Below are 72,089 nucleotides of genomic sequence, written 5' to 3'. Positions count from 1 at the left end.
TATTTGAGCTACCTTTTTGTTCCAAATGAATTTTAGAATATTATTTTCTAGTCCTTTAAAAAATGTTATTGGGAGGCCAAAGCAGGTGAATCACGAGGTCAGGAGATCGAGACCATCCTGGCTAACATGGTGAAACCCCGTCTCTACTAAAAATACAAAAAATTAGCCAGGCGTGGTAGCAGGTGCCTGTAGTCCCAGCTACTCAGGAGGCTGAGGCAGGAGAATGGCATGAACCTGGGAGGCAGAGCTTGCAGTGAGCCGAGATCATGCCACTGCACTCCAGCGTGGGCGACAGAGCGAGACTCCATCTCAAAAAAAAAAAAATTATTGGTAGTTTGATAGAAATAGCATTGAATCTGTAAATAGCTTTGGGCAGTATGTCAATTTTAACAATATGAATTCTACCTATTCATGAGCATGGAATGTTCTTCCATTTGCTTGTGTCATCTCTGAATTATTTCAGCAGTGTTTTGTAATTCTTGCTGTAGAAATCTTTCTCCTCTGTGCTTAGCTGTATTACTATGTATTTTTGTGTTTGTAGCTACTGTGAATAAGATTGCATTCTTGATTTAGCACTCAACTTGGACATTGTTGGTGTATAAAATGCTACTAATTTTTGTACATCAATTTTGTATCCTGAAACTTTGCTGAAATTGTTTATCAAATCTAGAAGCCTTTGAGCAAAGACTGTGGGGTTTTCTAGGTACAGTACCATATTGTCTGTGAAGAGAGATAGTTTGACTTCCTTTCTTCCCTATTTTAATGTCTTTAATTGCTTTTTCTTGCCTGATTGCTCTGGCTAGGACTTCCAGTACTATGTTAAATAAGAGTTAAATAAGAATGCTGATAGTGGGCATCCTTGTCTTGTTCTGGTTCTCAAGGACAATACTTCCAGATTTTGCCAGTTCAGTATGAGGTTGGCTGTGGATTTCTTGTATATGGCTCTTATTATTTTGAGGTATGTACCTTTGATGCCTAATTTGTCGAGAGTTTTTAACATGAAGGGAAGTTGAATTTTGTAAAAAGCCTTTTCTATGTCTATTGAGAAGATCATGTAGTTTTTGTTTTTAATTCTGTTGATATGATGAATCATATTTATTGATTTGTATATGTTGAACCAACCTTGCATCCCAGGAATAAAATCTACTTAATCACGGTGTAGCAGGACAAGCTGCAGACAAAACTCCTCAGACACCAAGTTAAAGAAGGAAGGGGTTTATTTGGCCAGGGGCATCCGCAAGACTCCTGTCTCAAGAGCCGAGCTTCCCGAGTGAGCAATTGCTGTCCCTTTTAAGGGCTCACAACTCTAAGGGGGTGTGCGTGACTGGGTCGTGATCCATTGAGCAAGCAGGGGATACGTGACTGGGGGCTGCATGCACTGGTAATTAGATCGGAACAAAACAGGATAGGGATTTTCACAGTGCTTTACTATACAATGTCTGTAATCTATAGATAACATAACCGATTAGGTCAGGGGTCAATCTTTAACTACCAGGCCCAGGGTGTGGCGCCGGGCTGTCTGCTTGTGGATTTCATTTCTGCCTTTTAGTTTTCACTTTTTCTTTCTTTGGAGGCAGAAATTGGGCATAAGACAATATGAGGGATGGTCTCCTCCCTTAACAGTAGATCAGATTTTTAATGGGTTGCTGGATTCAGTTTGCTAGTATTTTGTTGAAGATTTTTGCAACTATATTCATCAGGAATACTGGCCTGAAGTTTTCTGGGTTTTGGAATTTTCAGCCTTTTTGCACTGGTTTCTCCCCATCTTCGTGGATTTATCTACCTTTGGTCTTTGAAGTCAGTGACCTTCAGATGGGGTCTCTGAGTGGACGTCCTTTTTGTTGATGTTGATACTATGCCTTTCTGTTTGTTAGTTTTCCTTCTAACAGTCAGGCCCCTCTGCTGCAGGTCTGCTGGAGTTTGCTGGAGGTCTGCTCCACACCCTGTTTGCTTGGGTGTCACCAGCGGAGGCTACAGACCAACAAAGATTGCTGCCTGTTTGTTCCTCTGGGAGCTTCATCCCAGAGGGTCACCTGTCAGATGCCAGACCAGCTCTCTTGTATAAGGTGTCTGTCAGCCCCTACTGGGAGGTATCTCCCAGTCAAGATACACGGGGGTCAGGGATCCACTTGAGGAGGCAGTATGTCCCTTATCAAAGTGTGAACGGTGTGCTGGTAGATCTGCTGCTCTCTTCAGAGTTGCCAAGTAGGGACATTTAAGTCTGCTGAAGCTGCGCCCACAACCGCCCCTTCCCCCAGGTGCTCTGTTCCAAGGAGGTAGGGGCTTTATCTCTAAGTGACTGGGGCTGTTGCTTTTTTTTCAGAGATGCCCTGCCCAGAGAGGAGACAGTCTGGCTGCAGTGGCCTTGCTGAGCTGGGGTGGGCTCCGCCCAGTTTGAACTTCCCAGTGGCTTTGTTTACACCGTGGCGGTAAGACCGCCTACTCAAGCCTCAGCAACGGTGGACGCCCCTCACCCCACCAAGCTCGAGCATCCCAGGTAGAGCTCAGATTGCTGCTGTGCTGGCAGCAAGGATTTCAAGCCAGTGGATCTTAGCTTGCTGGGCTCTGTGGGGGTGGGACCCACAGAGCCAGACTACTTGGCTCCCTGGTTTCAGCCTCCTTTTCAGGGGAGTGAATGGTTCTGTCTCGCTGGCATTCCAGACCCCACTGGGTTATGGAAAAAAAACTCCTGCTGCTAGCTTGGTGTCTGCCCAAACAGCCACCCAGTTTTGTGCTAGAAACCCAGGGCCCTGGTGTCGTGGGCACCAGAAGGAATCTCCTGGTCTGTGGGTTGTGAAGACTGTGGGCAAATCACAGTATCTGGGCTGGGGTGCACAGTACAGTCCCTAATGGCTTCCCTTGGCTCAGAGATGGAGTTCCTCAACCCCTTATGCTTCCCAGGTGAGGTGATGCCCCACCCTGCTTCGGCTCGCCTTCCTTGGGCTATATCCACTGTCCAACCAGTCCCAATGAGATGAAGTGGGTACCTCAGTTGGAAATGCAGAAATCACTCCCCTTCTGCATCAGTCTCACTGGGAGCTACACACCGGAGCTGTTCCTATTCAGCCATCTTGCCAGCAACCTGGCCTGAAGTTTTCTTTTTTTGTCTTGTCTTTTGCTTTATAGTGTGGGTATACTATGTACTTAAGTCTATTTCTGTGGTGCCAGATAACGATCTTTTGTTTCCATGTTTAGCAATCCCTTAAGAACCTCTTGTAAGGCAGGCCTGGTGGTAATGAATTCCCTTAGCATTTGCTTGTCTGAAAAGGATACTGTTTCTTCCTGGCTTCTGAAACTTAGTTTGGCTGGATATGAAATTCTTGATTGGCATTTCTTTTCTTGAAAGATGCTGAATGTATGCTCCTAATCTCTTCTGCCTTTTAGGGTTTCTGCTGAAATGTCTACTGTTAGCCTGATGGAGTTCCCTTTGTATGCGACCTGCCCTTTCTCTCTAGCTGCCTTTAATATTTTTTATTTCATGTTGACCTTGGAAAATCTGATGACTGTGTGTCTTGGGGATGGTCATCTTGCAAAGTATCTCACAGGAGTTCTTTGAATTCCTTGAATTTGTATGTCGACCTCTCTAGCAAGGTTGGGGAAATTTTTGTGAACAGTATAACTCAAGAATATTTTCCAAGTGGCTTGCTCTCTCTACTTCTCTTTCAGGGATGCCAATAAGTCATATATATGCTGTCTTTACATAATCTCGTATTTCAAAGAGGCTTTGTTCATTTTTTTAAATATATTTATTTTTGTCTTACTAATTCAAAGAACCAGTCCTCAAGCTCTGAGATTCTTTTCTCAGCCTTGTCTATTCAGCTGTTAATACTTCCGCGTAGTGAACTATTCATCTCTATCAGCTTGGTTTGGTTCTTTCTTAAAATGGCCATTTCAGCTTTCATTTCTTGAATTGTTTTACTAGATTCCCTAGAATGAGTTACAACTTTCTCCTGCATCTCAATAATCTTCCTTGCCACCTAAATTCTGAATTCTGTCTTTCACTTCAGCCATTTTATTCTCATTAGGATACATTGCTGGGGAGGTAGTGTGGTCATTAGGAGGTAAGGAGATTCTCTGGCGTTTACGGTTTCTAGAATTTTTGCACTGGTGCTTTCTCATATATGTGGGCTGATTTTCCTTTAACTGTGGTGTAATTTGAGTATAGTCAATTGACTTTATTTCTGGATGTTTTCAGAGGGCTTTGGCTTTGTGTGAGGTCATTATTTGTGGCTTAATTCTTGTCCTTGGCTTCACAGGGCGTTATATTAAGAAAGTATTTTTGGTGTTGAAGTTTGGGGTGTGATCCAGTAGATGACACTTAAGCATAATGGCTGCCAGGCAGACTTGCTGAGCCATGTCGCTCCTCTGTATTTCCTCACAATTACAGCTGTGCTCCCTCTCAGTACTCTGAGAGTGTGGGCTCTTCTCCCACTCAAATGTTGGCTGCAGATCATGGCTTGGCACTCCTGAGCTGCACACTGCAGCCTTAGGTTGTGCTCAGGCTTTATGTTACCACCCACACTTGGGAGCAGCAGGGGCAGAAACCTTGGCAATGACAATGGCAGATGGCCTTTTATTTGTTTCTTGGTGATCTACCCAAGAGAAATACAGAGCCATGGCCAATCACAATGATCATCCCAGGGTGGGGCAGCTGTATTGCTGGCCCAAGCTGGGGGATGGGGGAGACCTTGCCTGGTGACTAGCAGGGAGCAGGGGGCAGGCTTACAAAGAGACAGACTGGCCTCTTTTCCTTAGGGTGGCTGTAGCATGTTGGAGGTGTGAATAAAGAAACCAGGCTATTCTTTCCCAAATCTGAGGGCAACAAGGACAGTACCACTGCAGTGGCAGTGGCAGAGGCAGAGGCAGAGGAGTTTCAGTTGCTTCTGGGAACTCTACCAAAGAGAAATGCAAAGTTGCTGCCAATGAGAATTTTCAGCTGGGGGATGGGGAAGCTGCACTGTGGGCCCAAGCCTGGGGCCCTGCCTGATAATGAGTAGGGGGTCAGGGACTCACAGGGCATAGAGGATGAGTGAGCTCACCTCTGTGGCATGCTGGAGGTGTGAGTAAGGCACTCAGGCTCCTTGTTCCTTCTTCAGTCTGAGTACAGCAAAGGCAGTACCACTGCAGTGGTAGTGTCGGAGGGGTTGTCAGTTGCCTCTGGAAGCTCCACTACAGGGAAACACAGAGCCACTGCCAGTAGGAATGTTTAGCTGAGAGTGGGGCAGCTGCTCTGTGAGTCTGAACCAGGAGCTCTGCTTGTTGATGTGTAGGGGGTGGGGACCACAGAGAAGAAAAATGGAGATACTCTCCATGGGAGGTTGTGGCATGCTGGATGTGCCAGAAAAACAACCAGACCCTTTGTTTCTTCCCCAGGCCAATAGCAGTAAAGGTGGTACTGCTGCGGCTGCAATGGCAGAGGGGCTATGGGTTGTCTCTGGTATTTCATTTTCATAGATATGCAGAGCTCCCACCAACAGAAATGTTCAGGTGGGGACAGGGCAGTTGTGCTGGGGGCCCAGGTAGAGAGGTCATGCCCAGTGAGGAATAAAAAAGGCAGGAACCCATATGGAAAGCAGTCTGGCAACTTTTTCATAGGGCAGCTGTACTGTGCTGGAGGCCTACAGTAGTCCTAAGCTCTTCGCTCCCTCCTGAGCCTAATGGAAGCAGGGATGGGGGCTATAGAGTGGTAGCCTGCTTGCTACCTCTGGGATCTCTGTCCCAGGGAAATGCAGAGCTTATACTGGCTCAAGAGCTCAAGTGGGGGCGAGGTGTCTGGGCTCCCAGGCCAGGAGGTCCCCACCCAGTGAGAAGTAGTGGAGGCAGGGACCCATGTGGAAAATAGTCTGATTACTTTTCCATAAGGCAGGTACACTGTGCTGGAGGCCCATGATTGTCCCTAAGCTCCTCACTTCCTCCTAAGCCTGAGGTCAGCAGGAGTGGGGGCTGCCTGAGAAAAGAATTTAAAACATGCACAAAGTCTTTGTGCAATATGGGATTATGTAAAGTGACAAAACCTATGAATTATTTACATTCCTGAAAGAGAAGGAGAAAAGGTAAACAAATTGGAAAACATATTTGAGGAAATAATTCAAGAACATTTTCCTAATCTTTCCAGGGTGATAGACATCCAGATATAAGAAATACAGAGAACCCCTTTGAGATATTATAAAAATCTATTATCACCAAGACATATAGTCAGTATACTGTCTAAGGTCAATGCCAAAGACAAAATCTTAAAGGCAGCTAGAGAAAAAGGTCAGATCACATACAAAGGGAATCTGATAAGGCGAACAGAGGATGATTCAGCAGAAAACTTACAAGCTAGAAGAGATTGTGGGCCTATTTTCCGCATTCTTAAAAAGAAGAAATTTCAACCCAGAATTTAATATCCTTCCAAACTAAGCTGCATGAGCAAAGGATAAAGAAAACCTGCTCTAGACAAGCAAGTGCTAAGGGAATTTGTTGCCATTAATCCAGCCTTACAAAAGACCCTTAAGGGAGTTCTAACATGGAATTGAAAGAAAGATCCCTGCTACTACAAAAGCACACTTATGTACCTAGCCCACAGACCCTATAAAGCAACCACTAATAGGAATCCAAAGCAATCATCTAGCAACTTCATGATAGGATCAAAACCTCACATATCAGTAATAACCCATATTGTAAAGAGTCTAAATGACCCAGTTAAAAGACACAGGGGTAAATTGGACAAAAAAACAAGACTTATTTGTCTATTATCATCAAGAGACTCATCTCACGAGTTACCACACCCATAAGGTCAAACTAAAGAGATGGAAAAAGATCTATCATGCAAACCAAAAACAAAAAGAAGCAAGAGTTTCCACTCTTATATAAGATAAGGTATAAATACAGCCAACATTTGGTCACCCAGATTCATAAAACAAGTACTTCTACACCTACAAAACACTCAGACAATCAAGAGGGTAAAACAACAATAATAGTGGGGGCTTCAACACTCCACTGATAGGGTAGCACAGATTGTTGAGGCAGAAAACTACCAAAAATTTCTGGACAAAACTATGACACTTGACCAATTGGACATAATAGACAGCTACAGAATACACCACCCATCAACCACAGAATATACATTTTTCCCATCTGCACACAGAACATACTCCAAGATCAACCACATGCTCAGCCATAAAGGAAGTCTAAAAAATTAAAAAAATATATTACATCATACCAACTATATTATCAGTCTGCAGTGGAATAAAAATAGACTTCAGTTCCAAAAATATCTCTCAAAACCCCACAATTACATAGAAATTAAGCAACTTGCTGCTGAATGACTTTTGGGTAAACAATAAAATTAAGGCAGAAATAAAAAAATCTTTAAAAAAATGAAAACAGAGACACAACATACCAAAATCTCTGAAAGTCAGCAAAAGCATGTTAAGGTGAAAGTTTATAGTGTAAAAGCCTACCTAAAGAAGTTGGATAAGTCTCAAATTAACCGTTAACCATCTAACATCCCACCTAGAGGAACAACAACAAACAAAAACCTGATTTCAAAGCTAGCAGAAAATGTTAGAAATATTTCAAGTTAACAGCCTAATGTGACAACAAAAAGAACTAGAGAACCAAAACAAAACAAACACCAAAGCTAGCAGAACACAAGAAATAACCAAAATCAGAGCTGAACTGAAGGAGATAGAGACCCACACAAAAAACTATTGAAAATTTGAAGAAATCCAGGAGCTGGCATTTTGAGAAATTTTATAAAATAGATAGACTGTAGTTAGGCTAATAAAAAAGAGAGAAGATTCAAATAAGCACAATCAGAAATGATAAAACAGATATTACCACTGACACACAAAAAATACAATCATGAGAGAATATTATAAACACTTCTATGCACATAAACTAGAAAATCTACAAGATATTGATAAACCTGGACAAATATACCCTTCCAAGACTGAACCAGGAAAAAATTGAATCCCTGACCAGACCAGTTCTGAAATTTATGCGGTGATAAATAGCTTACCAATGAACAAAAGCCTAGGACCAGACAGAGTCACAGCTGAATTCTACCATACGTAGAGAGAAGAGACGGCACCATTCTTACTGAAACTATTCCAAAAAATTGAAAAGCAGGGACTCCTCCCTAACCTGGCAGAGATACAACAGAAAAGAAAATCTCCAAGCCAATATCACTGATGAACATTGATGCAAAAATCCTCAACAAAATACTGGCAAATTGAATCCAGCCACACATCAAAAAGCTTATCCACCATGATAAAGTAGGCTTCATTCTTGAGATGCAAGGTTCATTCAACATACACAAATCAATAAATGTGATTCATCACATAAAAAGAACTAAAGACAAAAACCATGTGATTATCTCAATAGATGCAGAAAAGTCTTTCTAAAAAGTTCAGCATTCCTTTATGTTAAAAATTCCCAATAAACTAGGTATTGAAAGACCATACCTCAAAATAATAAGAGTCATGTATGACAAACCCACAGCCCACATTATACTGAATGGTCAGAAGGTGGAAGCATTCCCTTTGAAAACTGGCACAAGACAGGGATGCCCTCTCTCACCATTCCTATTCAACATAGTATTGGAAGTTCTCGTCAGGGCAATCAGGCAAGAGAAAGAAATAAAAGGCATCCAAATAGAAAGAGAGGAATTCAAACTAACCCTATTTGTAGACAACATGATTCTATGTCTAGAAAATCCCATCATCTGAGCCCAAAATCTTCTTAAGCTAATAAGCAACTTCAGTAAAGTCTCAGGACACAAAATCAATGTGCATAAATTGCTAGCATTCCTATACACCAAAAACAGCCAAGCTGAGCTCAAAATTAGAAATGAATTCCCATTCACAACCGACACAGAAAGAATAAAATACTTAGGAATGCAGCTAACAAGGGAGGTGAAAGATCTCTACAAGGGGAACTACAAACCACTGCTCAAAGAAATCAGAGATGACACAAACAAATGGAAAAACATTCCATGCTCATGGATATGAAGAATCAATATCATGAAAATGGTCATACAGCCCAAATTAATTTATAGATTCAATGCTATTTCTATTAAACTGCCATTGACATTCTTCACACAACTAGAAAAACTATTTTAAAATTTACATGAAACCAAAAAAGAGCCCAAATATCCAAGGCAATCCTAAGTAAAAAGAACAAAGCTGGAAGCATCACTCTACCTGACTTCAAACTATACTACAGGGCCACAGTAACCAAAACAACATGATACTGGTACAAGAACAGACACATAGACCAATGGAGCAGTATAGAGAAACCAAAAATAAGACCACACACCTACAAGAATCTGATCTTCAACAAACGTTACAAAAACAAGCAATGGGGAAAACATTCCCTATTCAATAAGTGGTGCTGGAATAACTGACTAGCCATGTGCGGAAGGTTGAACCTGGACCCCTTCCTTACACCATATACAAAAATTAACTCAAAATGTATTAATGACTTAAATATAAATCCCAAACTATAAAAATTCTGAAAACAATCTAGACAATACCATTCAGGATGCAGGCACAGGCAATTATTTCATGATGAAGATGCCAAAAGCAAATGCAACAAAAGCAAACATTGAAAAATGGAATATAGTTAAAGCTAACAAGCTTCTGCATGGCAAAAGAAACTCTCAACAGAGTAAACAGACAACCTACAGAATGGGAAAAAAGTTTTTCAAACTATGCATCTGAGAGAGGTCTAATATCCATTATCGATAAGGGACTTAACCACATTTACAAGAGAAAAACAAACCACCCCTTTAAAAAGTGGGAAAATGATATGAACAGACACTTCTCAAAAGAAGACATACATGAGGCAAACAAGCATATGAAAAAAAGCTCAACCTCACTCATCATTAGAGAAATGCAAGTCAAAACCATAATGAGATACCATCTCACATCAGTCAGAATGACTATTATTAAAAAGTCAAAAAATAACAGCTGCCCGTAAGGTTGTGGAGAAAAAGGAACACTTATACACTGTTGGTGGGAGTGTAAATTAGTACAGCCATTGTAAAATACAGTGTGGTGATTCCTCAAAGACCTTAGAGGCAGAAATACCATTCAACCCAGCAATCTAATTACTGGGTATATATCCAAAGGAATATAAGTTGTTCTATTATGAAAACACATGCTTGCATATGCTCATTGCAGAACTATTCACAATAACAAAGACATGGAATCAACTTAAATGTCCACCAGTGATAGACTGGATAAAGAAATTGTGGCATATATACACCATGGGATATTATGCAGATATAAAAAAGAATGAAATCATGTCCTTTTCAGGAACATGGATGAAGCTGGAGGCCATTATCTTCCACAAACTACCGCAGCAACAGAAAACCAAATACTGCATGTTCTCACTTATAAGTGGGAGCTAAATGATGAGAACACATAGAGGGCAACAACAGACAGTGGGTCCTATCAGAGGGTGGAAGGTGGGAGGAGAGAGAGGATCAGGAAAAATAACTAATGGGTACTAGTCATAATACCTGGGTGATGTAATAATCTGTACCAAAAAAACTCACGACACATGTTTACCTACGTAACAAACCTGCACATGTAACTCTGACATCTAAATTTAGAGTTAAAAAAAGAAAGAAAAGAACAAACCAACCATATATAATAATCACAGAAAAAAGCAATAAATGTTAATATGGTGAAAGCCTACTGGCATCTGAAAAGAAAAAATGAAAGCATCCTAACTGGGAAAAAAAAAAAAAAGAAGAAATCTAATATCTCTTCACCGAAGATCTCATTCTATGCCTAGAAAACACTAATGACTGCCAGAAGACTCCTGGAACTGATGGAACAGATAAACGACCTCAGTAAAATTTTGGAACACAAAATCAATGTACAAAAATCAGTAGTATTTTTATACACCAACAACATTCAAGCTGAGACTGAAATCGATAACAATGAAAGCAATCCCATTTATAGTAGCCACAAAAAAAAAAAAAAGCCTAGGAATACATCTAACCAAGGAATTGAAAGGACTGTACAAGCTGAACCAAAGAAAACTGCTGAAGAAAATTATAGATGGCACAAATAGAAAAGCATTCCACGATCATGGATATGAAGAATCAATATCATTAAAATAACAACATTGCCCAAAGCAAGCTACAGATTTAATGCTATTTTTATCAAACCACCAACATCATTTTCACAGAATCAGAAAAACCTGGTTTATAATTCATACGGAACCAAAAAAGAGCCTGAAAAGCCAAAGCAATTCCCAGCAAAAAGAACAAAGCCAGAGGCATCCCATTACATGACTTCAAACTATACTATAAGGCCACAGTAACCAACTCAGCATGATCCTGCTATAAAAACAGACAAATAGACCAATGAAACAGAATAGAGAACCCAGAAATAAAGCTCAACACCTATAGCCACATGATCGTAGACAAAGTTGGGAAAAAGTAAGCCATGGGAAAAGGACTCTCCATTTAATAAATGGTGCTGGGATAGCTAGCCAGTCATATGCAGAAGAATAAAACTGGATCCTTATCTTTCACCATATACAAAAATTAACTCAATATGGATTAATGATTTAAATGTAAGACCTCAAACTATAACAATTCTATATGAAAATCTAGGAGACACCGTTCTGGACATTGGCCTTGGGAAAGAATTTATAACTAAATACTCAAAAGCAATTGCAAGAAAAACAAAAATTGGCAAGTGAGACCTAATTAAACTAAAGAGCTTCTCACCACAAAAGAAACAATCAACAGAATAAACAGAAACAACCTACATAATGGGAGAAAATATATTTAAACTATGCATCTGACAAAGGTCTAATATCCAGAATCTATAAGGAACTTAAACAATTCGACAATCAAAAAACCCCAATAACCCCATTAAAAATGGGCAAAATACATGAATAGACGCTTCTCTGAAGAACACACACAAGTGGCCAAAAACCACATGAAAACAATGCTTTAACATTGCTAATCATCAGAGAAATGCTAATCATCAGAGAAATGCAAATCAAAGCCACAATGAAATACCATCTCACACCTGTCAGTATGGCTACTATTAAATAGTAAAAGAAAAAGACAAAAAAAGATGTTGGTGGGGATGCAAAGATAATGGAATGCTTATGCACTGTTGGTTGGAATGTGAATTAGTTCAGCCACTGTGGAAAGCAGTTTAGAAATTTCTCAAAGAACTTATAGCAGAACTACCATTTGACCCAACAATCCTGTTACTACATATATGCCCAAAGGAAAATAAATCATTCTACCAAAAAGACACATAAACTTGTATGTTCATTTCAGCACTATTCACAATAGCAAATACATGGAATTAACCTAGGGGCCCACCAACACTGGATTGAGTAAAGAAAATGTGGTGCATATACACCATGGAATACTATGCAGCCATAAAAAGAACAAAACCATGTCCTTTGCAGCAACATGGATGCACCTGAAGGCCATTATCCTGAGCTAATTAACAGTGGAAAAGGAATCTAAATACCACATGTTCCCATTTATAAGTGGGAGCTAAATGTTAGTTACTCATGGACATAACAATGGCAACAATACACACTAGGAACTAATAGAGGGGGAAATAAAGAAGGGGGCAAGGGTAAAAAAATTAACTGTTGGGTCTGTGCTCACTCTCTGGGTGATGGAATCATTCGTATCCCAAACCTCAGCATTACACAATATACCAATGTCACAAACCTGCACATGTATCCTCTGAATCTAAAATACAACTGGAATTATTTTTAGAAATACTTCAAAGAAAAAAAAGTTGGATGTCATTATGAACTCTGTGCATGTCTACTCACATATAATAACTTTAGAGCCTTCCTCTGAAAATTTAAATCATCTTACTGTTAATTTAACCACACACTATTGACTTCTTAGAAGTGTTTACAACAAAGTTTACAGGGTGTATTTTGTATCACTATTTCTTTTAAAATGCCATATAGCCATTGCCTACTAAATCTCACAGTGGTGACCTATGTTAATTTGTCACATTAGTGCCTGTTGTTTTTATACAAGTTTTAGTTGCATGGTTCTGTCTTAAAACTAGACTTATGAAATGAAACATTGCATTTTTAAATCTAATTTTCAATTCCCTTTGAATTCAGACCTTCCTTATACTGCCATCTCCTGGAAATATCTGGTCTTGAACAACTTCTCAATTTATTTAGTCATGTCTTGCTAGTCTGTTAGTGATGAGTTTCTAGGTGTAAGTTTTGCCCTCCCCAGTGTCTTTTCTTATAGACTACACTCTGAGTAATCACCTGTCAAAAAGCATGCAGATTTTCTATAGTGCCTCATGACTTCATCTTTGGGCAGTGGGATCAACAGAGACATTTTGAAAGAAAATGGCCAATATTTACCTTTTTTTTTTTCTATAGTCATTTCGAGACTAGTTATAACCAGGTTATAACCTAGTTATAAGGCTAAGTGAAGTAGACATAATTTTATGTACTGTCAAACGTAATTCAGCTAAAATCTGATAAATAATTTTCTTAGAGGATCATAGAGGAAAAACTCAATGAAAATGGGAAAATAAATATTCATTTCATCAGGCTTGGTTTTAGATGATAGCCCCTAGCAGTGTGGCAAAGTAGAAGAATATCAAGTCCGGGAGTCCAGAGACTGGGCTTTGAAGTCTTATGTTAACTGTGTAGCCCTGTACAAGCCAATTCTCTCTGGGCCTCAGCTTCCACATATGTAAAATAAGAGAGTAGAACTAGGTGATCTATAAGTTCACTACAGACTCTCACATTCTGTAGTTTTCTGAAAGGTAAAGATGACATTGTGATTAATCCTATCCAGTGAAAGTAGGCTGTTTTACCAAAATGGTATTGCTGAGCCTTACTGAGATGGGCAAAATTACACATAAAGGTTTGCCCATGACTGCTACTGAAAGACAATATATTGATAATAATGAGTCTGTGTATGAAACTTGACTGTGGTTATGTTTTATGTCAAATACAAGTTTTCTGATTCTCTTTCAGTGTTTCTACCCTTTTGTTGCATTCTAGTATTAGAAGCTCCAGTCATGCTATGTGAACACAGGTCAGCTTTACACATTAGTAGCCAACTAGGAAGCAGGATTTGGGGGTAACAGATCCAAGAGACCTGTGGTTTGAAACCTTGTTAAATCCTGATAAAACACGCTTGCTAACATATACATGAAGTCTTTTTCAGTAAATAAAACCTTAATTTTAGATCATTTATAATTTCTCTAGTACAGCAGGTTTTTAAAGGACATTGGACCATGAGATACAAGAGCCAGCAGGAAGACAAGGGAGGTCCAAGGTACTCGGCCATTGAGGAAAAAAATGACCACAATCAGTCAGATATAGAGATTTGGAGAAGTAAAAATTGTGCATACAATTATCATTTCATGAAGCTTGAGTATTAAATGAAAGAGAAACCAGAGTATCAGGAACAATAGAGATGGCCCCAATTTTTAAAGTCATCAGGCCCTAAGATCTTTACAGTCATCCAACCCCACAATGTAACCTGGGCAGGAGACCAATAAATCTATGTAAGACTACATAGCTGAGATTCAATCACCAGAGGTCAGCACTGAGAAGTCATGTGCTGGATGTTAACAGGCTGCTTTGTGTCCAAGCTAGCCAGATCCCAGATATGCAGCTGACTACATCCACTAGGAAGTGCAGTCACTGCCTTTGGACACTGCACTGCATTCAAAGAATTGAATATAATCCATCGGGACTTTTGATGGCTCTATGTACAGATTAGGTATTTCTAATTCAAAAATCTGAAATCTGAAATGCTCCAAAATCTGGAATTTTTGGAGCACCAACATGATGCTCAAAGGAAATGCTCATTGGAACATTTTGGATTTCAGATATTTGGATTAGTAATGCTCAACCAGTGTAATAGAAATTATTCCAATATCCAAAAAAATTGAAATTCTAAACATTTCTGGTCACAAGCATTTTGGATAAGAGGTACTCAACCTATATTAATAGTTTCCTAGAGCAGCTATAACAAAGTACCACAAACTGGGTAGCTTAAAACAACAAAACTATTCTATTACAATTCTGGAGGGTAAATGTTCAAAATCAAAGGGACTGCAGGGATATGCTCCCTTTGAGACTCCAGATAGAATTCCTTTTTGCCTCTTCCTATCTTCTGGTGATAGGATCAATCATTGTGTTCCTTGGCTTGCAGCTGCATCACTCCAATCTCTGTCATCACATGACATTCTCCATATGTACCTTTCTCTGTGTCTTCTCTTCTAATAAGGACACCAATCATACTATATTAAGGGCCTGCCATACTCCAGTATGACCTCATCTTAACTAATTACATTTGCAATGACCTTATTTTCCAATAAGATCACGCTCTGAGTTACTAGGGGTTAGGATTTCAAGATATCTTTTTGAGGGACACAATTCAATCCCTAACACCCTCCATCAAACAAGGTACTCTCCAATAGGAGACTATTTGCAGAAAAAGATTGGCTTCTTCATCTACTGGACTCTCAGTGTTTTGGGAACATATTGTGGGTCTAGATTTGATGCCTGACTTGTCAGCTTGGCCTCATCAACCCACCCATTTTCCCCACATACTTGTATACAAAACTCTCCATTAAGGGTGGTTGATGCCCTCATACAAAAGGCAAACTTCATCCCCTACACTGACTCCTGGTCTTCATTAGCCACCACCATCCTACTTCTCAATACATTGCCACCATTTGTATTCTAGTTTTGGAAGGCATGATTTAAGTTCTTAAAGTTCAAGTACACATAAAGTCTACCGATCACCCACAGACCTATGCTCAAACAGAATGTATACTTGAGAAATACTTCCTATGTGCCATCTCCTGCTGAAAACACTGCTGTTGTCTTTATCTAATCTAACCGCAGAACAATTCATGGCTAAGACTTGCCTGTATTTCTCCATCCAGATGACCTCCTACTGCAATAACCATGGATTTCATTCCCACTGCTTCCTCCATATTCCTGACCATATTTACACCCAAGCAGCTAGTCAGTACTTAAGAAAGCTGTAGCTATTCAGCAGTCTAGAAGAAAGTCTTGGATACTATTAGAGGCTATTTTAAGGGTTTTATGACATAATGGATATAAAACACCTAGTACCTTACTTTGAGCACATGGTAGTAATTAAACAAATAGTCATTTTAAAGCTATTATTGTTTCCCTACTTTTGTATTAAAAAAACTCCCTCTGAAGATTATGTTATCTAGCTATACTACCTCTAATCTCTCCTCATTACTGTCTTCCTTAGACTTCCTGGGCAATTTCCACATTCACTGAGGACATTAGTACTTTGGATCATCAAATCTCTGTCCACATCTTTTCTAGACATCGTCCAGGACAAACTCAATATTTATTTAATTATTCCAATTAACAATTTAGCTTTACCAGTACCCTTGATCACCTCAACACCAAAGATTTTCATTTTCAAAGTCATAAATTTCTATTACCCTACCTTAAATATTGAAAATTCATCTCTGGAAATTTAAGCTCCAGTACTCCATGTTCGGACTACGATTTTTCATTCTTCCGGTCATCTCCTTCATTTATTATCACCTCATCTAAGCTTCTACTGGGACCCCCTTTCCCTGGACGTGGGTCACTATTGATCAGCTCACTTATACATTCACTTCCTTCTCTATCTGGTCTAAATCCAATAATCTATTATTTATTGATTAAACAAATATTTTAAGTGTGACTACTATCTATATGGTAAGCACTGTTTGTACATAGCAGTGAAGGTAAAAATCCACACCTTCATAGAGCTTGCATTCTTATGAAAAGAAACAAACAATTAAAACATAAACAAATGGCAATGTATCAGGAAATGCTAAGTGCTGTGGAGAAAACCAAACAGAGACAGAGGTATATGGAGTACCGGTACTGGGAGAATGTACTCCTAAGAAGAGATTTTTGATAAGGTGACATTTAAGGATGACTTAAAGAAAGTAAGAGAGTAGTGATTTCAAATTCCTGATGCATATTAGTCTTTGGAGTCCAGATGAATAAATTGGAATTCCTGGGGATTCTCAGAAATTCAAAAAATCAGAAGATAGTATTTTTCATAACACTTTTCTTGTGTGTTTTTTATGAATTACCATAACGTATAAATCACTTTTCTCTGATACTAAAAATTTCAGAGCCTTTCTGCAAAATAAAAACCAATATAATCATACATGCACGGGTTATTATTTTTATGAACCAATATATTGTGTAAAATTTATATATTTCAAATAGATAATTGGTAATATTAAAAGAAGGGACCATTAACACAAAAAAAGTCAAATAAAAATTATTTAAAAACTTGAAAGATGATGACACAAATATTTAGTACTTTAAAGATAGCATTTTAAAAATAAATTACAAACGTTGATTACATTAACTACTCTATCTTGATTTTTGTTTTATGACAAATATTCTAGAAATAGAAAAATGTCATGCTTTGATATTGGTCAAATTTTTAACAGTGCATCTAAAAAGATCTTCAAGTAAGCATCGGATACTTGTTGATTCATATAAACTCACTTCCTTTTTCAATGACCAGTGTATTTTGTCTGTTTGCCTGATTTTGGTTTTGCCATTGAGATCAACATTATTTTTGCTACTTCAGATTTTAGTCAAGTTTCTTCTCCCTGTAACTCTTCTGTTGAAGTATTGACCAAAACACCTATACTCTGTGGCAAATATCCCAATACTGGAAAATGCCAGTGAAGATTATTGGGTAAGAATTGAATGGCATGGCATTCAGGTCCACCTAGCAAGGTTAGCAGCACTACATAGAATCACATGTTGAAATTGCCAGTTATAAACTTATGTTGCTTGTAAGACTAGTTATTTATTGGAATTTCACCAATAGGATCTGTACATGTTTAAACTTATTAATATTTATTTTATTTGCTGGAATGACTAACCATTTGCTGTAGACAGGGCCACAAACACAATTATGACAACAGCCATAAGCAAGACTGACTGATTAGACTGTGGCTTTTTTTTCTCTTATGTGCTCTTGTCCTGTACTGAGAAATGTCAGCATTAACCTTCAACTCCAAATATCAGCATTTCCTGCTTTTGCTTTGATATCAGTGTATTTCTCCCTACCAGTTATGTCACTTTATTTCATTAAGCTTTAATTGTCGCAAGGGAATTAAATATTTTCTCACCCTTCTCAACTTCTTGACTATTTTTTTCTCAGAACTAAGAATTTTGAAAAAACATGCAAATATCCTGAGACATTAAGAGAAGGAATTGCCATATGGAAACACTATGAGGGAGCAATCCATGAGCATGTCTGTGGGAAGAGTGTTCCAGCGAGAGGGAACAGAAAGTTTAAAGGTACTGCAATAGGAACATTCCTAGCATGTTCAAAGAACAGAGAAAAGATATTTTAGCTGGAGTGTAGTAAGTAAGAGGGAGAATAGTGGGAGATGGTATTAGAGACATAATGTATGTGACAGAAACCTAGAGACTTAATCATAAAGAGAATGTATGAGGGAGAAAGGAAGGGAGGAAGACAGAGAATATAAATTTGGGTTGTGGGAAAATGTAGTCAAGAACTATAAATAGGTTTTGGTATGGAACAAGAATAACAGCATTGCCATTAACTGAGATGCAAAAGACTGTTGATGGAGCAAGAATTTGAGGGAAGGTAAAAGTGTTAAGAGCCTCTGGAACTGTTTTAGAACATGTTAATTTTAAAATACTTACTTATATAGTTTGGATGTTTGTCCCCTCCAAATCTCATGTTGAAATGTGATTACCAATATTGGAGGTGGGGATTGGTAGGAAGTCATTGGATCATGGGGTGGATCCCTCATGAATGGCTTAGCACTATCCCCTTAGTGACAAGTGAATTCTCACTCATTTAACATGAGATCTGGTTGCTTAAAAGAGTCTGAGACCTTACCCCTCTCTGTCTTGCTCCCTCTCTTGCCATGTAACATGCTAGTTCCCCTTCATCTTCTGCCATGATTGAAACCTTCCTGAGGCCATCACCAGAATCCTATGCTGGCACCATGCTTTCCATATAGCTTGCAGAACCATGAAAAGCTTGAAAGATTTGCAGGCTGGCCCTGTGGTAGGGAAAGAATTCAAGCATCCTGTGGAGCAACCCCTTGCTGGAAAGATTAGTATGACTGAAAGGGAGCCAAATACTTATATCCAGGAAAATGGGAAAAGACCTCAAAGCCATTTCAGAAATCTTTGGGACAACCCCTCCCATTACACACTCAGAGGCCTAGAAGGAAATAATTGTTTCAGGGGCAAGGTCAAGGTCTCTCCATTCTTGTGCAGCCTCAGGACACTACTTCCCACACCCTGACCACTCTGGTTCCAGCCTTGGCTCAAAGGGGCCCAAGTATAGGTTTGGCCATTACTCTGGAGGGTGCAAGCCATAAGCCTTGGTGGCTTCCACGTGGTGTTAAGCCTTCAGGTACACAGAATGCGGGAGTAAAACAGGCTTGACAGCTTCCACCGAGATTTCAAGGATGTATTGGAAAGCCTGCATGCCCAGGCAGAAGCCTGTCTCAGGGGCAGAGTCCCCACAGAGAGCCTCTACTAGGGCAATGTAGAGGGGAAAGGTGTTTGAGCCCATATACAGTGTCCCAACCAGGGCACTGCCTAGTGGAGCTATGGGTAGAGGGCTGCCACGATCTAGGCCCAAGAATGGTAGAGCCAATGGCAGCGTGCATCCTCAGCCTGGATAAGATACAGGCACTGGACTCCAACCCATAATAGCAGCTGCATAGGCTGCATCCAGCAAAGCCATGGGGGTGGAGACGCCCAATGCCTTGGGAGCCCAGCCCTTGCACCAATGTGCCCTGGATGTGGGACATGGAATAAAAAGTTACTTTGGAGCTTTATGATTTAATGACTTCTCTGCTAGGTTTCAGACTTGTGTGAGGTCTATTTCTCATTTCTCTTAGTTGATTTATCCTTTTTGGAATGGGAATATTTACTCAAAGCCTATACCACCATTGTATCTTGGGAATAAATAACTTGTTTTCGATCTCATAGGCTCTCAGGTGGAAGGAAATAATCTTTAGATGAGACTCTAGACTTGAGACATTTGAGTTAATGCTTGGATGAGTTAAGACTTTGGAGGTCTATTGAGAAGGCATGATTGTATTTTGCAGTATGAGAAGGACATGAGATTTGGGGAGCCAGAGGCAGGATATTATGGTTTGGGTGTTTGCCCTCTCCAAATCTCATGTTGAAATATGATTCCCACTGTTGGAGCTGAGGCCTAGTGGGAGGTTATTGGATCATGGGGGTAGATTCCTCATGAATCGCTTCTCACCATCCATTTGGTGATAAGTGAGTTCTCACTCAGTTCACATGAGATTTGGTTGTTTAAACGAGTCTGGGACCTCCTCTTCTCTCTCTTCCTCCTTCTCTCATTGTGTGACATGCTTGTTCCTCTTTGCCTGCCACTGTGATTTTAAGCTTCCTGAGGTCCTCATCAGAAGCAGATGCTGGCATCATGCTTCCTGTACAGCCTGCAGAACCATGAACTAAAATTAACCTTTTTTCCTTATAAGTTATCAGCCTCAGTTATTTTTTATAGCAATGCAAAAATGCCCTAACACACCTATAATATATCCAAGTGGAGATGTTTAATGGTAAACTGGATATTTAAGTCTGGAATTCAGGGAAGAGGTGTAGGCTAGAGATAAAAATTTGAGAATCATAAGGATATAGATGATATTTAAAGCCATGCAACTGGATGAGCTCTCCACGGAAACAGAGATAAATAGAAAAGAGAAGATGTTCCAGGACTGATCCCTAGGACTCTGAAAAATTTAGAGGTCAGAGTCACAAATAAGAGTGTCTAGCAAAGTGGAAGGAAAACCAGGAGAACCTGGTTTCTGGGAGAGGCTGGGAGCAACATGAAAAAAGTATGTCAAAAAGGAGGGATTGAACAAATATATGAAATGGTATTAACTTGTTATGTAAATTGAGGAATGAAAATTGATTATTGGGTTTAACCATATGGTGACCTTGACAAGAGCAGTTCAGTGAGTGGGTAGGGACAAAAGGCCTATTGGAGAAGGCTTAAGGGAGAATTGAAAGAGAGGAAATGAAGACAGTGAGTATAGACAATTCGTTCAAGAATTTTTGTTGAAAAGGGAGCAGAGAAATGGGACTAATTCTTTTATACCACCATTCTTTTCCATTTACCCCAATGAAAAAACTAAAATCTTGAAAAAAAATCAAACTATTCAAACTCTGTTCTTATTCCTGAGCTGCTAGACCCCATTGGAGGAAAGCATGCAGTCATGCTGATTGATACCACCAGATATTCATGGTCTTCAACTTTAACTGGGCCCCAAACACATCAAGGCATCCTTTATGCACAACCTAAACAGTTTTTACTCACAGGAAATTTTACTTTTTCTTTCAAACTCCCCCAATCTTGATTTTCCACTCTCACTTAATTCCCATAAGTAATCAATTACCAAATATTGTTGATTCAACAATTACAGCTCCATCGTCACCTCCTTAATGAGTTAGATCATGCTAATGAAGTGACATACTTGTCTGGGGTAAATACCCAGGGTTCATATTCTCACGCCAAGAATATTAAGGACATGAACACGTGTAGGTGGTTAAGGAGCAAAAAGTTTAATAGGCAGAAGAAAGGAGAGAGGAAAGCAGCTCTCTCTTGCAATGGAGACGTGTCTGAAAGGGAAGAGCCAGCCTGCGGCATACTGCAGCAGATTCTATAGGCAGGCTTCAGGAGGTGGTGTCTGATTTATGTAGGGCCTACAGATTGGTTCAACCAGGTGTGACGTTTACATAGCATGTTGGGGAGGCTGGTTGCCCCACCCTAATCTTATTACGCAAATGAGGTTTCCACTTGGCCAGTGCCAACTTGTGTGCTCCTTACTGTACACATGGCTAGCAAAGAGAAGGGAAGATGGAGCCGCCACTTTTATCATGCCTAGTTCCTAGTTCCAGTCTTTTCCTATTGGCACAACTGCCGGCATTCATCTGTGCAAGCTTCCAGCTTGTTTGTGTATGTCTGCAGCTCGATTTTACAGATTTCTCTTTATTAGAAAAGAAAATGATTTGGGGACTGCTTTTCATTAAAAGGAAAACCTTACCAAGGACTTTCTTACCCTCACAATCTGCCTAAATAATTTCTTTTTAACTCCTATAGCCCTAGTTTATTAATGGAATTATAACAGTAACCTATCTGCCTTTAGTTTATCTCCTCTGTAATGCATTGTCCCACTGCTGCCAGAGTGGGATTTCTAAAACACAAATGTAATCATATCACTCTATGGGTTTTTTTTAATATAAATTTAGGGTGTACGGTGAAGTTTTGTTACATGAATGTATTGCATAGTGGTGAAGTCTGGGCTTTTAGTGTAACCAACACCCAAATAATGTACATTGTATCCATTAAGTAACTTCTCATCCCTCATCCTCCCACCTGCTCACCCTTCTGAATTTCCAATGTCTATTATTCTACACTCTATATCCATGTGTACACATTATTTAGCTCCCACTTATAAGTGAGAATATGCATTATCTGACTTTCTCTGTCTGAGTTATTTTACTTAAGACAATGGACTCCAGTTCCATCAATGTTGCTGCAAAAGACATTATTTTATTCTTTTTTTATGGCTAAGTAGTATTCCATGGTATTTATGTGTGTGTGTGTGTGTATATATTTATTTATATATAAACATATATATGTATACATTTGTGTGTGTGTGTTCATTACATTTCCAGTCATCTGTTTATGGACATGTACATTGATTCCACATCTTTGCATTGTGAATAATACTGCTATAAACATATGAGTACAGGTATCTCTTTGATATAATGATTTCTTTTTATTTGGGTATATAAGCTTTCAAATTTAACATCTAAGTTCCTTTATGTATAACACATGCTGTTCATTAATTTATCCATTCAAAAATATTTCCTGGGGCCCTATTCTGCTTCAGGTTCTGTATTGGTTGCTGAGGGCACTGAAGTAGGTACATCTTGACGTCATCTTCAGGGATCTCATAACCCATTTTTATTTCTGTATTATTCTTGAATACCCATAAATTCTTATAGTCAGACCTTATTGCTTGGGGTTCTCAAAATATATCTTACTGTTTCAATGACTTTAGCTTTTCTCTACCTAAAATATCATCTCTGTTTCTTCAGATCCTGTTTATTTTCTTTAAAATTCAACTGAAACATCACATCCTCATGAAAAACATTCTCATTTACTTGTCCTTTCTCTGTCTTCCTGTAGCACTCTGTGTTTACCTCTATCATAATGTTCATCTTACTGTACTGACAAAATTTATTTATCTGCTTCCCTTAGTGAGACTGTGAGCTCCTTGGGGAACTGGGTCTTTTTTTTTCTTTGTATCCCCACCACTTAGCCTAGTGCCTAATATATAATACATGATCCATAAATGTTTAAAAACATGAATACGTCAAGGAAAATGTAGCATGCTTTGCTTAATTTCATTAAACTACATCTGTTCCACCTGTAGAGTAGCTTTTTGAATCCTAATTATTTCATTCTGCCTTTTGGCTTTCTTTCCAAGTCTTTCATAAGTCTGACCTCTATGCCTTCTAGTGGACCTTACTCTAGATTTAACCAATCCATGAATCACCACTTTTTGGTAATGGTCTTCCAGTTATTAACCTACTAGGCAATGATATTATCCAGATCAGCTTATCCCAGGACCTTATCAAACACCTTGATGAAATCTAGGTATTCTTTATTTATAGCATTTGTATCACCAACCTGTGTAGTGACCCTGTCAAAAAGGAAATGATGTTTTATTGACCTCTAAATTTGTCACCCTTATTAAAATCTACATTGCTTTTCCACATTTTATTCTCACTGGAGTCTCTCTCATCTATTTGTAAACACAGCGAAGGTCATGTTTTCCCAGCAATGCCTCATATTTGTGCCTTTTTAAAACACTGTTCCCTCTGTCAATAAAACTCAGTTCAAAATTCAAAATTATTGTTCAAAATTCAACTTCTTCCCTGAACACTTTCAAGAATCTGATCCCTTATTTCACCTATTATGATGAGGTAAAATGGTATTGTCCCTGACATTTTTTTCTGTAGTTTAGGAAATAAAATGAGGGATTTGGGAGAAGCAATTGCTCCTGGCTTCTCTCACTGTCAATTACAGAACAGGAATAGACAAAGATCTTTTAGTATAACAAAGTCAGAATTAATAGTTCACCTAATGTATAAAATATTCAAATATGTCATATAAGCCAAGTGGGACTTAGGAAAAAATGGTTCATTCTAAGGTGTCAAATGTGTTGTACACTAATTAGGAGACAACATGCTTATATTCCTACTCCTACCCCTACCCATACCCACAGGAGATATTAAGAGAAAACACCTTGAGAGACAGAAAGAGGGGATAGAAATCTATCACATGGATTATAATCTTGCATCATATAACATATAAACTACTTTGTAATATAGTAAGTTATTTTAATGTTAATTGCACACCCCAACTCCCCACACACAGTAGAATTTAAAATGCTTGAGTTGCAATATTGTGTCATAATCACTGTTATGGAATTATTTCACTCCTGAACATGCTTCTAAGATAATTTAATTTCTACGTGATTCTTTGAGTTTACAGTTTAAAAATTGGAAGCAAGCTTTCAGTCTGGAAGTTTCAATACTATTATGTCTGCTATACAAGTGGCAATGTCAACAATAATGAAAGAAAGCCACTAAAAAAAAATCCAAGATGTTTCATAAAGCTTTAGGAAAGTTTCTACTTGATGATACTACCTTAATATATGCTTACAGATTAACGTAATACCTTGACCTTTCTTCTTCTAAATTTAAATCCTGGTTCTGTCACTTACTAGCTGTGCACTCTCTGGCAAATTACTTATACTTTCCCAATGTCAGTTTCTTTATCAATTTAAGTGGTATCATACTTCTTCCCTCAAAATATTGTGATAATAATTGAATGAGATAATGTATGTGTAGCAGAGTAAGCAAATTATTTAAACAAATTATTTAAACTCCACCTCGAATATAGCCCCTGCCTCCTAAGGTATGTATGGTGGGGGAGGGGGTTAGTGGTAGTATAAGTTTCTATCAGTTAAAGATTTTGTTTTTATTCTCTTCCCATTGGTATTAGTTTCCTGTTACTTCTGTAACAAATTATCACAAACTTGGTAGGTTAAAAGAACACACATTTATTCTCTTGCAATTCTGGAGATCAGAAGTCCAAAATCAGTATCTCTGGGCTGAAATCAAGGTCTTAGCAGGGCTTGCTCCTTTCGCAGGCTGCAGGAGAGAATTATTTTCTTGGCTCTTTCAGTTTCTTGTGCCTGCTGGTATTCTTTTGAATGCGGCTATATCACTTCAATCTTCAAATTTTTTCATTTATTTCAATAGGTTTTTGGGGAACAGGTGGTGTTTGCTTACATGGATAAGTTCTTTAGTGGCTATTTCTGGGATTTTGGTGCACCCATCACCGGAGCAGTGTACACTGTACCCAATGTGTACTCTTTTAATCCTTCTCCCCTCCCCCACCCTCCCCCCCGAGTCCCCACAATCCATTGTATCATTCCTATGCCTTTGCATTCTCATAGTTTAGCTCCCACTCGTAAGTGAGAACATACAATGTTTGGTTTTCCATTTCTGAATTACTTCATGTAGAATAATGGTTTCCAACTCCATCCGGGTTGCTGTGAATACCATTAATTAATTCCTTTTAATGACTAAGTAGTATTCCATGGTGTATATATCCACTGGTTGACTGATGGGCATTTGGGCTGGTTCCATATGTCTGCAGCTGTGAATTGTGCTGCTATAACTTTTTCATATATTGATTTCTTTTCCTCTGGGTAAATATCCAAGAGTGGGATTGCTGGAACAAATGGTAGGTCTACTTTTAGTTCTTTAAGAAATCTCCACACTGTTTTCCATAGTAGTTGTACTAGTTTACTTAGTTTACTTACCACAAGCAATGTAAAAGTGTTCCCTTTTTACCACATCCATGCCAACATCTACTACTTCTTGATGTTTTTAAATTATGGTCACTCCTGCGGGAGTAAGGTGGTATCACATTTTGGTTTTCATTTACATTTCCCTGATAATTAGTGATGTTGAGCATTTTTTAAATATGTTTAGTGGTCATTTGTATAACTGCTTTTGAGAATTGTCTATTCATGTCCTTATCCCACATTTGATGGGATTTTTTTTTTCTTGCTAATTTGTTTGAGTTCCTTGTAAATTCTGGATATTACTCCTTTGTTGGATGCATAGTTTGCAAAGATTTTCTCCCACTCTGTGGGTTGTCTGCTTATTCTGCTGATTATTTCTTTTGCTGTACAGAAGTTTTTAGTTTAACTAAGTTCTATCTATTTATTTTTGTTTTTGTTGAATTTGCTTTTGGGTTTTTGGTCATGAAGTCTTTGCCTTAGCCACTGTCTAGAAGGGCTTTTCTGATGTTGTCTTCCGGAATTTTTATGGTTCCAGGTCTTAGATTTAAGTCCTTGATGCATCTTGATTTTTGTATAAAGTGAGAGATGAGGATCTAATTTCATTCTTCCACATGTGGCTTGCCAATTATCCAAGCACCATTTGTTGAATAGGGTGTTCTTTCCCCACTTTATGTTTTTGTTTGCTTTGTCAACAATCAGTTAGGTGTAAGTATTTGGCTTTATTTCTGGGTTCTGTATTCTGTTCCATTGATCTATGTGCTTATTTTTATGCAGTGTCATGCTGTTTTAGTGACAATAGCCCTGTGGTATAGTTTGAAGTCTGGTAATGTGATGCCTCTAGATTTGTTCATTTTGCTTAGAATTGCCTTGGCTACGTGGGCTCTATTAGGGTTCCACATGAATTTTAGGATTTTTTTTCTAGTTCTGTGAAGAATGAAGATGCTATTTTGATGGGAATCGCATTAAATTTGTAGTTGGTTTTGGCACTATGACCATTTTCACAATATTGATTCTACCCTTTTATGAGCATGGGATGTGTTTCCTTTGTTTGTACTATCTATAATTTCTTTTAGCAGCGTTTTGTAGTTTTTCTTTTAGAGGTCTTTCACCTCCTTGGTTAGGTATATTTTTAAGTATTTTATTATATTCTTTGTAGCCATTGTAAAAGAGGTGAGTTTCTATTTATTTATTTGTTTACTGAGACAGAGTCTCATTCTGTCACCCAGGCTGGAGTGCAGTGGCACAATCTCGGCTCACTGCCAGCTCCACCTCCCGAGTTCACGCCATTCTCCTGCCTCAGCCTCCCAAGTAGTTGGGACTATTGGTGCCCACCACCACACCTGGCTAATTTTTTGTATTTTTAGTAGAGACGGGGTTTCACTGTGTTAGCCAGGATGGTCTCAATCTCCTGACCTCGTGATCCGCCTGCCTCAGCCTCCCAAAGTGCTAGGATTACAGGCGTGAGCCACCACACTCAGCCAATAGGTTGAGTTATTAATTTAAGTCTCAGCTTGGTCACTGTTGGTGTATAGCAGGGCTACTGATTTTTGTACATTAATTGTGTATCCTGAAACTATGCTGAATTCACTTTATCAGTTATAGGAGTTTTTTGGATGAGTCTTTAGGGTTTTCTAGGTATACAATCATATCATCAGTGAACAGTGACAGTTTGACTTCCTCTTTACTGATTTGGATGTCCTTTATTTCTTTCTCCTGTCTGATTGCTTTAGCTAGGACTTCCAGTACTATGTTGAATAGAAGTGGTGAAAGTGGGCATCCTTGTCTTGTTCCAGCTGTCAGGGGGAATGCTTTCAACTTTTCCCTATTCAGTATTTTGGCTGTGGGTTTGCCATAGATGGCTTTTATTACCTTAAGGTATGCCCCTTCAACACAGATTTTTCTGAGGGTTTTAATCATAAAGGGAAGCTGAATTTTTGTCAATGCCTTTCCTGCATGTATTGAGATAATCATATGATATTTGTTTAAATTATCTTTATGTGGTGTATCACATTTATTGACTTGTATGTGTTAAGCCATCCCTGCATCCCTTGTATGAAACCCACTTGATCATGGTGAATTATCTTTTTAATATGCTGTTGGATTCAGTTAGCTCATATTTTATTGGGAATTTTTGCACTTATGTTCATCAGGGATATTGGTTTGTAGTTTTCTTTTTTTACGTCTTTTCCTGGTTTTGGTATTAGTGTGATACTGGCTTCATAGAATGATTTAGGGAGAAGTCCCTCTTACTCTATCTTTTGGAATGGTGTCAACAGGATTGGTACCAATTTTTTTTAATGTCTGATAGAATTCAGCTGTTAATCCATCTTTTCTTGGACTTTTTTGTTGTTGGCAATTTTTTTTTATTAGCATTACATTCTCACTGCTTGTTATTGGTTTCTTCAGAGTTTCTATTTCTTTCTGGTTTAATCTAGGAGAGTTGTATGTTTCCTTGAATTTATTCATCTCCTCTAGGTTTTCTAGTTTGTATGCATTAAGTTGTTAATAGTAGCCTTGAATGATCTTTTGTATTTCTGTGGTATCAGTTGTAATATCTCCTGTTTTATTTCTAATTGAGTTTATTTGGATTTACTCTCTTCTTTTCTTAGTTAATCTTGCTAATGGTCTATCAATTTTATTTGCCTTTTCAAAGAAAAAGCTTTTCGCTTCATTTATCTTCTTTTTTAGTTTTAATTTTATTTAGTTCTGCTCTGATTTGGTTATTTCTTTTCTTCTGCTGAATTTGGATTTGGTTTGTTCTTGTTTCTCTAGATCCTTAAGGTGTGACCTTAGATTATCAATTTATGCTCTTCAGACTTTTTGATGTAAGCATTTGATGCTATGAACTCTCCTCTTAGCACTGATTTGCTGTATCCCTAAGGTTTTGATATGTTGTGTCACTGCTATCATTCACTCCAAATAATTTTAAATTTTCATCTTGATTTCATTGTTGACCCAGTGATCATTCAGGAGCAGGTTATTTAATTTCCATCTGTTTATATGGTTTTGAGGGTTCCTTTTGGAGTTGATTTCCAGTTTTATTCCACTGTGGTCTGAGAGAGTACTTGCTATAATTTCGATTTTCTTAAATTTGTTGAGATTTGTTTTGTGGCCTATCATATGGTCTATCTTGGAGAATGTTTCATGTGCTGATGAATAGAATGCATATTCTGTAGTTGTTGGGTAGAATGCCGTGTAAATATCTGTTAAGTCCATTTGTTCTAGGATATAGTTTACGTCTATGATTTCTTTGTTGACTTTCTGTCTTGATGACTTGTAGAGTGCTGTCAGTGGAATATTGAAGTCTCCCACTATCATTGTGTTGCCATCTATCTCATTTCCTAGGTCTAGTAGTAATTGTTTTATAAATTTGGGAGCTCCAGTGTTTGGTGCATATATATTTAGAATTGTGGTGTTTTCCTGTTGGACTAGATATTTTATTATTATATAATGTCTCTCTTTGTCTTTTTTAACTGTTGTTGCTTTAAAATCTGTTTTGTCTGATAGAATAGCTACTCCTGCTCACTTTTGGTGTCTATTTTCATGGAATATCTTTTTCCACCACTTTAAGGTTATATGTGTCCTTATATGTCAGGTGAGGCTCTTGAAGATAACAGATACTTAGTTGGTAAATTTTTATCTATTCTGCCATTATGTATATTTTAAGTAGGGCATTTGGGCCATTTACATTCGGCATTAGTATTGAGAAGTGAGGTACTATTCTATTCATCTTGCTATTTGTTACCTGAAAACCTTGTTTTTTAAAATTGTGCTATTGTTTTATAGGTCCCGTGAGATTTATACTCTAAGAAGATTTTGTTTTGGTGTATTTCAAAGTTTTGTTTCAAGACTTAGAGCTCCTTTCATCAGCTCTTGTAGTGCTAACTTGGTAGTGGTGAATTCTCTCAGTATTTATTTGTCTAAAAAGACTGTATATTTTCTTCTTTATTTATGAAGCTTGCTTTCACTGGATAGAAAATTCCTAGCTGATAATTGTTTAGTTTAAGGAGGCTAAAGATAAGACCTCAACCCAGGCACGGTGGCTCATGCCTGTAATCTCAGCACTTTGGGAGGCTGAGGCAGGTGGATCACTTGAGGCCAGACATCCAAGACCAGCCTGGCCAACATGTTGAAAACATATCTCTGCTAAAAAATACAAAAATCAGCCAGGCGTGGTGGTGCACACTTGCAATCCCAGCTACTCTGGAGGCAGAGGCATGAGAATCCCTTGAATCCAGGAGGTGGAGGATGCAGTGAGCCAAGATCATGCCACTGCACTCCAGCTTGGGCAACAGAGCAAGGCTCTGCTAAAAAGGTAAATATATAAAATAAATAATTTAAAAATAAAGATAGGACCCCCAACCCCTTCTAGTTTATAGGGTTTCTGCTGAAAAATCTGCTGTTAATCTGATCAATTTTTTTAATAGGTTACCTGATGCATTTGCCTCACAGCTTTTAAGATTCTTTCCTTCATCTTGACTTTGGATAACCTGATGACTACGTGCCTAAGCGATGATCTTTTTGTGACAAATTTCTAAGGTGTTCTTTGAGATTCTTGTATTTAGTTGTCTACATCTCTAGCAAAGCCAGGAACGTTTTCCTCAATTATTTCCTCAAATGTTTTTCAAACATTTAGATTTTTCTTCTTCCTCAGGGACACCAATTATTCTGGCTTGGTCATTATCATAATCCCAAGCTTTTTGGAGGCTTTTTTCATTTAAAAAAATTCTTTTTTTCTTTGTTTGTTTTGAATTGGGTTAATTCAAAAGTCCTGTCTTTGAGCTGGGAAGTTCTTTCTTCTACTTGTTTAATTCTATTGTTGAGACTTTCCAGTGTATTTTACATTTCTCTAAGTGTGTCCTTCTTTTCCAGAGGTTTTTAATTGTGTTTTATTTATGTTATCTATGTCTCTAGAGATTTTTCCATTCATATCCTGTAACATTTAAAACATTTCTTTAACTTGGTATTTACCTTTCTCTGCTGTCCCCTTAAGTAGTTTAATAATTGACCTTCTGAATTTTTTTTCTAACCATTCAGAGATGTCTTCTTGACTTGGATCCATTGCTAGTGAGCTAGTGTAATATTTTGGTGGTGTTAAATAATCTTGTTTTGTAATATTATCAGAATTGTATTTCTGGTTCCTTCTAATTTGGGTAGACTATGTCAGAGGAAACATCTGGGGATCAAGGGCTGCTATTTAGATTCTTTTGTCACAGGGGTGTTCCCTTGATGTGGTGTTCTCCCCCTTCCCCTAGGGATGTGGCTTCCTGCAAGCAGGACTGCAGTGATTATTATTTCTCTCCTGGGTCTAGCCATCCAGCAGAGCTTATGGGCTCTGGGCTGGTACTGGGGAGTGTCTGCAAAAAGTCCTGTGATGTGATCCGTCTTCAGGTCTCTCAGCTGTGGATAACAGCACCTGCTCCAGTGGAGGTAATGGGACTGAGGTAGACTGTGTGTAGGATCTTGGTTGTTGTTCTATTTAGCATGCTGGTTTTCTTGAATGCTGGTTGTGCTGGCAGTAAAGTTGTCACATTGACGGACAGACTCAGGACCTCTGGTTAGCCAGGATGTTACAAGCAGAGGAGTTAGCTGTTGTTTTCTCCTTTCTTGTGGCAAGGTTGCTCTTTTACGAGTTGCTGTAATGGTTTGTATTGGCTGGCCTGTAGCCAGGAGGTAGCACTTTCAAGAGAGCATCAGCTGAGGTAGGATAGGGAAGATACAAGCTTGCCTTAGGGTCACCTGGATAAGTACTCTGGTTTCTCAGGCAGTGGGTGGAGCCATAGAGCTACCAAGAAATTACGTCTTTTTTCTTTGGCTACCAGGGTGCACAGAGAAAGAACATTAAATGGGGGCAGGTTTAGGTGTGCCTGAGCTCAGATTCTCCTTAGGTGAGTCTAGCTGTGGCCGCTGTGGGGGATGGGAGTGTGTTTCTCAGGCCAATGGAGTTACATTCCCAGGGGAATTATGGCTGCCTCTGCTGCATCTTACAGGTCACCAGGGAAATGGGGTAAAGATGGCAGTGACAGACCTCACCCAGCTCGCACACAGCCAACAAGGCCAGTCTCACTCCCACTGTGCTCCCCCAACAGCACTGAGTTTATATCCAGGCAGCTGGTGAGCCGGGCTGGGAACTTGCCCCAGGCTACAAACTTACCTTCAAGAAACCAAGCAGAGCTTTCAGGTTTTGCCCCTCCTGGTCGCAGCTTCTATGCTCCTATCTGCACTTTCTGTTTGCCCCCATACCTCCAGATTCTGCCCTGGAAAATTTGTGCTCAGTCAAAATTACTAGAAAGTTCAGCTGGAATTTTCCTTCTCTCTGTGGTCTTTTCCCAGTTCCACTGGCCGTCCTCCTCAAGGACCCCTGTGAGATAAAGTCAGAAATAGTTCCTTGGGCTTCCTTGGGGACCAGGAGTGCCTAAAGGGCTTTTCCCATGGCTTCTTCTACTTTTATATTTCATTTGGCTGTCTAAATTTGTTTCAGCTCTGGGTAAAGTTAAATCCTTCTCCTGTGATCTGGATTTTCAGGCTCCTCAGTGAGGTTAAGGTATTTTTGGGTGGCCATTATTCAGCCTATTATGCTATATCCAAAATGAGGAGAGAGAGACAGAGAGAGAGAAAGAGAGAGGGAGATAGAGAGATAACGAAGAAATTGAAATCTCAAAGTGTCTACTAATCTGTGCTTCTGAAAGGTCAGCCCCCAGCATATGTGAACCTATGTTTTGCAGAGTACATTAATTTGAATTTAAATACAAAATAGTAGGCCTTAAAATGAGTGTCATGGAATAAATTGTATTTATATATTTTAACCCCTAACTGATAAAGTCATTCTACTTTGAGATAGAGCCTTCAAGGAGGTAATTAAGGTTAAATGAAGTCATAAGGGTGAGGGCCTAATTGAATGGGACTGGTGTCCATATTAGAAGAGAAAGAGACTTCAGGAGCATGTGCACAGAGAAAAAGCCACTGAAGATACAGTGATAAAGAGGCTGTCAGCAAACCAAGGAGAGAGGCCTCAAGAAAATCAACAATGCCAGCACCTTGATCTTGTACTTCAGACCTCCAGACAGTGAGAAATAAGTGACTGTTTTATAAGCCACCCATTCTGTGACATTTTGTTATTGCAGCCTGAGCAGACTAATACAATGAACTTTATTCATTGGGAATATTCATAGGGAAAGGGAACTAAGTTGCTTTGTATAATAGAATGAGAAGAATTACATTTGGGGAAAGTAACACTGGAGGGTTCTGGCAAACAGAGGAGCAGGGAGTTATAAGGAGAGCCTTGAGGGAGAGAGGCCTAAGCAATCTAGAAGCATGTTGGAGCATATCGAAGAAGATGCTCAGCAAAAAATTCCATATGGCAGTATGGCCAAAAGACTTGCAAGAAGAACCATGTCTAAAATTCACTTCTAAATTGCACATTTTGTGTCAGCATACAATCTTTCCTTGGTTCCAAATTGCAAGTAGAGTGTTCTCTCTGCTACTCATTGCTTGTATGAGCACTTTGGGACAAAACTAAGGAAAAGGAACAGAGTTCCCTGGCTGAGTGGGTGTCAGACAGAAAAAGAGAAAAACTGTGACATAGATTAGTGGAAGCATGAACTCAAAACCAGATGTAATTATGAGATCATAATTCCCTGAGGATTCATAAATCATAGGGAGAACATTGAAATTCTTCACAATGTGGGCTAGAGAGTTTGTGCCAGATTTTTTTAAATCTCAAAACACAAGGTAACATTATCTGACATCTGGGAAACATATAAACATTGCTGAGTGTAATGCCTGATATTTGATACCCACCCACAAAATAATTTTACCCTTTTCTTCTTTTACTACTGGTAAGGGGAGGTGGGTGTGTGTGAGATAAAATAAAACAAACTTTTCAGTAAGGCATGAATGAATTAATATTCAGCTGAATCCTTTGTAGACTCTCCACTACTCTAGTGTTCAGAAAGAAGAAAGAATATTATATATAAAAATAGTGAGGCACAGAAGCCCTAAAACAGCAGTGTGTAAGCTAAGTAGATAATCTTTTATGGATTTTATGAAAACCAGCAAAAGAAAACAAATACTCTTCATTTTGGCATAGTAATTAAGAACCCCAAATTTAGAAGCCACTCAAAAACCGTAAAATGAAGTTCTGTCACTGGTAAATTCTCCCAATTTTCTGTCTTTAATAGCCCAGCTCCATGCCACAGGGGAAGAAATAGGAATGTGTCTTTTTCTAATTTGGAAAACCTTGTAGCATCTTCAAATATGATATAAATCAATTACAGGCATTAAGCTCTTTGAAGTTCAGCAGCCATGAAAGCACCACAAACTTACTGATTGTGGAAGTTAATAGATTCCAGAAGCCTTAGGTCTTCTCTAGAATTCTTTTGAATTGGAAGACATTTGAAGTATGTCATACAAAGAAAGACAGTCTGTGATTTGGGGAATGTTTCTCCAGCAAAGCCCCAGGCAATAATAGCCAGCATACCAGAACCCCGAATCATGTCAGTACAGGTAATTAACTCCTCCAAAAGAGCCTAGGTCTTCTGTGGGCAGTTACATGGTTGTCACTCAGCACTTCAGACATTTCAGAGGCTCGGGCTTCTCCCTACCTCCATCCCCACAGAAGTGCAAATTCTTCTAGCTATTTCAAAGTGAAGTCTTATTACAGAGCAGAAAATTATAATGAGCACCTCCAACATAACTACTGATGAAAAACATGTTTCTTAACTGCCGCTGAAGCGGCAAAGCAAATTTTATTTCTTTATGCTTACTTTTGAAAGTTATTTTAGGATTGCTGAGGGCAGCATAAAGATCACTTAAACTTAGGGGGCTCATACTCTCTCAATAGTTAGATTTCTAATTTGATAAAAATCAGCTCTATAGTGGCCCCCTAGTTAAGTAGCATAATTGGCTGACTGCAGATATTGCAGCTGATGCAAGAATGCTTGACATACGCAGGCATTAGGAAGAGAATACTCCACATTAAAATGCTGCATGAGGAAAAGTTGCATTGGAAAGTAACTTTATTAAAGTAAGCTTTAAAGATGCTTAAAAATTTTATCATAAAAAGATATTCTAGATATAAGTGAAAAATAACATAGAAACATGAATAATATATCCCATTTTGTTAAAATATATTTATATGTATTTATTTATTCATCATAAACACACACAAGTGCATACATACAATGCCTGGAAGTACATATACCAAACTGCTGATAGGGGTAAGCGCTTGGTCAAGGAACTTGTTTTTGCTTATTTGTATGTGGTATATTTTCAATAATAAATATGGATTATACATGTAATAATAGAATTATAATAATATCTTTAAAGAAAGAAAGAAATCCAATTATTCAAATCCATTTTCAATTTCAGGTTCAGGGTTTTATTAATACCACAAATTTATGACTATTTTTTATAAGATTTGTATATCTTTTTTTACAGAACACCACATTCTTCCAACTCTTGGCTCCTTTCACTGCTTTAAAAAATAAATGTGGGTGGTCAGTCAAAAAATATTCACTGAGGACCCAGTCTACAATCTTGGTCCAAAATATAGAGTAACTCCCCTACTCTCATTGCCTTAAAAATGGAAAGTTTTAAAATGAGAACTTCCTTTTGTCAGTAGGTTAGGGCTGTGCACTAAATACTTTGAGAGCTGTTGTCTCAGTCTCTAGAAGAAAATTTTCAACTAGAATTGTGAACTAGTTTTTGATTTTGAATTTTGACTAGAATTTCAAAAAATATCTAGCCTTTGTCTAGAAATTTGACAAGAATTTTTAATTTTCAAAATAATGGAATGATGTCTTTGAATAATGATAAGTAACATTAATTGAACATCTACCATGTGCCAGGAACTTTTTATGGTTTATCTTATATAATCCTGCAAACAATGCTATTGAGGTAAATGCAATCTTTCCTATTTTCTAGGTTAGGAATTATGGTTTAGAGAGATTAAGTCACTTGTCTAAATTGACACAATTAGCAAATAGGGGAACTTGGGACTCCAACACAGATTTTATTTTTTAATTTACATATTTATTTTTTATTATACTTTAAATTCTGGGGTACACGTTCACAATGTGCAGGTTTGTTACATATGTATACATGTTTCATGTTGGTGTGCTGCACCCATTAACTCATCATTTACATTAGATATATCTCCTAATGCTATTCCTCCCCAATTCCCCCAGCCCACAACATGCCCCAGTGTGTGATATTCCCCTCCCTGTGTCTATGTGTTCTCATTGTTCAATTCCCACCTATGAGTGAGAACATGCAGTGCTTGGTTTTCCATCCTTGTGATAGTTTGCTGAGAATGATGGTTTCCAGCTTCATCCATGTCCCTACAAAGGACATGAACTCATCATTTCTTATGGCTGCATAGTATTCCATGGTGTGTATGTGTCATGTTTTCTTAATCCAGTCTATCATTGATGGACACTTGGGTTGGTTCCAAGTCTTTGCTATTGTGAATAGTGTTGCAATAAACATATGTGTGCATGTGTCTTTATAGCAGCATGATTTATAATCCTTTGGATATATACCCAGTAATGGGATGGCTGAGTCAAATGGTATTTCTAGTTCTAGATCCTTGAGGAATTGACACACTATCTTCCACAATGGTTGAACTAGTTTACAGTCCCACCAACAGCATAAAAGTGTTCTTATTTCTCCACATCCTCTCCAGCACCTGTTGTTTCCTGACTTTCTAATGATCTCCATTCTAACTGGTGTGAGATGGTATCTCATTGTGGTTTTGATTTGCATTTCTCTGATGGCCAGTGATGATGAGCATTTTTTCATGTGTCTGTTGGCTGCATAAATGTCTTCTTTTGAGAAGTGTCTGTTCATATCCTTCGCCTACTTTTTGATGGGTTTGTTTGTTTTTTTCTTGTAAATTTGTTTGAGTTCTTTGTAGATTCTGGATATTAGCCCTTTGTCAGATGAGTAGATTGCAAAAATTTTCTCCCATTCTGTAGGTTGCCTGTTCACTCTGATGGTAGTTTCTTTTGCTGTGCAGAAGCTCTTTAGTTAAATCAGATCCCATTTGTCAATTTTGGCTTTTGTTGCCATTGCTTTTGGTGTTTTAGACATGAAGTCCTTGCCCATGCCTAGGTCCTGAATGGTGTTGCCTAGGTTTTCTTCTAGGGTTTTTATGGTTTTAGGGCTAACATTTAAGTCTTTAATCCATCTTGAATTAATTTTTTTATAAGGTGTAAAGAAGGGATCCAGTTTCAGCTTTCTACATATGGCTAGCCAGTTTTCCCAAGCACCATTTACTAAATAGGTAATCCTTTCCCCACTGCTTGTTTTTGTTAGGTTTGTCAAAGATCAGGTGGTTGTAGATGTGTGGTATTATTTCTGAGTGCTCTGTTTTGTTCCATTGGTCTACATCTCTGTTTTGGTACCAGTACCATGCTGTTTTGGTTACTATAGCCGTGTGGTATAGTTTGAAGTCAGGTAGCATGATGCCTCCAGCTTTGTTCTTTTGGCTTAGGATTGACTTGGCAATGCGGGCTCTTTTTTGGTTCCATATGAGCTTTAAAGTAGTTTTTTCCAATTCTGTGAAGAAAGTCATTGGTAGCTTGATGGGGATGGCCTTGAATCTATAAATGATCTTGGGCAGTATGGCCATTTTCATGATATTGATTCTTCCTATCCATGAGCATGGAATGTTCTTCCATTTGTTTGTATCCTCTTTTATTTCCTTGAGCAGTGGTTTGTAGTTCTCCTTGAAGAGGTCCTTCACATCCCTTGTAAGTTGGATTCCTAGGTATTTTATTCTCTTTGAAGCAATTGTGAATGGGAGTTCACTCATGATTTGTCTCTCTGTTTGTCTGTTATTGGTTTATAGGAATGCTTGTGATTTTTGTACATTGATTTTGTATCCTGAGACTTTGCTGAAGTTGCTTCTCAGCTTAAGGAGATTTTGTGCTTAGACGATGGGGTTTTCAAAATATACAATCATGTCACCTGCAAACAGGGACAATTTGACTTCCTCTTTTCCTAATTAAATACCCTTTATTTCTTTCTCCTGTCTGATTTCCCTGGCCAGAACTTCCAACACTATGTTGAATAGGAGTGGTGAGACAGGGCATCTCTGTCTTGTGCTGGTTTTCAAAGGGAATGCTTCCAGTTTTTGCCCATTCAGTATGATATTGGCTGTGGGTTTGTCATAAATAGCTCTTATTATTTTGAGATATGTCCCATCAATACCTAATTTATTGAGACTTTTTAGCATGAAGGGCTGTTGAATTTTGTCAAAGGCCTTTTCAGCATCTATTGAGATAATCATGTAGTTTTTGTCTTGGTTCTGTTTATATGATGGATTATGTTTATTGATTTGCATATGTTGAACCATCCTTGCATCCCAGGGATGAAGCCCACTTGATCGTGGTGAATAAGCTTTTTGATGTGCTGCTGGATTCGGTTTGCCAGTATTTTATTGAGGATTTTTGCATCAATGTTCATCAGGGATATTGGTCTAAAATTCTCTTCTTTTGTTGTGTCTCTGACAGGCTTTGGCATCAGGGTGATGCTGGCCTCATAAAACGAGTTGGGGAGGATTCCTTCTTTTTCTTTTGAGTGGAATAGTTTCAGAAGGAATGGTACCAGCTCCTTCTTGTACCTCTGGTAGAATTCGGCTGTGAATTCATCTGGTCCTGGACTTTTTTTGTTGGTAAGTTATTAATTACTGCCTCAATTTCAGAGCTTGTTATTGGTCTATTCAGGGATTCAACTTCTTCCTGGTTTAGTCTAGGGAGGTTTTATGTGTCCAGGAATGTATCCATTTCTTCTAGATTTTGTAGTTTATTTTCATAGAGTTGTTTATAGTATTCTCTGATGATAGTTTGTATTTCTGTGTGATCAGTGATGATATCCCCTTTATCATTTTTTATTGTGTGTATTTGATTCTTCTCTCTTTTCTTCTTTATTAGTCTTGCCAGTGGTCTATCAATTTTGCTGATCTTTTCAAAAAACCAGCTCCTGGATTCATTGATTTTTTGGAGGATTTTTTGTGTCTCTATCTCCTTAAGTTCTGCTCTGATCTTACTTATTTCTTGCCTTGTGCCAGCTTTTGAATTTGTTTGCTCTTGCTTCTCTAGTTCTTTTAATTGTGATGTTAGGGTGTCAATTTTAGATCTTTCCTGCTTTCTTTCGTGGGCATTTAGTGGTATAAATTTCCCTCTACACAGTGCTTTAAATGTATCCCAGAGATTCTGGTATGTTGTGTCTTTGTTCTTATTGGTTTCAAAGAACATCTTTATTTCTGCCTTCATTTCATTATGTACCCAGTAGTCATACAGGAGCAGGTTGTTCAGTTTAAAGGTAGTTGAGTGGTTTGGAGTGAGTTTCTTAATCCTGAGTTCTGGTTTGATTGCACTGTGGTCTGAGAGACAGTTTGTTATAATTTCTGTTGTTTTACATTTGCTGAGGATTGCTTTACTTCCAACTATGTGGTCAATTTTGGAATAAGTGTTATGTGGTGCAGAGAAGAATGTATATTCTGTTGATTTGGGTTGGAGAGTTCTGTAGATGTCTATTAGGTCCGCTTGGTATACAGCTGAGTTGAATTCCTGGATATCCTTCTTAACTTTCTGTCTGGTTGATCTGTCTAATGTTGACAGTGGGGTATTAAAGTCTCCCATTATTACTGTGTGGGAGTCTAAGCCTCTTTCTAGGTCTCTAAGGACTTGCTTTATGAATCTGGGTGGCCTGTATTGGGTGCATATATATTTGGGATAGTTGGCTCTTCTTGTTGAATTGATCCCTTTACCGTTATGTAATGGCTTTCTTTGTCTCTTTTGATCTTTGTTGGTTTAAAGTCTGTTTTATCAGAGACTAGGATTGCAACCCTGCTTTTTGTTTTGTTTTGTTTTCCATTTGCTTGGTAGATCTTCCTCCATCCCTTTATTTTGAGCCTATTTGTGTCTCTGCATGTGAGATGGGTCTCCTGAATACAGCGCACTGATGGGTCTTGAATCTTTATCCAATTTGCCAGTCTGTGTCTTTTAACTGGAACATTTAGCCCATTTACATTTAAGGTTAATATTGTTATGTGTGAATTTGACCCTGTTGTTATGATGCTAGTTGGTTATTTTGCCCAGTAATTGATGCAGTTTCTTCATGTCGATGGTCTCTACAATTCAGTATGTTTTTGCAGTGGCTGGTACTGGTTTTTCCTTTCCATATTTTGTGCTTCCTTCAGTAACTCTCGTAAGGCAGGCCTTGTGGTGACAAAATCTCTCAACATTTGTTTGTCTGTACAGGATTTTATTTCTCCTTTGCTTATGAAGCTTAGTTTGGCTGGATATGAAATTCTGGCTTGAAAATTCTTTTCTTTAAGAATGTTGAATATTGGCCCCCACTCTCTTCTGGCTTGTAGAGTTTCTGCCGAGAGATCAGCTGTTAGTCTGATGGGCTTCCATTTGTGGGTAACCCGACCTTTCTCTCTGGCTACCCTTAATATTTTTTCCTTCATTTCAACTTTGGTGAATCTGACAATTATGTGTCTTGGAGTTGCTCTTCTCAAGGAGTATCTTCGTGGCATTCTCTGTATTTCCTGAATTTTATTGTTGGCCTGCCTTGCTAGATTGGGGAAGTTCTCCTGGATAATATCCTGCAGAATATTTTCCAACTTGTTTCCATTCTCCCCGTCACTTTCAGGTACACCAATCAGACGTAGATTTGGTCTCTTCACATTGTCCCATATTTCTTGGAGGCTTTGTTCATTTGTTTTTACTCTTTTTCCTCTAAACTTCTCTTCTCACTTCATTTCATTCATTTGACCTTCAATCACTGATACTCTTTCTTCCAGTTGATCAAATCAGCTACTGAAGCTTGTGCATTTGTCACGTAGTTCTCGTGCCATGGTTTTCAGCTCCATCAGGTCATTTAAAGACTTGTCTACACTGGTTATTCTAGTTAGCCATTAGTCTAATCTTTTTCAAGGTTTTTAGCTTCTTTTTGATGGGTTCGAATTTCCTCCTTTAGCTCAGAGAAGTTTGATCGTCTGAAGCCTTCTTCTCTCAACTCGTCAAAGTCATTCTCCATCCAGCTTTGTTCCATTGCTGGTGTGGAGCTGTGTTCCTTTGGAGGGGGAGAGGTTCTCTGATTTTTAGAATTTTCAGCTTTTCTGCTCTGTTTTTTTTCCCATCTTTGTGGTTTTAACTACCTTTGGTCTTTGATGATGGTGACATACAGATGGGGTTTTGGTGTGGATGTCCTTTCTGTTTGTTAGCTTTCCTTCTGACAGTCAGGACCCTCAGCTGCAGGTCTGTTGGAGTTTGCTGGAGGTCCACTCCAGACCCTGTTTTACTGGGTATCAGCAGCAGAGGCTGCAGAACAGTGGATATTGGTGAACAGCAAATGTTGCTGCCTAATCACTCCTCTGGAAGTTTTGTCTCAGAGGGTTCCCCGGCCATGTGAGGTGTCAGTCTGCCCCTACTGGGGGGGTTGCCTCCCAGTTAGGCTACTCAGGGGTCAGCGACCCACTTGAGGAGGCAGTCTGTCCGTTCTCAGATCTCAAACTCCGTGCTAGGAGAACCACTACTCTCTTCAAAGCTGTCAGACAGGGACATTTAAGTCTGCAGAGGTTTCTGCTGCCTTTTGTTCAGCTATGCCCTGCCCCCAGAGGTGGAGTCTACAGAGGCAGGCAGGCCTCCTTGAGCTGCGGGGGGCTCCACCCAGTTTGAATTTCCAGCCGCTTTGTTTACCTACTCAAGCCTCAGCAATGGTGGGCGCCCCTCCCCCAGCCGTGCTGCCACCTTGCAGTTCAAACTCAGACTGCTGTGCTAGCAATGAGCGAGGGTCTGTGGGCATGGGAGCCTCTGAGCCAGGAGTGGGATATAATCTCCTGGTGTGCCATTGGCTAAGACCATTGGAAAAGCACAGTATTAGAGTGGGAGTTGACACTATTTTCCAAGCGCCGTCTGTCACAACTTCACTTGGCTAGGAAAGGGAATTCCCTGATCCCTTGTGCTTCCCATGTGAGGCGATGCCTTGCCCTGCTTCGGCTCACACTCGGTGTGCTGCACCCACTGTCCTGCATCCACTGTCCAACAAGCCCCAGTGAGATGAACCCAGTACCTCAGTTGGAAATGCAGAAATCACCCGTCTTCTGCATTGCTGATGCTGGGAACTATAGACTGGAGCTGTTCCTATTTGGCCATCTTGGGACCGCCCCCCATCCAACACAGATTTTTATTACTCCAAAGACTTTTTATCGCTGTGTTACATTTCATTCTTTGACCAAATATATCTAGAGCAAAATTATTTACACTGAGAAAAAACGGTGGTAAAATCTACATATTTTACATATGTTTTATTTATGTTTCATTTCATCCACAGAATAATCCTATGAGGAAGTTACATCTAACAATCCTATTTTACATATAATAAAATTGAGGCTCAGACTCACTAAGTAAATTAACTGATGCCACATGGTTGTTAAGTGGTGGATCCAGGATTCAAATATTGATCTGTTTAATTTAAAAACTTCAAAGACACAAAAACATTAATATAAATAGATAATGTTTGCTATGCACTAAATTGTGTTCTCCCCAAATTTATATGTGAGACATTAACCCTCAATGTGTTGATATTTGAAGATGGGGCTTCTGGGAAATAATTAAGTTTAGATGAATTCATGATGATGGGATCTTTATGATGGGATTAGTGAGTGCCCTTATAAGAAGAGACACCAGAGAGTTTGCTCTATCTTGCCTTTCCTGCTATGTGGGCTAACAGTAAAGAGTAGACTTCTACAAGCTATGAAAATAGCCCACACAAAAAAAAACAACCATACTGGTATCTTGATCTTTGACTTCCCAGCCTCTACAACTGTGAGAAAATAAATTTCTCTTATTTAAGCCATCAAGTCCAAAGTATTTTGCTATGGCAGCCTGAACTGACTAGGACACATCTGTTGAATATGTGTTACACACCAAGCACTGTTCTAAATACTTCAAATGTATTATCTCATTAAACCCTCACAAGAATCATCTTATGAGGCAGATAATTTTATTATTCCCATTCTACAAGTAAAAAAAACTGAGAATTAAGAATATTAAGTAACATATCTAAAGTTGCATCAACAGTTAATTGGTAGAGCCAGAAATTGAGCTCCAGTCTTTTTATTTCAAAGTCAGAAATATAACATTTTAAGGTACTATAATACAGTAATCAAGATTTCATGGGTTCAAATATTTGTTTAGCACTTACTAGCTGTGTGATCCTGGGCAAGTTGGTTGCCATCTCTGAGCTTCAATCCTCTTCTTCAAAAATGAAGATAATGGTAAAACCTAACTAATAGGTTAACTTATATAACGTGCTTAGAACAGTGCCTGACAAGTTGCTATATTACATGCCAAATATATATATATATAAGCTTGAACCTGGGAGGGGGAGGTTGCAATGGGCCAAGATCGTCCCATTGCACTCCAGCTTAGGTGACAAGAGTGAAACCCCATCTCAAACATATATATATATATAAACATATATTATAAAAGCACAAATTAACAAAGAAAACTGATACTATGGAGTGAAATTGGTACTATTGCTATAAAGATAACTGAAAATATGGATGCAGATTTGAAACTGGGTAATGAGCAGAGTTTGGAAGTGTATTAAGGGCTTGGAAGAAGACAGGAAGATGAGGGAAAGTTTGAAACTTCTTAGAGACTGGTTAAATGGTTGTGATCAAGCTGATAGAAATATAGACAATGAAGGCCAGGCTGATGAGCTCTCAGATGGAAATGAGGAAGTTATTGGGGACAAGAGTAAATGTGACTCTTTTTACACCTTAGCAAAGGACTTGGCTGCATTGTCCTGCCCTAAGTGTTTAAGAAAGTTCGAACTTATGGGAGATGACCTAGGGTATCTAGTGGAAAAAATTTCTAATCAGCAAAGCATTCAAGAAGTGACCTGGCTGCTTCTAACAGCCTATTATAAAATACAGGAGCAAAGAAATGACTTAAAGTTGAAACTTATATTTAAAAAGGAAACAGAGTGTAGAAGGAAAGAGTACTCTCAGAGGAGGAATACAAGCAGGTTGACGAACAATCACTTCCTGGAGAGATTTGCATGACTGAAAGGAAGCCAGGTGCTAATATCCAGGACAATGGGAAAAGGCCTTGAAGGCATTTCAGAAATCTCTGAGGCAGCTCCTCCCATCAAAGGTCCAGAGGCCTCAGAGAAAAGGATGGTTTCAGTGGCTAGGCCTGGGATACCACTGCCCTGCTCAGCCTTGGGACACTGCTGCCCACATCCCTGCTGCTCTAGCTACAGCTGTGGCTCAAAGAGCCCCAGGTACAGCTCAGGGTGTTACTACAGAGAGTGTAAGCTGTAAGCCTTGTTGGCTTCCAGGAGATGTTAAGCCTGAAGGTGTGCAGAATGCAAGACTGAAGGTTTGGCATCTTCCACCTACACTTCAGGGGATGTATGAAAAAGCCTGGTGTCTAGGCAAAAGGCTGCTGCAGGAGCAGAGCCTTCACAAAGAGCCTCTACTAGGGCAGTGTGGAAGGGAAATGTGGAGGTTGGAGCCCATAAATGGAGTTCTTACTGGGGCATTGCCTAGTAGAGCTGTGGGAAGGGAGCTGCTACCCTCCAGACCCCAGAACTGTAGAGCCACTGGCAGCTTGCACCCTGAGCCTGGAAAAGCTGCAGGCACTCAACTGCAACCTCTGAGAGCAGCCATAGGGGCAGCACCATGCAAAGCCACAGAAGCAGAGCTACCCAAGGACTTGAGAGCCCAGCCTTCACACTAGTGTGCTCTGGAGTAAAAGGAGATTATGAAGCTTCAAGATTTAGTGACTGTCCAGCTGGGGTTCAGACTTGTGTGGGGACTCTTGCTCCTTTCTTTTGACCAATTTTACATTTTTTGAATTGGAATATTTACTGACTGCCTGTAACACCATTGTTGGAATCTTGAAAGTAAACAACTTGTTTTGATTATACAGTCTCATAGGTGGAAGGAACATGCCTTGAGATCAGAAGAGACTTTGTATTTTGGACTTTTGATTGAGTTGATGGTGAAATGAGTTAAAACTTTTGGAGAGTATTGGGCAGGCATGATTATATTTTGCAGTGTGAGAAAGACATGACATTTCCAGGGCCAGAACAAAATGATATTGTTTGGATGTTTGTCTCCTCCAAATCTTATGTTGAAATTTGACCTCCAGCGTTGGAAGTGGGGCCTCATAGGAGGTGTTTGGGTCCTGGGATTGGATTCCTCCTTAATGTCTTGGTGCCTTCTTCATGGCAATCAGTTCTCACTCTGGGATCATGTGAGAACTGGTTGTTTAAGGAGCCTGGAACCTACCCCTTCTCTCTCTTACTCCATGCCTTACCATGTAACATACATGCTCCCCCTTCACTTTCTGGGATAAATGGAAACTTTCTGAGGCCCTCATCTGAAGCAGATACTGGCACCATGCTTCTTGTACAGCCTGCAGAACTGTGAGCCAAATAAACTTCTTTTCTATCTAAATTACACAATCTCAGATGTTTCTTTATAGCAATGCAAACAGAGAAACACATAGGGTCCAATTTCACTTTGCAAAGTCTGTAGCAAGTTTTCTGGACACAACCAAATATAAATAGGAAGATAAATAAATTCTGAGATATAAAATAAATGTACATACTTTATCTTCAAAATAAGGCTATTGAGGTAGGTAATTTTTTTTTCTAATTTCCAGGTTAGAAATTATAATATAGGCTAAGTCACTGGATAAATAAAATAAAATAAGAAAGAATACAATTAATACATAAAATAAAATATATATATTTTTCTTTTTCAACTTTTATTCTAGGTTCAGTGGGTACATATGCAGATTTGTATGTGGGCAAACTGTGTGTTCCTGGGGTTTGATACACAAATGATTTTGTCACTCAGGTGGTGAGTATAGTACCCTATGGGTAGTTTTTTTACCCTCACCCTCCTCCCACCATCTTTCCACCTTTCATCCACAAGTAGGCCCCAGTATCTATGGTTTTCCACTTTGCATCCATGTGTACTCAAGTTTTAGCTTCCACTTACAAGTAAGAACATGCAGTACTTTATTTTCTGTTCTTTTTAAAAATACTCTTGGGATAATGACCTCCAGCTGAATTCATGTTCCTGAAAATGACATTCTTTCATTATTTTTTATGGCTGCGTAGTATTTCATGGAGTGTATGTACCACATATTTTTTTATCCCATATGCTGTTGATGGATATCTAGGCTGGCTCCATATCTTTGCTATTGTGAATGGTGTTGCAAAGAACATACAAGTGTATGTGTCTTTTTGTTACAATGATTTATATTCTTTTGGGTATATACCCAGTAATTAGATTCCTGGGTTGAATGGTAGTTCTGTTTTAAGTATTTTGAGAAATCTCCTTACTGCTTTCCACAGCGACTGAACTAATTTACATTCCCACCGGCAGTGTATAAGCATTCCCTTTTCTCTGCAACATCACCAGAATCTGTTATTTTATGGCCAAGCGTGTGGTTGATCTTAGAGTATATGCTATGCACAGTTAAGAAAAGCATACATTTTGTTGTTGTTGGGGGGAGTGTTCTACAGATGTCTTTTAGGTCCATTTGATCAACCATTAAGTTTAGGCCCTGAATATCTTTGATTGTTTTCTGCCTTGATGATCTGTTTAGCACTAGGATGGTGACATGACCAGGAAGAGCATAAAAGGTTCACATCCCTTCCCACATACCTCACCCTATGTATATCTTCTTCGTATCCTTTATTATATCCTTTATAATAAACCAGTTAATGTAAACAAAAAATAAATCAACGACGCAATCAAGTCTACATGACAGCTTAACAAAGCTAACAGTGTGATGACAAGATCCCCCTAACACCATCTGTTAAGGGGGTATTGCAGTCTTCCACTATTACTGTGCCACTGTCTCAGTTTCTTTATAGGTCTCTAAGAAGTTGTTTTATGAATCTGGGTGCTCCCATGTTGGTTACATATATATATATATAGTATATTAAATCTTCTTGTTGACTCAAGTCTTTTATCATTATTTAATGGCCTTCTTTGTTCTTTTTGATTATTGTTGGACTAACGTCTGTTTTTTTCTGAAATAAGAATAGCAATCCCTGCTTTTTGGGGGTTTTCTTTTGTTTGACAGATCTTTTTCCTTCCCTTTACTTTGAGCCTATGAGTGTCATTGGAGGACAGACAGGCTTTTTGAAGATGGCATACAGTTGGGTCTTTCTTCTTTACCCAGTTTGCCATTCTGTGTCTTTTAAGTGGGGTGTTTAGCCCATTTATATTCAAGGTTAATATTAGTATTTCAAGATTTGATCTTGTCATCACACCATTAGCTGGTTGTTATGTAGACTTGATTGTACAGTTGTTTTATTTTTTGTTTATATTTACTGGTTTATTATAAAGGATATCACAAAGGATACAGATGAAGATATACATAGGGTGAGGTACGTGGAAAGGGATGTGAACTTTCTATGCCCTTCCTGGTCATGTCACCATCCAGGAGGCTCCATGTTTTCAGCTTTTACAACTCATTGAACCTTATTATCTTGGGTTTTTGTGGAAGCTTCATTATACAAGCATTACTTGTCTCAGGGTATAGGGTGGAACCCTCTCATGGGCTAGTCTTAACACCCACAATCAGAAAGGTGGGGTAAGGAGCGAAGGAGACGTTCAGTGGCCTACCCCTGAGGCCTAACACACTCAAATTATAACAACAAAATACTTTAATAAGTGTAATAGGAGTTATAAGCCACAAACCAATGATGAAAACCAATATATATCATAACACCACAGGCCACCCCCTGGCTTTCAATCACAGATCATTTACATTAATATATATATATTATATAAAATCATTATTAATTATTCCAGTCCATCATGTTGTATAAATGTCTCCCAGGATGAGGCCACTCAGGTTTGTAGGTTTCCTCTCAATCTTGTCAGCTTCCAATAGCAGGAGTGGCCTCAGTAAATATACAGCATTATCCTTTCTGGCATCTGGAATAATTGCACTAAGACACAATATCATCTCTTGCTTTGAGACTATTTTGAGTTGTTAATGTAATTTTGAATTTTACCTCAGTTAATAACCCAGTTATTCATTTCTTTAATTTCAGCTGGTATTTCTCCTTCTCTCCATTAATACCCAAACCTTTTTCAACTTTGGAAGAGACATTAGAATTGCCACTGTGCTGGTCTAGATTGCAGGTAGCAATACAAGTCTGGCAAGTAGCTCCTCCTCAATCCACTTCCATTCAGATAGAGTAAGGTTACATAGGTGCAGAACTAGTGAGTTATTTTTACCATCCAGCAATATAGCTGCATTCACTGTTAGCCCCAATTTTTCTAGATGGGGTGAAGGCACAACCCACCTCCATAGTGCCCTTAGGAATTTTGAAATAAGGTTTAAAAATACTGTTATACATTTTGCTTAGAAATCACCCCTGCTATTTAAACTTGTAGTTGCTTTCCAGGTTCTAGGACCACTGCATCAGGTAGAAAAAATAAAATATTTTATTTCTGAAATAATTTGAGAAAGAAAGAAAGAATTATAGTTGTTATATAAGCATGTAAGCCAGCCCTTCATGCTTTTATCTTTGCCTGTTTTAGACAACCAATGTTTCAATTACCCATTCCACTTCTCTGTCAAGCTATTACTCTTAGCAGGATATCACTCTACCCATTGTTGGACATTATGGGCTGTACAGCGTGTTACTTGATCTGAAGAAATGATGAGTGGTCATGCAAATCCATGCAATATCTTCTGTTCTATACTTTTTATGGCACTCTGAACATTATCATCTTCAGATGGATAAGCAAAACCCACTTTAGAGTCAGTGTTTATTCCTGTCAAGACCCATTTTTAGCCCTCTAGGGCTACTGGCATTAGTCTCACTTGCCAGCTATGTTCAGGGCCTTTCAACCAGAGAATCTGCCCCATAGCCATCAGCAGTCTCTGTCGCTCTTGATGAAAAACAGAACAATTCTTTCTGAGATTTTGTGCCTAAGAAAGTGAAGAAGGAACCTGTCTTGATTCATCCCATTTCTGTACTGCTACAATACTCCCATATCCAACTGTTTCACTGATGCAGGTGGCCACATCAAGGGAGCACATGGGGATATCTGCTTTTTAATTCCAATCACCTTATGAATCCAGAAGGGAGTTCTTCTGTTGGTCATTGACTTGTTGGTCATTGACTTGTTCTGCTTTAATTCACCCCTTAAATCTCCATAGGGCCTTGCTCTATAGAAGCATTCTTCTAATAGGACAGGTTTCCATCACCCTCTTGCCTGCGTGTGTGGCCAGACCATTGGTCACTGCCCATGAGCCAGTGAAAACCCGAACACAGGGGCTTCTATCATTGTTCAATTTTTTCCATCACTGTTAGAAAAACAGCATGCAATTCATCCCATTGAGCAAATCTGTTTTTACCTTCTCTTATCAAAGTAGCAGAAAACGGTGTCCATTTACCTTGGAATTACCTTTCCCAAATCAAGCAACTTGCGTTCAGTCAGTTGAGAGCTGTTTCCTGAACACTGAAGAATCCAGCAGCTTCTTACACAGTTCCACAGTCAGTCCTATGGGAAAAGAAACACATAACATTTCATAGCAAGGGAGTACATGCCCCTCAAGTGGAAATTCTCTAGTTCAAAATCCCAATAGTTGTTGCTGGGAGGTGCTCAAGGTTTTCACCATAAGCTCCAGGAAGTGCTCCACAGAGGGTTATCAAGGGGAGCATTTGTCCCTACCTGCACTCTAGCGTCTACTTTGCAATGTGTGGGCTTGGGCAGTCTTACTGGTTCACATTTAGCATGTCCAATTAATATTGCTTGAAGAGCAGATTTACATGCCTTCTGTTTTATAGTACCAAGTAGAGGAAGCATTCCCTAATCAGATACAATGTTCATTCTCATGATACAATCAGGTAAAAGAGATGCAACCACTTCAAATAAAGTATGTTTAAATATGCCAACTTTCACACTCCTATCAGGCCTTGCATTTTTATGCTCTAGTTTCAGGAACTTCTTTCTCCATTCCAAGACTTTTTTACCCTCTCTTGTGCAAAAGGCTTTGGGTCCCCAAGCAAGGGTTGAGCCAAAGGACTCTGGCCTTTTTGTCAATCTTTATTTTGATTAGCCTGCCCTACTATTGACCCAGGTAATTTCAGATCAGGTTTTTCATTGTAATCTCTGCCTTCCAGCCTTTAAAATTTCTCCAAACTGGGAGAAACACAGCAAACTGGTTTGAAGCCCTTTAATGTTGGGGAACAAGAAGGGTCTCCCTTTGATCCACCCAACTTTGGATAGTATTCTATTAAGACCTTTGTTTTAACCCCACCAATTTTTATTGTATTCATTTCATTTCTTAGAACCATATAAAGATTTCCACCCTGATGGGATGAGTCCCATAACTCTCTCCCTTCTTTTTATTCTTAGCTTTGCCCCATCAATATTTTCTTTATTCTCCTTGTTTTCTCATAATTATTTTAAAATTTCCACATTCCTAGTATAAGTCCTTTGAAGGTCCCTTTTGCCTTTCCCTATTCTCTTGTTAATTAACCTGATGCTTATATTAGTACCTGTAAGACCCATGAGGGGAAGCTGATATTGCAAATTTGATACAACTTCTCAAACTGTTTGATTATGCAGGAGTAACATCACATGGGATGCCCATGTAGAATGGCCTCCCACTTAAAACAGCATTTACTAAGACCTGGATAACAGGCATATTCAGGGAGTGAATATCCCTGTCATCATAAAGCCAGTCTCACATGGCTTGCATACAAAGCATAACAGCTACCTCATCTGTAGTGTTTTACTTACATTTATAGGTGCATTTGGACAGTCCACTTTTCAGGGTAAACAGACTTACAGTGGCTTTTTCCCAGTCTGCCAGGCTGGCTGTTTCCTCAGGAATAAGCTCCTGCGTGTCTGGATCACATACACCCATTTGCAAGTATTCATTAGTGAGCTGTGGGTCCTGCATCAACCCAAACATGCTCTACCACTCTGAAGGTACAGCCCCTACATTAGTCGATCTTCTAATGCACGTTAGCAAAGGTTCTTCAGGAAACTGATAATACTTATTTATACAATGAAAGAATTTCTTCAAACTATACGCTCTGGTTTCAATAGTTACTTGTTTTTTCCCTTTCCCCACTTTGACTACCTACTTTGTAACCACAGATCTTAGAGGTACATTGTGTTGCCCCTGCATACTTGGGTGGTGGCTTTGAGGCTGGTGGCCTAAGCTCAGACTTACTAAAATGTGAACTTCGTCTAGCATCAAAGTCAGACCGAGCATTCTCTCTTAGTTTCATTTTAGCTATTACAGATAACAACAACTGAAGGATTGAATGTTTCACCTTTCTCATATTCATTTACATTTCCTTACACATCTAACATACCAATTCCTGGGGAGTTGGATTCATCTCTAAATTACACTGGTAACTTTCACTTTTAGTAACTGATCTCAATGCAACTGTGTCTTCATACGATGAGTGATCACATGGCCACCCAGGAATCAAAGGTTCCTCATCTCCCCCACCCTTTTGTCCTTTCTATATCCAAATCACATGCTTCTGTGAGCCAAGACCTTTCCAGCAAATACTGCTTCACTGACACTATGTACCTAAAGGTAGTGTCAGATCCCACAGATCAAGGACTCAGTCCCCAAGACTGTCTCCTCCTCACACCAGTCACATGCCCAGACCCTCAGAAATTCTGACTAATCAGCTTCAAGTTGGGGTTCCCATGATCCCCTCTTTGGGTTTGATTAATTTGCTGGAGTGACTCACAGAATTCAGGGGAACACTTATATTTACTGGTTTATTATAAAGTATATTGCAAAGGATACAGATGCAGAGATGCATAGGGTGAGGTGTGGAGGTGTCATGCTCTCCCTGGGCATGCCACCCCCAGAAATCTCCGTGTGTTCAGCTATTAAGAAGCTCCTACAGCTGCTTTATAGTGTTAATGGGTTATGCAGTTACGTGTGTTTTTGTGGTGGCCAGTTACAGCTTTTGTTTCCAAGTTTAGCGCTCCCTTCAGGACCTCTTTTAAGGCAGGTCTGGTGATAATGAATTCTCTTAGTATCTCCTTGTCTGAAAAGAATACTATTTCTTCTTTGCTTGTGAAGTTTAGTTTGGCTACGTATGAAATTCTTAGTGGGAATTTCCTTTCTTTTCTTTTCTTTTCCTTTTTTTTCTTTTATTTTCTTTTCTTTACATTTTTGGAGACAGGGTCTTGCTCTGTTGCCCAGGCTGGAGGGCAGTGGTGTGATCATACCTCACTACAACCTCAAACTCCTGGGCTCAAGCAATCCTCCTGTCTCAGCCTCCAGCATAGCTGGGACAACAGGCACAAACCACCATGCCTGGCTGGAATTTCTTTTCTTTAAGGATGCTGAATATAGGTCCCAAGTCTCTTCTGGCTTGTAAGGTTTCTGCTGAAAAAACCACTATTAGCCAATGGGGTTTCCTTTGTAGGTGGCCTGCCCCTTCGCTCTAGCTGCCTTTAAAATTTTTTTCTTTCGCACTGACACTGGAGAATCTGAAAACTATGTCTTGGGGATAGTCATCTTGTATACTATCTCACAAGAGTTCTCTGAATTTCCTGAATTTGCTGTTGACCTCTCTAGTGAGGTTGGGGACATTTTGATGGACAATATCCTTTCATATGTTTTCCAAGTTCCTTTCTCTCTTTCAATCTCTCTCAAGAATGTCAGTGAGTTGTAGGTTTTGTCTTTTTACATAATACTATATTTCTCAAAGGTTTTATTCATTTTTTATATTCTGCTTTCTCTATTTTTGTTTGTCTGCATTGAATCAAAGGATTGGTTTTTCAGGTAAGAGATTCTTTCCTCAGCTTAGTCTGTTCTGTTATTAATCCTTCCAATTGCATTCTGAAATTTCTGTAGTGAACTTTTTATTTCCAGAAATTGTTTGGTTCTTTCTTAAAATGGTTATGTCATCTTTCAACTCTTGTACTGTTTTACTGTTTTCCTTGGATTGGCTTTCAACCTTCTCCTGTATCTTGATGAGCTTCTTTGCCATCTAGATTCTTAATTCTATGTCTCTCATTTCAGCTATTTTACTCATATTAAGAACCATTGCTAGGGAGCTAATGTGGTAGTTTGGAGGTAAGAAGATGCTTATGCTTTTAGAGTTGCCAGAGTTCGTGCACTAGTTCTTTCTCATCTGTGTGGGCTGATGTTCCTTTGATCTTTGATATTGCTGTCTTTTGGATGGGCTTTTTTGCTTTCATTTTCTTTGATACTATTGAGGGTTTGACTGTGGCACAAGTTGAGTGTAGTCCATTGGCTTCCTTTCTGTATTATTTTAGTGGCCTAAGGCTCAGCTCAGCACTCCTGGACTGTATGTTCTAACCCTGGGTAGGGGGCTGTGACCAGGCCTAGGGCTTTGTTGTCTGGCCCCATGAGTTTAAGCACCACTGTGCTGGGGAGGCCAAGGGGTCCCCAGTTCACTGGCACCAACACTCCCATAAAGCTGCTGGCAAAAATGCTCCAGCAGGGTGGTGATGGGCCCCCGCATGTGTGCATGCTGGTGGGGCAGCTTCGGGTTCATATTTGCATGCACGCCAGTGGGTACACACAGAAATAAAATTTTAAAAAATAAAAATAAAAAGGAATTGATAACATCGAAATATGAGAAGACAGAGCTATAGCCTCAGATGTTAATGTAGTCTCCCTCCAAGATTAATTCCATTCACAAGCAAAGTTTCCTGACAGATAAAAATGAGATAATAAATACATAATAATGTTTTATATTCATTAAGCACTTTTCCTCCTGAGAGTTCAAAGTGCTTCCAAATCCATTCTCTTCCACCCTACACTGCAACCTGAGAAGTAAGCAAGTATATATTTATAAGAAGTTGTAGAGATAAAGAAGACAATTAAAACAATAAAGTTAATAATTCCAACACAAGTTAACTCCAACAGGAGTTAGTAATGCTGTGGTTTCATTTTAAACTTAATAAAACTATTTTGAATTTTCCCCATAAAGTTTACCAAAGTGATATTGTTGGCTGAAATGAATGTCCTTTAATTATACCCATAATCACAAATTGTCCTCTGGGAGATTCGTAGGGTAACAGCTCTTAGCTGTTCCTATTACCTTGTATAAGGCAAGCAAGTGAGGCCAGGAGCTACTATATTCAGTAGTATTGTACAGATGCTCTTGGACTCACTGTGGGGTTACGTCCCAATAAACTCATTGTAAGTTGAAAATATACTAAGTTGAAAATGCTTTTAATACACTTAAACTACTGAACATGATAGCTTAGCCAAACATACCTTAAACATGCTCAGAACACTTACATTAGCCTACAACTAGACAAAATCATCTAATGCAGTCTATTTTATTACAGTGTTGAATATCTTATGTAATTTATTGAATAACGTACTGAAAGTGAAAACCAGAATGGTTGTATGAGTACTTGAAGTATTGTTTCTACTGATGATGTATCATTTTGACACTATCATAAAGTTTAAAATTCCTCTGTTTTTTTTTGAGGAAAGGGCATTATCATAAGTAACAAGAACTATTGGAACTTGTCATTCATTCATTAATTTGGTTTGAATCTAAAGCTAGCCACACCTAGCCTGAATTATGTATATCAGGGGATACTCTAATTCTCTGCTAATCCCCACCCCTCCTCACACACGCTTAGTTGTGCTACAGTGATTTAAGATGGGTTTAACCTATCACAGTTTCAGTTCAATTGAAGGACAATTTGTTCAAAACCTGCACCTCTTTGCTTACTTCCCCAGCCTTTGCTTGTAACCACTAGCTAACCCAACACAAACACCTTACAATCAACCTAAGATAGACTGTGGTTTTGGGGTTGGAGGAGGTGGAGGTGGAAGATGGTATTGGAAAGGTCTTAGTTCTTATTGTTTAAAAAGTGACGTTTGACTTTCTGCCAAAAAGGGCCCCTACCTCAGGATAAATATTTTGATAAAGCTCTGTACAAATGTTGGAAATGGTAGAGAAAACTTGCTCTCTGCCAAGACATAGTAAGTACATAACAAGTAGGGCTAACACTGAAGCTGCAACATGGTAGTTTTTGGGAGGTCAACCTGGACCTCTCTGGGTCCAAACACACTCTAGAGTGAGCAGCACAATCAGTGCTTATATAAAAGCAGAGAGAGATTTATTATTTGTGTAGATCCATGCAAATGAGTATATGAGTGATTTTCCAAGCATATAAAATGAAATGCTTCAAATGGTAATATGGACTTTGAGAGGGCACTTAGTTCACCTTTCTATCTCTAGCCATATAGAAAATTTATCTTACAAAGCTAAAGCAATTGTTTCTTCTTTCTTTAAAACAAATCTTCATACAAAGAGATGTCACAAACACTTGATGATACGTACCAGCCTTATGCTTCTTATGCAAATGACTTAACCATAATAGAGACAGGGTTACCATAGTAAATAATTTCGTTTTCCATCACTTTGTGCAGTGAGCAGGGCAAACAAAGCCAGCAACAAGAGGCCTTGCACATGGCATGCACAGCTGCTAACCAGAGAACAGATTATATGCATATTTAGCACAGAAAGGATTCTAAAGCGTGGAACAATCTTTTCTCTCTCTCTCTCTCTCTGTCTGACTGTCTCTCTCTCTTTCTCTCTCTCACACACACACACGCACATCAAAGCAATCAGTTAATAATACAGAAGCTAACCAAAAGGATTATGTGGGAGTTGTTTGCATTTATAATTTCTAACAATGTAGCATTTGTCTAAGGAAATGTTCCTTGTTATAATAAAAAATAATGAGGCTCAGTTTTTACTTTTTCTTGCAAAAAATCCATATTTCTCTGAAAGGATACAGCCCCTATCAGCCAAGTTCCATCTAAAACAAGTTTTAAAGCCACTTCTCCTAATGTATCTGTAAAGATTAAATCCGTATTAACACTGCTAAGGAAAAGATTGCTCAGAAGCTACCACAGTCAGGGCCACTGCTGCTGCTTGACTTAAGACCACCATTGTTGGTCCATTGTGTGCCACTGGGACTGTCATTCCCTTACACCTCCAGGCTTCTAGGGCAGTTGCTACCTTCTCCACTGACCATGTTTCCTCAGATCAATGAAGTTAAGAGCCTTAACACCACCACAACTGCTCTTTTCATATGCTGATACCAGGCACTACTGAGCCAGAGCTGCTCCAGCTAGAATTTGGTCTTTACTAGGATTTTTTAGTTTTTTCCTTTAACTGCCAGACAGAGACTTTTCCTCTCATAACTGCTATTCCTCAGTTAACACATATTCCTCACAAAGTAGCCCTCTGAATCATAGTTACTTCTATTAAGGATATAGACCCCAGAGATCCACACAAGTTGTGGAAGAGATTTCTGAAAGGGTGTGTTGTGGGTGCTTGCATAAATGGTCTTCTCTTCATAATGCCCATATATTGTGCCTGTGGCTACTAATTCCAGTTAGGCCCAGGGCTGACATTTGGTCTTGTACCGATTTGAAACCATTGTACTAAATGTCTACTCTCCAAAACAGAGGTTTATAATCTGGCTACAAAGCAGAACCCCCCAGGAAATTATAAAAATGCGTATTTTCAGATCCCACTCCAGCCCTACTGAACAGAATATGCATTTAAAAAATCTACATAAACCAGACTTGGGAGTGACATCAACAAAATGGCAGAGGGAAGCTCAAGGCTTCTATTCTCCTACAGAAATATTATTTAAAAAAAAACAACTAGATAACTGACTAACTTTATAGGAGCTCTTAAAATCAAAGATCTATAGTTATCAAGCAAATGACTAATACAGAAAAAGCCACATTAAAACATTAAAATTCTGTGGCATTTTTACTTCCCATTGCCCTACCCCCTCCATGGCATGGCATAGTTTGCTGTAAACAGTGACCAGATTCCCAGTTCCCTTCCATGAACTGGAGAATGCAGAGCAGACCAAATTTTCAACTTTATAACCTGCCTGAAGGCTGTCTGTGAGATTGGTCTCCAGGTCACCTAGCTCAAATCTCAGACTAGAAAATACTATGGAAAATAGCATGCATGGCTCCTGGAAACCACAAGAGATGACAGAATCATGGATTTCCAGAAGCAAAAAATTACAGGCACAGTAATACAACAGAACATTTAAGGCCCAAGAAGAAGCAGGGGTAAAACTCTCAGGGAAATAAAATGTTTAAAAGCTTTGTGGGGGTAGAAATACAAAGAACACCACAAAGATACTCCTCGAAAAGAGCAACTCCAAGACATAATTGTCAGATTTATCAAGGTTGAAATGAAGGAAAAAATGTTAAGGGCAGCCAGCGAGAAAGATTGAATTACCAACCAAGGGAAGTCCATCAGACTAATAGCAGATCTCTCTGCAGAAACTCTGCAAGCCAGAAGACAGTGGGGGGAAATATTCAACATTCTTAAAGAAAAGAATTTTCAGCCCGGAATTTCATATCCACCCAAACTAAGCTTCATAAGCAAAGGAGAAATAATACCCTTTACAGACAAGCAAATGTCGAGAGATTTTGTCACCACCAGGCCTGCCTTACAATAGCTACTGAAAGAAGCACAAAATATGGAAAGGAAAAACTGGTACCAGCCACTGCAAAAACATGCTGAATTATAAAGACCATCAACGCGAAGAAACTGCATCAATTAATGGGCAAAATAACCAGTTAGCATCATAATAACTGGATCAAATTCACACATAACAATATTAACCTTAAATGTAAATGGGCTAAATGTCCTAATTAAAAGACACAGACTGGTAAATTAGATAAAGAGTGAAGACCCATTGATGTGCTCTATTCAGGAGACCCATCTCAAGTGCAAAGACACATAGGTTCGAAATAAAGGAATGAAGGAAGATTTACCAAGCAAATTGGAAAGCAAAAAAAGCAGAGGTTGCAATCCTAGTCTCTGATAAAACAGACTTTAAACCAACAAAGATCAAATGAGACAAAGAAAGGCATTACATAATGGTAAAGGGATCAATGCAACAAGAAGAACTAACTACCCTAAATATATATGCACCCAATACAGGAGGACCCAGATTCATAAAACAAGTTCTTAGAGACCTACAAAGAGACTTAGACTCCAACACAATAATATTGGGAGACTTTAACACCCCACTGGCAATATTAGATAGATCAATGAGACAGAAAATTAACAAGGATATTTAGGACTTGAACTCAGCTCTGGAGCAAGTAAACCTAATAGACATCTACAGAACGCTCTACCCCAAATCAACAGAATACACATTCTTCTTAACATCATATCACACTTATTCTAAAATTGACCACATAATTAGAAGTAAAACACTCCTCAGCAAATGCAAAAGAATGGAAATCATAACGAACAGTCTCTCAGACAAGAGTGCAATCAAATTAGAACTCAAGATTAAGAAACTCACTCACAACCACACAACTACAGGGAAACTGAACAACCTGCTCCTGAATGACTACTGGGTAAATAACAAAATTAAGAAAGAAAGAAATAAGTTCTTTGAAACCGATGAGAACAAAGACACAACATACCAGAATCTCTGGGACACAGCTAAAGCAGTGTTTAGAGGGAAATTTATAACATTAAATGCCCACAGGATAAAGCAGGAAAGATCTAAAATCGACACCCTAACATCACAATTAAAAGAACTAGAGAAGCAAGAGCAAATGAATTCAAGAGCTAGCAGAAGACAAGAAATAACTAAGATCAGAGCAGAACTGAAGGAGATGGAGACATGAAAAACCCTTCAAGAAATCAATGAATACAGGACCTGGTTTTTTGAAAAGATTAATAAAATAGATAGACTGCAAGCCAGACTAACACAGAAGAAAAGAGAGAAGAATCAAGTACACACAATAAAAATGATAAAAGGGACATCACCACTGATCCCACAGAAATACAAACTACCAACAGAGAATAATATAAACATCTCCATGCAAATAAACTAGAAAATCTAGAAGAAATGAATAAATTCCTGTACACATACACCATTCCAAGACTAAACTAGAAAGAAGTGGAATCCCTGAATATACCAATAACAAGTTCTGAAATTGAGGCAGTAATTAATAGCCTACCAACAAAGAAAAATCCAGGACCAGATGGATTCACAGCCGAATTCTACCAGAGGTACAAAGAGGAGCTGGTACCATTACTTCTGAAACTATTCCAAACAATAGAAAAAGAGGGACTCCTCCTCAACTCATTTTATGAAGCCAGCATCATCCTGATACCAAAACCCGGCAGAGACACACAAAAAAAGAAAATTTCAGGCCAATATCCCTGATGAATATTGATGCAAAAATCCTCAATAAAATACTGGCAAACCAAATCCAGAAGCACATCAAAAAGCTTATCCATCATGATCAAGATGGCTTCATCCCTGGGATGCAAGGCTGGTTCAACATACACAAATCACTAAACGTAATCCATCACATAAACAGAACCAATGACAAAACCCCATGATTATCTCAATAGATGCCGAAAAGGCCTTTGATAAAAATGAATATCCTTCATGCTAAAAACTCTCAACAAACTAGGTATTGATGGAATGTATCTCAAAATAACAAGAGCTATTTGTGACAAACCCACAGCCAACATCATACTAAATGGGCAAAAGCTGGAAGCATTCTCTTTGAAAACCAGCACAAGACAAGGATGCCCTCTTTCACCATTCCTATTCAACATATTATTGGAAGGTCTGGCCAGTGCAATCAGTCAAGAGAAAGAAATAAAGGATATTCAGTTAGGAAAAGAGATAGTCAAACTGTCTCTGTTTGCAGATGACATGATTGTATATTTACAAAACCCCATCGTCTCAGCCCCAAATCTCCTTAAGCTGATTAACAACTTAAGCAAAGTCTCAGGATACAAAATAAATGTGCAAAAATCACAAGCATTCCTATACACCAATAAGTGACAAACAGAGAGCCAAATCATGAGTGAACTCCCATTCACAATTGCTACAAAGAGAATAAAATACCTAGGAATACAACTTACAAGGGATATGAAGGACTTCTTCAAGGAGAACTACAAATCACTGCTCAAGGAAATAAGAGAGGACACAAACAAATGGAAAAAGATTCCATGCTCATGAATAGGAAGAATCAATATCATGAAAATGGCCCTACTGCCTAAAGTAATTTATAGATTCAATGCTAGCTCCGTCAAGCTACCATTGACTTTCTTCACAGAATTAGAAAAAAACTTTAAGTTTCATATGGAAACAAAAAAGAGCCCGTATAGCCAAGACAATCCTAAGCAAAAAAAAAAAAAAAAAAAAAAAAAAACAAAGCTGGAGGCATCATGCTACCTGACGTCAAACTGTACTACAAGGTTACAGTAACCAAAACAGCATGGTACTGGTACCAAAACAGAGATATAGACCAATGGAACAGAACAGAGACCTCAGAAATAATGCCACACATGTACAACCATCTGATCTTTGGCAAACCTGACAAAAACAAGAAATGGGGAAAGGATTCCCTATTTAATAAATGGTGCTGGGAAAACTGGCTAGCCATATGCAGGAAACTGAAACTGGATCCCTTCCTTACACATTATACAAAAATTAACTCAAGATGGATTAAAGACTTAAACATAAGACCTAAAACCATAAAAACCCTAGAACAAAACCTAGGCAATACCATTCAGGACATAGGCATGGACGAGGACTTCATGACTAAAATACCAAAAGCAATGGCAACAAAAGCCAAAATTGGCAAATGGTATCTAATTAAACTAAAGAACTTCTGCACAACAAAAGAAGCTATCATTAGAGTGAAAAGGCAACCTACAGAATGGGAGAAAATTTTTGCAATCTATCCATCTGACAAAGGGCTAATATCCAGAATATAGAAATAACTTAAATTTATAAAAAAAAAAAACCCATCAATAAGTGGGCAAAGGATATGAACAGACACTTCTCAAAAGAAGACTTTATGTGGCCAACAAACATATGAGAAAAAGCTCATCATCACTGGTCATTAAAGAAATGCAAATCAAAACCACAATGAAACACCATCTCATACCAGTTAGAATAGTGATCATTAAAAAGTCAGGAAACAGATTCTAGAGAGGATGTGGAGAAATAGGAAAGCTTTTACACTGTTGGTGGGAGGGTAAATTCGTTCAATTATTGTGGAAGACAGTGTGGCGATTTCTCAAGGATCTACAACCAGAAATACCATTTGACTCAGCAATCCCATTACTGGGTATATACCCAAAGGATTATAAACCTTTCTGCTATTAAGACACATACACATGTATGTTTATTGCAGCACTGTTCACTATAGCAAAGACATGGAACCAAATCAAATGCCCATTAATGATAGAATGGATAAAGAAAATGTGGCACATATACACCATGGAATACTATCCAAACATAACTTTTCTCAGCAAACTAACACAGGAACAGAAAACCAAACACCACATGTTCTCACTCATAAGTGAGAGTTGAACAGTGAGAACAACACATGGACACAGGGAGGGGAACATCACACACCAGGGCCTGTCAGGGGATGAGGGGCTGGGGGAGGGATAGCATTAGATGAAATACTTAATGTAGTTGACAGGTTGATGGGTGCAGCAAACCACCATGGCATGTGTATACCTATGTAACAAACCTGCACATTCTACACATGTATTTCATATCTTAAAGTTTAATAATAATTTTAAAAAGAGAACAAGAAAAAAAGCTTTGTATACCAAGAAGTTGAGAAAAAGCACATACACAGGTCCGTGAAAGATACATGCCAAGAAACTGTGTCTAGAAATCTTAAGACTTCACACAATGTATTAGCAAAGGTATCTTTCTGCAAGGTGCCAGTCTGAAAAGATGAGAGGGGTGTCTCTTTTTTTCAAATGCCCAATTTTTAATAAAAGAACACAAGGCCTACAAAGAATTAGGAAAGCATGGCCCACTGATAGAAAGAAAATAAATCTGTGGAAACTATCCCTGAAGAAGAACAGATTTTGGAATTACTTTAAAAAACTTTCTCAAATATGCTAAAAGACAAAGACTGTAAACAACTGTCTCAAATATGCTAAAAGAACAAAAAGAAAACATAGGCAAAGAACTAAAGAAAATCAGAAAAACCGTATATGAACAAAATGAGAATATCGGCAAAGAGATAACAGGTAATTTAAAAAAAATGAATCAGGCTAGGCACTGTGGCTTGCACCTGCAGCCACAACACTTTGGGAGGCCAAGGTAGGCAGATTGCTTGAGCTCAGGAGTTCAAGACCAGCCTGGGCAACATAGTGAGATTCCATCTCTACAAAAAATAAAAACATTAGCTGGGAGTGGTGGTATTCATGTAGTCCCAGCTACTCTGGAGGCTGGAATAGGTGGATTGCTTGAGCCTGGGTGGTCAAGTTGTGATCACACAACTGCACTCCAGCCTGGGTTATAAAGTAAGACCTTGTCAAAAAGAAAGAAAAAAAAAACAAATAGAGATTCTAGGAGCTGTAAGCAAAAAGAAAAATAAATGAACATACATAAACAGAATCTAAGGGACTTACAGAACACCATTAAGCAGACAAACAAATGTTACAGGAGTTCAAAAAGGAGAATAGAAAGAGGCAGAGAGCTTATTTGAAGAAATAACGGCAGAAAACTACCCAAATTTGAAAAAAGACATGGATATACAATTGTAGGGAGCTCAATAAACTCTAAGTAGGATAAAATCAAAGTGATCCACACTGAGACATATTATAATCAAACTCTCCCAATCTGAAGACAGAGAATTTTGAAAAAGAAAAGTGGCCTACGATCAATAAATCCTTCATAAGATTATCAGTGGATTTCTCAACAGAATTTTTTAGGCCAGAAGGCAGTGAAGTGCTATATTTAAAATGCCTTAAAAAAAATGGTCGAATGACAATTCTATACCTGACAATTCTGTGCTTCAAAAATGAGTGAGAAAGTAAGACATACCCAAATAAACAAAAGCTAAGGGAATTTGTGATGACTGGATCTGCCCTACAAGAAATCCTGAGGGTTACCCTTCAAGTTGAAATGAAAGGTTGCTAGACAGTAACTCAAAATCATATGAAAATATAAAGTTATCTGGTAAAGGTTAATATATGGACAAATATAAAAACATGAATTATAACTTTGACTAAAACTTACACTTTTTATTCCTCTACAGGACTAAAGATATAAAAATAATTTTAAATATATATTAATATGTATACTATATATAGATATAATAGGTGACATTAATAACATAAAGTGTAAGGGGTGGCAGAGCTGTAAAGGTACAGAGTTTGTATGTACTTGAAGTCAAATTGATATCAGATTAAAATAGATTGTTATAACTTTAGGTTATTACATGTCATTCCCATGGTAACCACAGAGAAAATATCTATAGGATATACACAAAAGAATATGAGAAATGCATAAAAACGTGTCACTACAAAACCCAGCTAAGTGTAAAACAAAACAGTGAGGGAGGAAATAAGGGATAAAAAGTTATGACATATTAAAAAAAAAATAACAGGGGGTGGGACAAAGATGGCCAACTAGAAACAGTGGCGACGAGAGGCTCCCATCCAAAAGAACCATAATAAGCTTGTGAATCCTTCACCGGCAAGGTATCCATGTTCTCTCATCAGAACTGACTAGGAAGCTGGCATGATACACGGAGAGGAAGGAAGAGCAGTGTGGTGCAGTAGCCCACCTGAAAGCCACATGGGACAGGGGAGTCTCCACCCTCTGGCCAAGGGAGGTGGTGAGTGAGCATGCTACCCACCTGGGGAAACTGTGCTTCTTCCATGGAACTGTGCAACCCATGGATCGGAAGATCCCACTAGCGATCCCATGCCACTGGGGCCTAGCGTCCAAACTCCAGAGCTGCTCAGATTCTCAACAGCCTCTCAGCTGGAATCTGCTTAAGCCTACTGGGACCCTGGTGGGGGGATGGTTGACCAGCACCACAGTTGCAGCTGCTTGCTGTCTAAGCCATTTGAGCTCCTTATGGGAGGGGCAGCAGCCAGCACTGGGACTCACAACGGCCTAACACACTGAGCTCTCTGGGCAGGGGAAGGGTGATATCTATCTCCATAGCTCCAGGCTGTGCATTTCCCCTGCTGGAACCAGGGAGGCTGGACATCTTGGTCCCGAGACTGTCCTCCACAGCTCAACACACTGGCGTGGCAGACTGCAGACAGAATGCCTCTTCAGGCTAGACCCTGATTCATTCTTCCTCAGTGGGTGAGGCTTTTCTGCAGGAACTCCAATAACTCCATCCAGAGGCTCAGAGACAGAGCCTGGATCTCCCTGGGGCTGAGCCACTAGGGGGAGGGGTAGCTGCAGTTTCTGTGGACCAGGAGACTTAGCATTTCCTCCTGGTAGTTCTGAGGAATCTAGGAAGCCCAGATGAGTGTGTTTTCCCCCAGCAAAGCACACCTCCTCCACCAAGGGACAAAGTGCTTCATTAAATTGGTCCTGTTCCCTGTGCCATTCAACTGGATGAGATCCTCCAACAGGGGTTGTCAGACACCCTATACAGGAGTGATCCTACTGGCATCAGGGTGGTGCCCCTCAAGGTCAGATATCCCAGAAAAAGGAGGAGGTACTCATCTTTGCTTTTCTCCAGACTCCTTGAGTGACATCTCCAGGCACAGGAGCAAATCGGATGAATGGGGCCTGAAGTGAACCCCCAGCAAACTGCAGCAGGCCTGCAGAAGTGGGACCTCACTATTGAAAGAAAAACAAACAATCGGAAAGTGACAACAACAGCATCATCAACAACACAAAACCCCCCACAAAAACCCCATCCAAGGGTCAGCAGCCCCAAAGACTGAAATTAGACAAACATGAAGATAAGAGTCAATGAAAAAATGCTGAAAACCCAAAAAGCCAAAGTGCTTCTTCTCCTCCAAATGACTGCAACATCTCTCCATGAGGGCACAGAACTGGATGAAGGATTAGATGGACAGATTGACAGAGGTAGGCTTCAGAAGATGGGTAATAAAAAACTACACTAAGCTAAAGGAGCATGTTCTATCCCAATGCAGAGAAGCTAAGAACATTGATAAAAGGTTAGAGGAATTGCTAGCTGGAATAACCGAATTAGAGAGGAACATAAACGACCTGACAGAGCTGAAAAACACAGCACAAGAACTTCATGAAGCATACACAAGTATCAATAGCCAAATCAACAAAGGAGAAGAAAGGATATCAGAAATTGAAGACCACCTTGCTGAGATAAGGCATGCAGACAAGACTAGAGAAAAAGGAATGAAAAGGAATGAACAAAGTCTCCAAGAAATATGGGACTTCATAAAAGAGACTGAACCTAAAATTGACTGGAGTACCTGAAGGAGACAAGGAGAATGGAAACAAGCTGGAAAACACACTTTAGGATATTATCCAGGAGAACTTACCCAACCTAGCAAGACAGGCCAACATGCAAATTCAGGAAATACAGAGACACCACTAAGTACTTCGCAAGAAGATCAATCCCAAAACACATGATCATTAGATTCTCCGAGGTTGAAATGAAGGAAAAATGTTAAGGGCAGCCAGACAGAAAGGCCAGGTCACCTACAAAGGGAAGCCCATCAGACTAACAGAGGACCTCTCAGCAGAAACTCTAAAGCCGGAAGAGATTGGGAGCCAATATTCAACATTCTTAAAGAAAAGAATTTTCAACCCAGAATTTCATATCCAGCCAAACTAAGCTTCATAAGCCAAGGAGAAATAAAATCCTTTCCAGACAAGCAAATGCTGAGGAATTTCATACCACCAAGCCTGCCTTGCAAAAGCTACTGAAAGAAGCACTAAATATGGAAGGGAAAAACCAGCATCGGTCACTGCAAAACACACCAACATTTAAAGACCAATGACACTTTGAAGAAACTGCATCAACTAGTGTGCAAAATAACCAGATAGCATCATGATGACAGGATGAAATTCACATATAACAATACTAACATTAAATGTAAATAGGCTAAATGCCCCAATTAAAAGACACAGACTGGCAAATTGGATAAAGAGTCAAGACTCATCAGTGTGCTGTATTAAGGAGACCATCTCAGGTGCAAAGACACCCATAGGCTCAAAATAAAAGGATGGAGGAATATTTACCAAGCAAACGAAAAGCAAAAAATAAAAATAAAATAAAGCAGGGACTACAATCCTAATCTCTTATAAAACAGACTTTAAACAAACAAAGATCAAAAAAGACCAAAAGGGCATTACATAATTGTTAAGGGAACAATTCAACAAGAAGAGCTACCTATTCTAAATATATATGCATGCAATACAGGAACACCCAGATTTATAAAACAAGTTCTTAGAGGCCTACAAAGAGAATTAGACTTCCAGACAGTAAGAGTGGGAGACTTTAACACCCCACTGTCAATATTAGACAGATCAATGAGACAGAAAATTAACAAGGATATTCAGGACTTGAACTCAGCTCTGGATCAAGTGGACCTAATTGCCATCTACAGAACTCTCCACTCCAAATCAACAGACTATACATTCTTCTCAGTGCCAGATGGCACTTATTCAAAAATCAACAACATAATTGGAAGTAAAACACTCCTCAGTAAAGGCAAAAGAACTAAAATCATAACAGAAAGTCTCTCAGACCACAGTGCAATCAAATTACAACTCAGGATTAAGAAACTCACTCAAAACCACAAAATTACATGGAAGTTGGACAACCTGCTTCTGAGTAACTCCTGGGTAAATAATGAAATTAATGCAGAAATAAAGAAGTTATTTGAAACCAATGAGAAAAAAGAGACAATGTACCAGAATCTGGGACACAGCTAAAGCAGTGTTAAGAGGGAAATTTATAACTCTAAATGGACATATCAGAAAGCTAGAAAGATCTCAAATCAACACCCTAACATCACAATTAGGAGACCTAGAGAGTCAGGAGCAAACTAATCCAAAAGCTGGCAGAAGACAAGAAAAAACTAAGATCAGAACAGAATTAAAGGAGATAGAGACACGAAAAACACTCCAAAAAAATCAATGAATCCAGAAGCTTGTTTTTTGAAATAATTAACAAAATCACCATTAGCTAAACTAATAAAAAAGAAAAGAGAGATCAAATAGACACAATAAAAAATGCTAAGTAAGATGTCACCACAGACCCCACAGAAATACAAACTACCATCAAAGAATACTATAAACACTTCTATGCAAATAAACAGGAAAATCTAGAAGAAATGGATAAATTTCTGGACACATACACCCTCCCAAGACTAAACCAGGAAGAAGTCAAATCCCTGAATGGACCAATAACAAGTTCTGAAATTGAGGCAGCAATTACTAACCTACCAACCAAAAAACCCTAGGACCAGATTGATTCACAGCCAAATTCTACCAGAGGTACAAAGAGGAGCTGGTACCATTCTTTCTGAAATTATTCCAAAGAATTGAAAAGGAGGAACTCTTCCTTGAATCATTTTATTACGCCAGCATTATCCTGATACCAAAATCGGTAAAAGACACAACAAAAAAAGAAAACTTCAGGCCAATATCCCTGATGAACATTAATGCAAAAATTCTGAGTAAAATACTGGCAAACCAAATCCAGCAGCACATCAAAAAACTTATCCACTATGATCAAGTCAGCTTCATCCCTGGGATGCAAGGCTAGTTCAACATATGCAAATCAATAAATGTAATCCATTGCATAAACAGAACCAAAGATAAAAACCACATAATTATCTCAATAGATGCAGAAAAAGCCTTTGATAAAATTCAACATCCTTTCTGTTAAAAACTCTCAATAAACTAAGTATTGATGGAACATTTCTCAAAATAAGAGCTATTTATGACAAACCCACAGCCAATATCATATTGAATGGGCAAAAGCTGGATGCATTCCATTTGAAAACCGATACAAGACAAGGATGCCCTCTCTCACCACTCCTATTCAACATAGTATTGGATGTTCTAGCCAGGGCAATCAGGCAAGAGAAGGAAATAAAGCATATTCAAATAGGAAGCGAGGAAGTCAAATTGTCTCTTTTTGCAGACAACATGATTTTGTATTTAGAAAACCCCATCACCTCAGCCCCAAAACTCCTCAAACTGATAAGCAACTTCAGCAAAGTCCCCAGATTCAAAATCAATGTGCAAAACTCACAAGCATTCATTCATACCAACAGCAGACAAGCAGGGAGCCAAATCATGAATGAACTCCCATTCACATCGCTATAAAGAGAAGAAAATACCTAGGAATAGAGCTAACAAGGGATGTGAAAGAGCTTTTCAAGGAGAACTACAAACCACTGCACAAGGAAATAAGAGAGCACGTAAACAAGTGGAAAAACATTCCATCCTCATAGATACTGATTCTTCTTATCCATATCAATATCACAAAAATGGTCATAGTGCCCAAAGTAATTTATAAGTTCAATCCTATTCCAATCAAACTATCATTGACATTCTTCACAGAATTAGAAAAAAACTACTTTAAATTTCGTATGGAAACAAAAAAGAGCCTGTATAGCCAAGACAATCCTAAGCAAAAAGAGCAAAGCTGGAGGCCTCATGCTACCTGACTTCAAACTATACTACAAGGCTACAGTAACCAAAATAGCACATTACTAGTATCAAAACAGACATATAGACTAATGGAACAGAACAGAGACCTCAGAAATAACATCACAAATCTACAACCATCTGATTTTCTACAAACCTGACAAAAGCAAGCAATGGGGAAAGGATCTCCTATTCAGTAAATGGTGCTGGGAAAACTGGTTAACCATATGCAGAAAACTGAAATTGGACCCCTTCCTTACACCTTATACAAAAATTAACTCAAGATGGATTAAAGACTTAAATGTAAAACCCCCAAACCATAAAAACCCTAGAAGAAAACCTAGGCAATACCATTCAGGACATAGGCATGGGCAAAGACTTCATGATAAAAATGCCAAAAGCAATTGGCACAAAAGCCAAAATTGACAAATGAGACGTAATTAAACTAAAGAGCTTCTGCACAGCAAAAGAAACTATCATCAGAGTGAACAGGCAAGCTACAGAATGGGAGAAAATTTTTGCAATCTACCCATCTGACAAAGGGCTAATATCCAGAATTCACAAGGAACTTAAACATATTTACAAAAAAAACAGAACCCCATAAAAAAAGGGGGCAAAGGATATGAACAGACACTTCTCAAAAGAAGACATTTTCACAGCCAACAAACATATGAAAACAAGCTCAACATCACTGATCGTTAGAGAAATGCAAATCAAAACCACAATGAGATACCATCTCACACCAGTTGGACTGGTGATTATTGAAAAGGCAAGAAACAATAGATGCTGGTGAGGCTATGGAGAAATAGGAACACTTTTACACTGTTGGTAGGAATGTAAATTAGTTCAACCATTGTGGAAGACAGAATGGTGATTCTGCAGGGATCTGGAACCAGAAATACCATTTGACCCAGCAATCCCATTACTGGGTATATATCCAAAGGAATATAAATCATTATACTATAAAGATGATGCACATGTATGTTTATTGCAGCACTATTTACAATAGTGCAGTCATGGAACCAACCCAAATTCCCATCAATAATAGACTGGATAAAGAAAATGTGGCACATATACACCATGGAATACTACACAACCATAAAAAGGAATGAGATCATATCCCTTGCAGGGACATAAAGGAAACTGGAAACCATCATCCTCAGCAGATTAACACAGGAACAAAAAACCAAACACTGCTTGTTCTCACTCATAAGTGGGAGTTGAACAATGAGAACACATGGACACAGGGAGGGGAACAACACACGCCAGGGCCTGTTAGTGGGTGGGGGATGAGGGGAGGGAACTTAGAGGATGGGTCAATAGGTGTAGCAAACCACCATGCCACGTGTATACCTATGTAACAAACCTGCAGGTTCTGCACATGTATCCTGGAACTTAAAGTAAAAAAAATTTTTAAAATAGGCCAGGTGCGGTGGCTCATGCCTATAATTCTGGCAGTTTAGGAGGCCAAGGTGGGTGGATCACTTGGGCTCAGGAGTTTGACACCAGCCTGGGCAACATGGCGAAACCCTGTCTCTACCAAAAATGCAATGAAAATTAGCCAGATGTGGTGGTACATGCCTGTGATCCCAGCTACTTGGGAGGCTGAGGTGGGAGGATCACTTGACCTGGGAGGTGGAGGTTGCAGTGAGCCAAGATTGCACCGCTGCACTCAAGCCTGGGTTACAGAGTGAGACCCCATCTCAATAAAAGAAAACAAACAAACAAACAAACAAAAAACAACAAAAATAGCAATAGTAAGTCCTCCTCTATATGTAATTACTTTAAGTGTAAGTAGATAAATTCTCCAATTTAATCTATGTCCCCAAGAGACATAGATTAGCAAAGTGGATTAAAATGCAGGATCCAACTGTATGTTGTCTGTAGGGGACTCATTTTGGATCTAAGAATGTGCATAGGTTAAAAGTGAAAGGATGGAAAAAAGACATTTTGTGCAAATAACAACAAAGAGAGAGCAAGGTTGATTATACTAATATCAGATAAAATAGATTTTTGGACAAAAACTGTTACAAGAGACAAAGAAGAACACTATATAATAATCATCCACCAATAAGATATCTAAATTGTAAACATATACACACAAATCACCAGAACTCCTAAATATATGTGGCAAACCTTGACAGAATTAAAGGGAGAAATAGTTTTATAATAATAGTTGGAGACCAGTACCTCACTTTCAATAAAGGATAAAATAATCAGACAGAAGATTAACAAGGAAATAGGGAACTTGAACAGCATAGGCCTATCAGATCTAACAGACATATACAAAACATTCCACCCAAGAAGAGTAGAACATACATTTTTCTGCATATATATTACTTACACATAGAATATTCTCCAAGAAAGATCATGTGTTATACCATAAAACAAGTCTTCATAAATTTAAAATTACTGAAATAATACAAAGTACTTTTTCATTCCCAGTGGAATGAAACTAGAAACCAATAACAGAGGGAGAATTGGAAAATATGCAAATGTATGAAAATTAATCAACACACTCAAATAACCAATGAGTCAAAGAAAAAATAAAAAGTAAAATTAGATAATGCTCAGAGACAAATGAAAATGAAAACAAAACATACCAAAACTTATGGGATGTAGTGAAAGCAGTGCTGAGAGGAAAATTTATACCTGTAAATGCTTTCATTAAAAATGAAGAAAGATCTCAATTTAACAATCTAATTTTATGTCTTGAGAACTATACAAAGAACAAACTAAACAAAGCTAGAAGAAAAAGATAAATAATAAAGATTAGAGCAGAAATAAAACAATATAGACAAACAATAGAGAAAGTCAACAAAATCAAGAATTTGTTACTTGAAAAGATCAACAAAATTGACAAATGTTTAGCTAGATTGGCAAAGAAAAAGAGAGAGGACTCAGGTACTTAAAATCAGAAAGGAAAAGGGGGACATAACTACTAATTTTATAGAAATAAAAAAATTATGAGTTTTATGAGTGATTGTACAGTAACAAGTTGGATCATCTAAATGAAATGAACACATTTCTAGAAACTCACAACCCATCAAAACTGAATCATGTCAAGAAGAAACAGTAAATCTTAATATACTTGTAAGTAGTATGAAGATAAAAACAATAATTAAAAAAACTCATAGAAAGAAAAAAAAGCCTAGGACCAGATGGCTGCTCTGGTAAATTGTATCAACAATTAAAAGAAGAATTAAAATCAATACACCTCAAACTGTTCCAAAAATCAGAGAGGAAATAATACTTCCAAACTCATTCTATGACACCAGTCTTATCCTGATAACAAAGCCAGGCAAATTCACTACATGAAAAGAAAACTATGGACCAATATCCCTTATGAATATTGATGCAAAAACTCTCAACAAAACACTAGCAACTCATATTCAACAACATATTAAAAGGATTATACTCTATGACCAAGTGGGATTTACTCCTGGAATGCAAGGATGGTTGGCTATACAAAAAGCAATCAATGTAGTGCAATACATTAGTGAATACATTTATTAATAAATACATGATTATCTCAAAGGGTACAGGGAAAGCATTTGACAAAATTGAACACCTTTTCATGATAGAAAAAAACTCAACTAATTTGGAATTAA

This window comes from Pan paniscus, chromosome X (genome assembly GCF_029289425.2).
Source record: "Pan paniscus chromosome X, NHGRI_mPanPan1-v2.0_pri, whole genome shotgun sequence".
Classification (NCBI taxonomy): domain Eukaryota; kingdom Metazoa; phylum Chordata; class Mammalia; order Primates; family Hominidae; genus Pan; species Pan paniscus.
The sequence above is the reverse complement of the archived record's forward strand: the minus strand, read 5'-3'. Positions refer to the sequence as shown.